Raw genomic sequence first — 72,089 nt, forward strand, 5'->3', positions numbered from 1 at the left:
ATTGTGGTTACATGAATATGCATAGGTTCATTAACATATGACATCTTACATAGCTATACATGTGAACAAAGAATACCTTGTGTGTGGTCTATGTGTGTATATGTGTGGGGTCAAGATGTGACCCCTTGAAGACTCCCCAAAGCTGGTGCCAGGAGTCTAGCGGTCCATCTAAACAAAAGGGTCTTATGCTTAACCAGATACAGAGAAGGTGTCCTCCTATACCATAAAACAACAAGACAAGGCACGGCCTCTCCCATGCTCCCAGAGTGCTCTTGAATGCACACAACGTGTCTCTGCAGACTACTAAGGATCAAACCTCCTATCACTGCACAATCGATTATATACTTCTAAGCATATGGCATAAATATTCCCAAGCATAAATGACAATCAACATTACAAAAACCTAACATTCCCCCCTTTTTGGCAGTTATGCTAGAAAAGTCCCCAGTTATGATCACCTCATGTCTGACAGTGTCAATGCAAACATTTTTATACTCAGCATCTGTAAACGTACACAGTCTGACAAATATATTAGCAGTTATCCAAGTTCTCATTGATCTCATTCAATGGTAAACTGCATCCTACAAGTGAACAAATGAATTGTTAATGGTCAAAAGAGAAATTAACATTTTCAAAAACACTCCAGCTTGGTGGTGCTCCTCTGCAAGACATGTAAATCACATGTCCCTCTGCAGAGTGGTTTAAGTTCTGCAGGGCGTCATAAATGTGTCTTCCAGTTGTTTCCATCACTGTCCGTAGGACCAGAGTCCAAATGTATGTAGAATAGACATTCAAACATACCAGCTGAGTTTATTGTTTGTCAACATGGGTCTCAGCTATCATGAAAGCTGCAGACCTCTTCAGCACTCTAGTTTTATGGCCTCTGTCCTGTGGGGGATATTTATGACTCCTCCATTGTCCATCCTCTGCAGGAAAACCCTCTGTGAAAAGGATGCTGCATTCAGTTATCTTACTGCTGTTATGGTCCCAGCAGTCTTGAGAGTGTCATCGTATGCACAGTACAGTGACACAGCATTAGGTGATGTTCATAGGAAACTGCTGTCATCACCACCATAGCTTCTGGTTCCTGTGCTTTTCACAGAATCATGATGCCATCCTTGGACTCCCCCTGCGCTGTCACTTTTGGAGCTTGGCACGCTCCCCTCATCCTTCAGGTGCCCGTCTGTTGTCCACAATCTCCTCTGTTGGCCTCTGGAAAGCCCCCTTGGCACAGCTCTCATTCCAACGCAGCTTTGTGGTCCTTGCTGTGGCTGTGGAATCTGATCTCATGATGGGCCCCAACCAGCTTGACCTTTGACCTCAACCACTCCCTGGACTGTCAGCTATGCCTGGAATGGTTTTCGCTTCTCACTGGGCCTCAGAAGATTTCTCAGGAGATTCCTTTCAGCAATACTCTGACTGCTGCACCTGTATTTCCTTGCTAGGAGGAAAAACTTCTATCTGGAAAGCATGTCAATCATCATCAAACCACATTCTTTAGTTCAGTGAGCTTCACTTATAGGCCATCAAAGCCTCATCTGAACATGGATGCACCACTTTGCATAGGTTTAATACCCGTAAATGAACTGTTAATCACACAAATCACCGCAACAAACATAAAAACATAGTTTAGAGAACATAGAAAACATAATTTCATGAATTCTGGACCCCTCCTCTTGACGCATGGACACTCCCATGAGTCAACTCATCAAACCTAGATTCCTGTCTGAAAGAAAAAGGTTAGCTAGATCATGTCCCAGGCACCCTCAGGGCTTCACCTCCTCTGGAGTAGCTCTGTAACCCTGCAATAAAAGATGTTAGTGTGTTTTGCACAGTAAATGTGCTCAACACCTGGCTCCACCTGGAGCCATCATACACACCATCATGGCCTGGAAAACAAGATCTGGAAGTGAAATCAAACTCCACACTTATAAACAATTGTATCATAAGAGTAATAAAGCACTCAGCATCAGCAGGACAAGTATCATGTGCAGGTTTTCTCAAATCAGTAAACTACAATTATTGCCATAATTTGCCTCAGACATGGATAATCCCATGTACTCAGTTAACATTAATGTAATCGGTGACTTCTCTTAAGCAAAGTCACTCCATGTATTTAACACTAGGAGTTCAGTAGTGGCCAGCTAATGAGCCCCATATTAAACTATTCCACAAACACTGCATCTCTTAGTTGCTTTCTCATGTTACTTGTCTGTCTCTGCTGAATCCTCTACATGCACTCTTAGACAAACAAACATTAGCAACACACATGGACAATCCTGGAGGTCAGGCACAAGTTGACAGGGTCCAGAGGTGCTATAAAAAGACCATAAAGTTAGCCATCCATAGCTGCGGAAAGGAGTGACACTAGTTTCAACACAGGAAATGTCTCACATGTTATTCACATCGTCAAAGTAACCTTTAACATTTCCCCCAACAACACAGTGTAACAGCATCACCAACTCATAACCTGTAAACACAGTTTTCTTCACTCATAAACCCAGAAATCCTGTAGTAGAAAACATCAACCAGCTGTCCTGGTATAAATCACATGATCAAATCACATGAAGAACTGTAATGCTGTAGAAATGTTAGCGCTGCGCAGGTGCATACACACTTTGTCACAGTTACCTCTGTGAGCAACACAATAACACCCCTGGTAGATGCACAGACACAGAAAGTGGCATTTAAAAGGTTAAATCATCACACAACCTCAAATGTTGCTGTCATCTTCCTGCTCCTGTAAAAAGAAACACACATAGATTCATCTCCACCTTTGTCAGGTGGGGGTTAAATTCGCACAGTGATGTCAGTCAGTCTGTCAGCTTCTGTCCGCTTTTACCAGTCAGTCAGTTTTATTTTCTCTCACTCATTCATTCATGCATTCATTCATTCTTTCTTTGCTGATAGTGGAAATTATCGTCGCATTTTCATTTCCACTCTCAGCAAAATGACGTCATTTCAAAAAGAAAAAGAAGAATTTTTGATCGGATTACCTCGCTTAATCCTTTTTGGGCAGGGACCTATTTTCTAATTGTCCCAAATAAGTGACTTTCTCCTGAGCCCATTTTAATGGAGAAACTCACTTGCAACAATTTTCTCGACAACGTGTCATATAGCGCTTCAGTTCTAATCATGCAGATCTGCTTCAAACGAGATCATCAAACAAAACTTTCAGTGCACTGTGAAAGTACCAAAATAAAAAGGCCTCGTTAAGTCATGACACACGCTCCTCATCTCAGGAGGGTAAATCATACCATTCGCATGATTTATCAAACCATCATACTAATTGGCAGGCTCAACTTCACAACAAAAGAAAAATCATCAGCTAGCTAAACTCCAACCCAACCATCAGCCGCACAACACACAACATAAGCCTCATGTCTTATTAGCTATGAATTTAATCCCTATGTCTGTGCTTTTCACTCATTTAGGCCACAGACCCATCTTATTCATCTTTTCTCTTTCCCTGTCATCATAAAACATGTGACATGTTGTCATGCATTTCACAAAAGAAGTTTGTTCTCATGTATTCAGAGTTGTGTATCTGGGTGCAGGATTCACTCGCACATCACAAAACTCAGTGTTTTAGAGTCTCCACTCTAACAAACTCCAACACATCCCACTCATTTGTGCTAGCATTCACTCACCTGTCATTAATCTAAGAACGATCCACTAACTTGGATAACAACTCATAACCCACTAAGATGACAGGACAACAGAAATGCATGTTCAAAATATTATCACAAAAATAGAATTTCCCCCATACAGTAAATTACTTGTGCTGCATCAGTCAGGCAGAAAGCATCTCCCAATTTACTATATTAACAACTAAATTTATTGTCTGATCACTGGTTGGTCAAACCAGAATCTTTTTTCCCACAAAAATTAAACTGTTGTCCTGTAACCTAGAGAGTCAATTGTCAGCATTGGATAAATTCAACATTTGATAACAAGCGTCTGTTAAATTGACACTATTTTAACACTGATGACAGATGACAAGCTGATTTTCATTGCATGTGTGTTTGTGTTATTAGGCAGGTTTAATCGATGTCTGTGGAGCTGCATCTCCAGCAGGGCATGTTCTTAAAGCTGCCTTTCCTACACACTTCTCTGCTATTAATTGATCATTTTGTAACCAATGTGCTATGAGTCCACTGGTCTTTGCATCACACCAGGTGATAAACAGACTCACATGCTCAAGATGGTGTCTAATCTTCATGGGCTCTCTTGTGTTTGTGTTAGTAGGGTTAATGCATGTTCTGCTTGTGTGTGTGATTTTGTATATGTTTCTTTTTTTAGTGTTTCAGACTCTTTCACAATTTTCCAACTTAAGCAGTCAGTTTTCTTTTCCCCAGGTTTGCTAACCCAAATTTTGATTTCCCACATTAAACAACAGCACTCTGTGTTCTTACCTCCTCTCACTCTGTTGTCCTCTCCCACTTCAACAGTCCAACAGCCGGCAGTTCTTCTTCAGCTTTGTCCTGTGTTCCACTGTCTCTTCTTGCCAATTTACTCAGAGAGTGGCAAATGTCAAACTCCAACAGTCTCCTCAGTTCTCCTCAAACGTTCTTTTCACAAGCACAGTGAAGTTGCAGCTTGTTGGAAACACAGTGTCATTCATCCAGTCAGGATGATGGTTTGCTCTTCTTCTCCGATGCTGTTTGTCCACACTGCTGCTGCTTGTTGGGTCTCTTTGCTCAGGACTTTGCTGCTGTCTCCATGTTATTGCTCTTTGGAACTGCATTCCTTGTCTTCAGGGAGGAGTGAGAGCTCGCTTGTGAGGATGAGGAACACATGGTGCTGTACATAAGTTAGCCAAAAATTGGCCTGAACATTTCCAATGGTGTTAAACTACAACTTTCTTCCAACTGTTGCATGTGGAAAATTGATTCAGGTCTGCTTTTCACATGAAAGTGACAAAACTAAGATATTTTCATTATTATTATCACTGCTTAACCAACACACAGAACTCTCTGTTGTTTGTGAACTCTCCTTTCTTAAAAGCAGAAAATGAGATTGTAGTTGTTCTTGGCTAATAAACACAAACCTTTTTCCTATTATTTTCCATCTACAATGTAAATTCTGTCTCTTTTTTACTCTCTTTTTCTCTTTACACTAGCTGGTGACCTGCAGAATCACCGCTCTCATAATTGGAGACAATTACGTTCACACAGTGCGCACACACACACAGCGACGTCAGGCACATTCACACTCACTTTTTTCATCTGCGTAAATAAATCATATGGCTGATGATATGTGCCATGGTGATCCATAAGTATGATCACAAGTTTATTTAGTTAGTTTTCAACCCAACAAAACAAATAAACACAAACATGATGCTGATGCTATGAACACTCTACACACATGAGTCAAGATACAGGAAAACTGCTGCGCATCTGAAAGACGAAGCTGAACTCACGGATACGCTACATACTCGAGTTATCATAGTTCTGTTTCCCTCTCTTTGATGAGTTCTCAGCCAGCTCCTGATCTGATAATGTGTAGCTTGCTCATCAGCTCAGAAGAGACAGCAACGCAACCTCACACAGTGGTTGCGTGCTTTGCCCACAGTGGCAAAGACTTACACTTTCATATTCAACTCAGCTTCTCCATCATGCACTTTTCAGCTGTTTCACACAGGGTTCAGCATAATAGTTGTTTTCATAGGTGTGCTCTATATCTCAACAATGGCTCATATTAGGATGACAGTTTTCAAACAGGTCAAGTGCCTCTATGCACGTCATTAGTTTAAATATTTGCCTATTTTACTTCATCTCATGTGTCATGGTACTGAATTTGAGCAACCCTAAGCTTAATGCAGATTACTTTTAACAACTAGTTAAATTAATGGTCTGGAGCACAGGCTGTTGTTGATCAGGGCAATCATCTAAACATTGGGTGGGGGAAAGCCATTCACCAGAGCATATCTTAACTGCTGCTGATGTGAGCTGGCCTTCTCCACACGCTTTTCAAGGCTGCTGTGTTTTCTGACAACTTCTAACATTTGAATCTCTTCCATGTATAAGCCTGCGATTAACCGCACGGCTCAGGTCCGCATGAAACCCGCGCGACCGTGCTCGCGTGAACCCGCGCAGCTAAGGAGCCGTCACTCTTTTTTTTAAATACTTTGCGCTCCCAGGAGCGAAGTCCAGCATAAACGTCTGTCACGCTCGGACGCACTGTTGGTTCCTTAGGAACCCATGATAACAACAACAACCGTGTCCCAGACCACGCCTGCTCCGCAGTCAATAACACAAACACAACAACACAAAATAGGCCTACTGTCCACCACAAATGGACTCCGCGGAACTCGCCCCACTAAGACGGCGAACCAAAAAAGTTCGAACTGCGCAACTCTGCGACTTAATGCTTCTGTACAACAACTTCACTGAGCGGTTTTGTACATCGCCCCACACAGCCAGCGAAGACGTACAGTTATAGAGATGTACTCCAAACTTACTCGGTGTTGCTTAGCGTGTAATATCACCCTCGGATCCCGCCAATCGTCATTCATCGAGGAGAGAAAACGGACAGCTCATCCACCAGCCCGATGACAAATTCTCACGTCTCGCTGACGTCAGGGTTCTCTCCTCGGTGAATGCCGACTCCAGGGATCCGACGTCGAAGGACCAATTAATGATAGGTTTGTAGCTTATCCCGATTCGCTGGAACGTTGAAGACAATGTAATTACACAGCAAAGCAAGACACGAGTAGGCAACGTCCTTTAGGTTTTACGTGCACGGGAGAGAACTGGACAGGCGCCGTTCCTTCGCTTGACCCCAGTTGCTCTCATCCGCTCCCCCGTAACACTGCTCTTTTATTGTGGTTATATGAATATGCATAGGTTCATTAACATATGACATCTTACATAGGTATACATGTGAACAAAGAATACCTTGTGTGTGTGTCTATGTGTGTATATGTGTGGGGTCAAGATGTGACCCCTTGAAGACTCCCCAAAGCTGGTGCCAGGAGTGTAGCGGTCCATCTAAACAAAAGGGTCTTATGCTTAACCAGATACAGAGTAGGTGTCCTCCTATACCATAAAACAACAAGACAAGGCACGGCCTCTCCCATGCTCCCAGAGTGCTCTGGAATGCACACAACGTGTCTCTGCAGACTACTAAGGATCAAACCTCCTATCACTACACAATCGATTATATACTTCTAAGCATATGGCATAAATATTTCTAAGCATAAATGACAATCAACAATACAAAACCCTAACAGTGCCTCTTTGCTGACTTTATAAACGCCCAGTTAGGATAACCGCATGTTTTGAGTGCTTCCTTTACATGTGTGTGTTCCTTCTTTTTCCCTTCAGGCTTAGAGGGAACATGTTCTGCCCGGTGGTGTAGGGTCCTGATTACCCCAAGTTTGTGTTCCAGAGGGTGATGGGAGTCAAAGAGGAGGTACTGGTCCGTGTGTGTGGGCTTCCGGTAAACTTCAATGTTGAGGTTGCCATTCTCTTCAATGTGCACAGCGCAGTCCAGGAAAGGCAAAAAGTTATCCTTTGTGTCTTCCCTGGTGAACTTGATGTTTTTATTCACAGTGTTAATGTGCGCAGTGAAGGATTCCACTTCTTGTGTCTTGATTTTGACCCAGGTGTCATCAACATATCTGTACCAGTGGCTGGGTACTCTTCCTTTGAAAGAGCCAAGAGCCTTCCTTTCCACTTCCTCCATGTAAAGGTTGGCTACAATAGGTGACACGGGGGAGCCCATGGCACAGCCATGTTTTCGTCTGTAGAAGCCTTCGTTGTATTTGAAGTATGTAGTGGTAAGGCAGAGGTCTAACAGTGTGCAGATCTGATCGGGTGTGAAGTTGGTCCTGTCTTCCAAGGAGCTGTCTTCTTGTAGTCGTTTTCTGACAGTCTCCACTGCTGTCTCCACCGTGGTGGGTATGCAAGTGAAGAGAGAGACTACATCAAAGGACACCATGGTTTCATCTGGATCCAGGGTAAGTTTCTGGACCTTGTCGGTGAAGTCGGTGGAGTTCTCGATGTGGTGTGGGGCGTTCCCCACAAGAGGTGCTAAGATGGTAGCAAGGTGTTTCAAGATGTTGTAAGTGGCTGAGTTTATGCTACTGACTATGGGTCTGAGTGGGACCCCTTCATTGTGGATTTTAGGAAGTCCATAAATGATATGTAAGATGGTCAGTGATTTTGTCCTTTTCAAGGTCTTGAAGGCAAGCTATAACTTTCTTTTTGTAGCTGCTTGTGGGGTCTCACTTTAAAGCTTCGTAGGTGTTGTTGTCACTGAGGAGAGTAGTGATCTTTGTGTGGTAATCAGTTGTGTTTAAGACCACGGTGCACCTTCCCTTATCAGCTGGTAATATAGTGATGTTGTGGTCTTTGCTCAGAGAAGCAAGTTATTAGTTATTTAAGTTATTAGGCTTAGCAACACACCTATTAACGTTCGTTTGAAACGGTTATCAACATTAACAGACTGAACTGGACTTAATAACAGGAGTGCATATAATTTTAGTCAATTATTCTGGTGAGTATCAGCTGCGCTGGGTATGTAAATCAGGCCATCCAGCTGCGGTGCTGATCGTACGCCACTCGTGCCAAAAATCCAGACAAATGTCAGTTGATCAAAGAGCAGATCTGCATCGGATGAGATCAGCTGACTTTGCGTGTGCGTGCACTGTGCACAGCGGTGTCTGTGAAGGTTCTCAGTCATCCAGGTCATCGTAGTCAAAGAAAAGCATCTGGACTTCTTTATCTTGCTTGAAGACGTTTCACCTCTCATCCGAGAAGCTTCTTCAGTTCTAAGGTCAAATGGCCGAGAGTCCCAGATTTAAACCCAGTGGGAGTATCCCCCCAAAGAGGGACAAAAGGACCCCCTGATGATCCTCTAATCACCTGAGCCACAGTGGTGTGTACTCTGTGTGTTAACAAGAAAAATGCATATAAGAAAGCAGTGCGCAAAAGCAGGGTAGTGACAGAATTGATGCGCATTATTGATATTTGAAGCATGTGTACCTGCACATGCATGCTTATTAACACACGGGTACTGTGGAATATATTTTTTTACTCACCTAAAGTGCTCGTGCTCTCGTCCACTCCCCGCAAAACAATTAGCAGCTGTTCGGCGTCTGTGGCATCGGTGCTCTCATCTCATGCGATGGAGTAAAAGCTTTATCAGACAGGTGCAGTTTAATGTTGGCTGACAAGTCTTCAATGCGTCGCACAACTGTATTTCTGGACATGCTGACATTGTTGAAGTCCTGCAGTTTTTCCGGGCACATTATGTCGGTGACTTTAACGAGGTCGTGTTTTATGAGGTCTCCATCTGAAAAAGGCTTGCAATGTCTTGCGATGAGTTGGGCGACCTCATAGCTGCTATTGTAGCCTTTTCTTGGACCTTTCGAGCACGAAAACAATACTGTTGCTGACCCTGCAGGAGAGCTACCCTTTGCTTTAATTTCTGCTCTGGCTCAGCACCAGTGTAGGATGCATAGGCCTGATGTTTGGTTTCATAATGACGTCGTACATTATACTCTTTCATAACTGCCACAGTTTCAGTGCAGATCAAACAGACACACTTCCCCTTGAATTCTTTGAAGAAATATTCACTCTACCACCGTGTCTGAAATTTTCTGCACTCACTTTCTACCTTTCGCTTCTTTGGTTCTGCCATGTTTAGTAACTTGGGGTAAATTTCTTCTGTAATTCTCCTTTTTGGTGGAGCAACTGCCTTGATCAACAGTAGCTCCCCCTGGTGTTAAAACTAAGAAGTGCAATACACTCAAGCAAAAGTTGAAGTGAGGGCCATTTTCTATTCTATTTATAAAATTACTTGCGGGCCAATTAAAAATGGACCGCGGACCAACAGTTTGGACACCCCTGCAATATAGGAATTATATAGGGTGTGGGGGAGATTACCCTCTTCATGACCAAGGATGTTGTTAAAAAACAGTTGTGATCAGGAAGTCACGCACACACAGACACACAGACACACACACACACACACACACTCTCTCACACACACTCACTCACCTGCACATGCACACACATACACACACTGTGCCTTATCTTTTGTAACCATGGGGGTTTTTTACGAGGGGAGGTGCTTGTGTAAACTATTGTGTGTATTGTAACTGTTTTTTCAATAAAAGGCAGTGAACGGAGGCCTGAGTCGGGGTCATTTTGTGGTAGGATTTGAAGTGCGTTCCTGAGATACCGACGGGCCTCCCTTGCGCAAGTGAAATCGATTGATCGCTGTTGTCTTGCTTTCTTTCCTTCACGGGAATAAGTCTCTGAGTCAGCGGGGTCTGAGTTTAGACCCGACATTTATGGGTCTGAGTTTAGACCCGACGCCAATTTTGGTATGTTATGTCATTTTTTAAATAAATCTACTGGGCACTGTAATGATATTAACAACATATAATTAGTGCATAAACATACATACCTAAAGGGTTTGACTTTGGCATCCTAAGCTCCAATAGTGACTATAATAAAATGTGATGTATTGCTGCTCTATGATATACTTTTTAAATTATTTGTTTGTTTGTCAAAGCTGTTGGAAGGATATATTAAGTCTTTGAATTTACATTTACATTTCATTATATGTGAAAATGTACTTTTCTTTGTTTCCGTTCTAAGGATGATCTTACTAACTGTAGTAGTGAAGACAGCTGTAAAGAAAACCCTATTTCAGTAAGGCAGCTGCACTCATCTGCTTCACTGAGTTTCACCATTTCAACAGCTTCCTCCCCCCAAAAAATGTGCTCCCAAATTTCCCCCCTCTTGCCTCATACAGTAAAAGGTCTTGAATTTTGAGGCCCAATCATATCCCTCCAGTATAGAACTTTGCTGCTGTCTGAACCTGAGGTTTCATCATGTGCTCAGTCTGTAGGTACACCTTCAAAAACAGTTATTCTGAATATTCTCAGTCAGTGTTTTTCTCTGTGCTATCAGCAAACATCTTGCAAAATTCACAACATGAAATAATGAGACATAATTTAAATTTATTTTCTTTTGTCAAGAAACTTGGCGAAAGAAACTTGTGAATAAAAAGGATGAATCATTCAGTCAGCCTACCTCCAGTGTTTGCATATTACATATTCCAGCTGTGACCACGCCTCTTTTATGAACGATCCTCCTGTGCATAGCTCCACATGCAGCCTTCTCAGTTCTCTAGATGTATTTTTGGGAACTGAGACACACCTTAGTGGACCACAGAGACAGAGTTTTGAGTCACAGGCAGGAGAATAGAGGAGGAGTTATAGTCTAAACATGTTTGCGCGTGGCTCTTGTGGTCCTCCATACCAACCTAGTATCACGGCAAAAAGTATAATAGACACACTGGTCCACTGCGACCATTTAACGGTTTGCCTCTCCATAAAGTGAAATGGACACATATGCAGAAGTTGCAGTGCTAGCAGGGGTAGAATATATTTAAAGCAAAGAACTCAGTAGTGAGCAAAAAATGTATGCATTACATTCCAGTGTCCTAAATTGGCTGTAATGATTAAGCTAGGTTGGTTATATGTATTTATATGTAAATGTGTTAATAATGTCTGTTTAAAGGCTTTCATGGAATTTCTTTCCATGTTGGCTTGAAATAAAATATCAAATATCTCCCTCTGCTGGTACAGCAGCTTACTGCAACTTTTGCATGCACACTCAGTCACAGCTCCAATACTCAAGTCCAATCATGTTCTTGTCGGCCTTCTTTGAGCCAATCAGCTGCCACTCTGTGTGGTTTAAATATCAGTGCTCTTCTGTCATTTTCCATTTTAGACTCTCATTTGAGTAGCCCATCTCCTCCACATCTCTACCTCGTAGATACATCAGTCAGAGCTTCATGTAAACCACAGTCTTCAACAACCCTGTATCATGTAAACAATTTTAACATGAAGAATTCAGGTCTGACATGGATAATGACTTTATTGATCTTACTCAAAATAAGAGTGAGTAAACATCAGTCATGTGTGGTTGGTACACCAAAAACGTCAGAAAGAGCACGTCCTCCTTCACTTTATTTACTTCAGAAAAACAGAGATATGGAGTCTGTGCAGGCAGATGTTCCCAAACACTTTTAAAAACTTGATCATTATAAAACATGCAGGAAAAGCAACCAATTAATTAACAGGGTGAAACATCGGTAGACATTTAATTTTAAGTTTAGGTAGAGAGGTTCAGATGTGGTGCTCTGTGGTGATGTAATTATCATCAGCCAGTCTCTGCTCAGCCTGGTGGGGTGGACTCTATACCAAGAGAACGCAGAGTTTATGAGTTTAGACAGAGACAGGAATTAATCATCAGTGTATTTATTGATCAGTGAATGATTCAGAGAGTTACCTTTGGCTCTGTGTTGATATAAAGACACCAAGAGGAGAGTGGAGATCAAATATGGACAGAAAACCACCAGGTGGAGGACCAGTCTGAAGTTAAGATGGCAGGGGGGGCAGCCAGGGGTTGGAGCTGTCGTGGTGGATAGCGACGTGAAAGTGAACAAAGCTGTTGTGGTGGGTGAAGCTGTTGTTGTAGGTTTTTCTGCAGAGAAAATCCCAGCTGTTTGGGTGAATATGTCCATGAAATTAGAGGTTTAATCAGAGTAGGACTGGGCGATATATCGAGTTTATATATATATTTTTATACGAGATATAAGATGTGACAATATCGTTTATATTGATATAGTCTTTGTTACGTTATAATTATACTTGTGGAGCCACAGGTTTGCCTCTCTTTCATCCACTTTTGTCTCTACGCAACGTTACTCTGCCTCGCCTCTCTCCTTCACTGAACACAACTCCCCCTTCCCCATCGCTTCACCTGCAGGCAACGACACGATGGACACGGCAAATCTCCCTTAACGAGTTAACGCACATCGCCCCGTGCATGGGACTGGACGGTGTAAACGTGTTAGCAAGCTAACCGCGCTAACGAGCTAACCACACTAACGCCATGCAGCCCAGTGGGGCTGCACATCCTAAAATCCTTTCATTTTCTCAAAAGTTGAGAGTGCGCCTTATGTATGAATTCTGGTAGTGCTTGATGACCGCAAACCGATTTTATGTGGTACACGGCGCTCAGCAATCTGTCAAAGAAATGTTTTAGTACAACTTTGGTAAGCTACGGAGCTGCACTGCTATGGCGTTATTTTTGTGCCACTATTCTGAGCGCACGTAAAAAAAATTTGAGCACACGTAAAAAAAAGTTTGCAGGTGCAAGTGTTGTATTTTGAGGAGAAATTTATTTTGAGCGAAGAAAAGCTGAATTTGAGTGAACAAAATTCATTGTTGCATGCAAAAAATGTATTTCCGTGTTTGCTATTATCCATACACACACACAATAGCAGCCCCTCTCACTCAGTTTTTGCATTTGCGCTCGCTTGCAGTGTGTTGCTCGCGCTCTCAACATTTCTGCCCGTGCGCACTCAACTCTTTCTGTACACCATTATATTTGTGCCACAAAACCAGCCAATCACAGACTTGGATGCAAAAAAAATCTGATTGGCTCTTCTGGTCTCCAATCAGCTCGAAATGACGAAATGCAATATCCCAGAATCCATTTCGTCCAAAACTCAAACGAGGCAGTGGCGGAGGAACACAGAGTGGCGGAGTTTGAAATATTACTCTTTCTGGGTCACAAAATAAACTTTTAAGATATTTTCATGTGAGAATGGTGCTGTGTAAACTTCAAATACCTGCTCGATTTATCAAGACATCACATATTTGCATAACTGCTCTAACGTTTTCAGAGATGCCTGTTACCCACCAGCTGACCGCATAGCTGGACTGGCCATTGGGCATACCGGGCATTTGCCTGGTGGGCCGATGGTGATTTTTCATGTTTATGTTTGTTTGTTTTTGTAACGGTATAAACAATGAAAGGTGGTGGATTAGCCAATTGGTCATGATCAACTCTGGGCTGGGACAATTACAATACATCTGTATTGAGGGGAAAAGGAACGCGATTAGTCCCGTACTTGAGCTAGAATGAAAAAAAGACACAAAGCTGGAGTTATTCTGTTTTTACGTTGCAAAGCTCCATCTTCTTCTCTCATTCTCTCTCCCTCCCTCCCCTGTTGCTACTTCAATCATGAAACTAAACAACAGCACGTTTAAGCTTGATAAGCTGTTAGAATTTATTTAAAATTAATTTCTAGTATCAGCTGATGTTTGCTGGAGCCACAGCTGTAAAAGCTGCTGCTCATGGTATCGGTTTGGAAACATGAAGGTCATACAAATCATGCATATATACCAACAAGACAGTGTACATCACTGTCACAACAGCGTTTGTTTTAGTTCAAAGGCTTTATGGTTTTTCCTATAATACCTGGTGGTGTAGTCGGTGATTTTTTTTGTCAGTTCAGCCTTATATATTATGTTTAACCCAAGTTCCCACCTGGTCGTTAGAGCACTTTTGCAAATATGTGATGTCTTCATGAATCGAGCAGATATTTGAAGTTTACACAGCACCATTCTCGCATGAAAATGTCTTAAAAGTTTATTTTGTGACCCAGAAAGAGTAATATTTCACACTCCGCCACTGCCTCATTTGAGTTTTGGACGAAATGGATTCTGGGATATTGCATTTCGTCATTTCGAGCTGATTGGAGACCAGAAAAGCCAATCAGGTTTTTTTTGCATCCAAGTCTGTGATTGGCTGGTTTTGTGGCACAAATATAACGGTGTACAGAAAGAGTTGAGCGCGCACGGGCAGAAATGTTGAGAGCGCGAGCAACACATTACGAGCGAGCGCAAATGCAAAAACTGAGCGAGAGGGGCTGCTATTGTGTGTGTGTGTGTATAATAGCAAGCACGGAAATACATTTTTTTGCACGCAGCAATGAATTTTGTTCACTCAAATTCAGCTTTTCTTTGCTCAAAATACAACACTTGCACCTTCAAACTTTTTTTTACGTGCACTCAGAATAGTGGCACAAAAATAACGCCATACACCGCTTGATGGATTGTCGGAGCATTACGGCTACCGAGGAGCCTCGCGGAGTGATACGTACTGTGCTTCAACGTAATATTACCGTACTGTGTGTGTATAAGGACCACAAATGGCACCTGTTAAGAGACACGGTTATTAAGCGGATTTCAAACTCAAGGCTGTCAGTCACGCAGTAGAACCTGGGAACAGAGCAGCTGTGAAATCTGTCTCTTTGTTATTATGCTCAGCGTCTTTTAGTTTACATTTTGACTGCACAATTGTGAGCTTTTTGTTATGCACAAAAACAACATTGTTTTCTTTTACTTATGGAGCATTATTATTTAATAAATGCTCATAATTTATTTTTGAGTAATTTTTTCATATACATCTGCGCTGTATGTTAATAAAAGTGCCTGTGTGACATCTGGGACACAGCTTTGACTAAGAACTCTCTTTTTGTTCTTACTTTATGGCTTTAAAAAAAGTATCGAGATATATATCGTATATCGCCATCCAGCTAAAAAATATTGAGATATGAATTTTGGGTCATATCGCCCAGCTCTAAATCAGAGTGAAGCTCCTCACCTGTGACAGTGATCCAGCTGGATGGAGACTCTCCATGACCGCTGATGTCACACTTGTAGAGGCCTTCATCAGACCTGGAAACATGCTGGATGGTCATGTGACCTGTAGGCTGCTTCCTGATGAGGGAGCCATCTTTATAGAAAGCAGCTGGGAGGTTGGAGGGAGTGGTCTTTGTTTTACAGAGCAGAGTGACGTCATCTCCCTCCATCACAGGGAGGACAGGACTCTGCAGGATCACTGATCCACCTCAACACAGAGACAAACTACAGCATTTCATCCATTTACACACAGCTTCATCAACACTAACTCCACACACTCAGCTTACCAGTGACTGTCAGGTTAACCATGTTACTGATGGGACCCTCTCTGGACTCACACCAGTAAACTCCACTCTCCAGTGGGTCGATGTAGCTGATGTTACAGAAAGAACCAGCTGGTATTCCCCACCCAGCTCCACACTGAGTCCTCTGTTGTTTGCTTGTGTTTCTCCTCAGAGTCCATCCAGCAGAGCTGTCGTCCTCCTCACAGCTCAGAGACACAAAGTCTTCTTTAAAGAACTGAGAGCTGCTGGGACTCACAGTCAGACGAGCTGTGAGGCAAAGGGGAGGACATATATTATTTTGGGTGTGATTTGCTTGATTGAATCAATACCGGAGTACCTGAACCTGTGGCCCATGATGGTGAAGCTAAAACACATCACCGAGCAAAGCCAAGTTCACAAATGTATTGACTCTGAAATTCTAAATATCTCCTGTTCATCTCAATAAACAAATGAGCGTCTAAACTTTCCTTTTTTGGGGAGATTTGAAATTTGGGCAAAAGAAAGCAATGTGGTGCAGACAAAGCGGGAAAAGTCATGTTTCTCAGGAAAACTGAATACTGTAACAAACTGAATAACTGGAATATTTAACCATTGATTTTTTCTGTTTCTTTTTTTTTTTAACAGATAGCATTTAAGCTGTTACATTTTCATATATTTTCATATTAAATACAAGTCCATCTGTACATCCAATGTCTGCTGCTTATCTTGGCTTGGGTCACTAAGGAATCAGTCTGAGCCAAAAAACCCAGATATACCTCTTCCCAGCCACCTCTTCCAGCTCATGCTGGGGGACACAAACATGCTCCAAGCCAGGCAAGAGATGTAATCTTAAGCTGTGGGCCCCTGGTAGGACATCCCTTCAATACCTCACCTATGAGACAACCTCATACCTCATGGTATGAACCTATATTGATGGGTAAATCGTCACCTTCGCTTTTATTCTTAGCTCTCTCATCACCGCAGCAGATCGCTACAGCATCCTCATCACTGTGGACGCTGCCCCAACAGCAACCAACCATCCTGAGTCTGCCAAACCAGAGGCACTACTCGGGCATCAATTCAATGTTGCTAAAACATGTCAGACAGGACAGCTGTACAACATCCAGAGCCTTTGGGAGCTCAGGGCAAATCTCATCCACCCCAGTCGAGGTCAGCACCTTCCCACCAACACTCTATAACTGAGTTATCTGACAGTTTGCCAGAATCGCTTTGATGCTGACTGAAAGTCACGTTTCATTGTCTCACCGAACTCCTATACTCCTTTTACATCAGCCACTGACAAAGCCGCACTCCGCTTGTCCTGCCACTACCTTTCATCTCTTCTGGAGTCCCACAGGCTAACCAAGCCTGGTAAGATTCCTTCTTCTGCATGACAGCTCCCTTGACCTCCAGTGTCCATCATCTGGTTCTGGAATTACTGCCGAGACAGATGTCAACAACCTTAACCATCCTCAGCAATAGAGTTGCAAGTCTCCCTTGTAATGCAACCAAAGCACTGCTGCACGTGGGAGATGTTCCCAATGCACCCTCAGAACAATAGCGTCTCTGGATGGAAAATTCTCCAGTACCCCACCAAGGATATACAACTTAACTGGCTTATTTAAATAAAACATAAATCACGTAGACAGTCAGCAGGAGTGAGATAACACTGATCTGATTTTATACATTTTCTTTTGCCATGTTCTTAATAAACATGTCCCACAGTGTCCTGGAAGAGTGAGTCAGGTTTACAGTGTGACAGAAGAAGGTTACTGACCTTGGTTTGTGGTGCAGCTCAGCAGTGAGATCAGAACTAAAGAGAAATTAAACTCAGGTTAGTTCAGAGTTTCACATTCAACAAGACAGCAGAGGCATGAAAAACACAGAGTGAACTTACAGAGCAGACACAGCAGAGACGTTTCCTCCATCCTGCTGCTCAATGATATCAGACCAACACTGAGATCAGCTCACTGTCACATCAAGTAAAACCCTCGTCTTCCTCCTTCTCCTTCACGTCTTCCTTTTTCTGTTTGACTGTGTCTCAGATTCGTGGTTTGTTCTCCACTGAACTGCATGAGAAAGTTTCAGTTTTTGGTTGAAACAAACCAGAAAGAAAGTTTAAATGCTAAAACTGAAAGGCAACATGAAGTAAAGATGGGCTGCAGCAAAATCTACAACTGACAGCAGTTTTATTGACACTGTCTTGTCAACCACCCCTTTTTCCAAATTCAAATAAAAAATGTTTTTTACATTGATAGAAACAAGTATATATTTTTTTCTGTATCTGATAACTGACCTGCTCTCAGTACCAAGAGGTTCCAGCTTCTCTGTGTTTTAACCATTGACATGCGGTCAGAAACTGTGTGAATACACGAGATCAGACCACATGTCATACTCTGGCTGAGGTGCTGCTATGAGATCTCTTCTTTCTGCTCTCACACTACCAGATTTTTTGCAAATCCTCAAAATATTAACTCTGCATGCTGTTACAGTTTTAATATGACTGAAATCCAGCTGAATGTGTCTGAGAGAAACTACATCACACACACCGAACACCTGTATTTGCAGAGAAAACCAAGAATCAGTCAGTATCTCCCCATAATGTTCAGATGCAACAGTGTGACATGCGGCTCTTTATATCAGAAATACAAAATGGTTATAAATCAGTTATATAATGACTTTTAAAGGAGGTCCTGCTTAAATATCACATAGAGCCAGCAGAAAACATGTATTACTGAATATCAGTAATGACTTGCAGTCCTTTTGTCTTATTTTGATTGTGTTGATTTCATTTCATTTTATTATCTGATGAAACATTTAGGGTCTTCACTTCTGAGGATGTGAAATAAAAATAAAAAATAAAAATGAAAACCTAATTATGTCAGTTATGCGTCATTGCTTAGCTCCATCAAAGATATGATGACATCTTATCCTCTCAAATGCATTCTGGACAAACCTGTTTGTCAGTTGTGTCTCAGGTGACATATCAAAAACGGTTAATGGTGGAGAAGAGTCGAAGCGATCTGTTGCATTGATAGTGGCCTGCTTGTTGTTCGTGAAACAAAAAAACAAAACAAATCAAAACAAAACAAAACAAAAAACATTGTTTGAAATGTCTCAGCCTCCTGCTGCTGTTCCAGTTCTTTAGGTTTTTATTCCCAGATTTGAAACATTCCTAGAACAGGGAATAATATAAATAATGTCCAATCCACCAATCCTTACCCAATCCTTAGCAGGCAGTAGGGTGTCATCCAGAAACTTATCTTATAGCTAAACGCGGAACAACATTTGATAACAGTTGATTTCCTTTTGTTCAGGAATTGAGGTTTTAATATTTTCTGAACTTTATATCAACGTTACACAAAAAAAAAAAGTCAAAAACATCCAATAAAAATTGTCACATTTAAACAAAGATAACAATGTTCATATTCACCCAGTAACTGACATTCATCACATGTGGGAGAGATACAGAAAAATGTACACGAGTTTGTATGTTTCATCTTCACTCAGGTAATCCTTCATGAACAATAAAAACAATTTAACGCTCAGTGAAATGTCATTAATGGTGAAAAAAAGTTTGAATAACTAATTATAATCTGATCTTAACATTTCAGACATTAAATAGTTTACAGGTTTTTTCTTGTTGTCATTTACTAATACCCAGTATTACCAGTAGATAGCAGCAGACTCTGAAGGCCTTCATAAAGCAGAACACTTCATCACTATGATTTTTTCTATGTTCTCTATCACCATGTCTCACATTTAAAATACATGTCATTCCATGGAAGCATGCTTAAGTGTGGTTTTATGATTGCTTTATGATTTCCATGCTCTTATTATGAAAGTTACTGACACTTCCCACGATCAACTGGATCAGGGAAGGTGTTCTTGGGTGGCTGTTGCTGTGATTTTTTTTTTTTTTTTTTGGTATACAAATAAAACTGAATTAACTGAGCTGAATTTTAATATTTTGGGCTGGGATTTGTTGGTTCGATCAAACATGAAGAAATGTTTTCTTTTTTTCACAGTTTGCGATTTGTAACCACAGAATGCTTTTCAATGGTTGAAATAAAAATAATAATAATACAGTTTGTTAAGTTTCTGAAAAAGCTGATGTGTAAATTGCTGCTTGGTTTTGGAGTAACCCACACAATGTAGCGATGCTCATGCTGTTTATAGTCTGTGGTTTCAGTTCATTTGTTTGTTTCCTGTCTGAACTGAAGACAGATGTTTTTCAGTTAGCCACGGCAATTCAAATTTTCCATCAGACATCTTCATGAAACCCAGAGAACGACACGAGAAGAGCAGCTGGGCTCCACTGGTTGGACTGGTTGATTACTTCAGGTTGGAGTAAATGACCTCTGGCTCCAGAAAATCTGAGCACACAAACATGCACAGTTCAACCCACAGCTCTGCACAAAACTAAACCAATATACAATTAAATTACAACAAAACAGCAAAAAACTGTTGAGTATCATCAAAATGAAACATTAGTTATCAGAGCACACACAGTTTAAATAATATAATTGTTATTTTGGGGGACAGGGTGTTCATATTTTTAAAACTCATTGTCCTTATTGACACGGTGAATGAAGCTCAGTACTTCCTCCAGGATGTTCACATTAAAGTTTCTGTCATAAATTTACTTTTAATTTCAAAGAAATCCAGCAGGAAGTGTTTAGTTTGATAGTTTATGGAAAAGAAGCATAGAGCCTTAGCAGAGTGGTGATTGTATTTCTGTCATGCAGACTTTAATTTTTAACTACCCACCCAGACACAGCAGGCTAGATCAGGACCTGCTCTCTGCTCTTGCTACGGATACACTTCCTGGTCAATTTAAAGGAACACTTCAAACTTCTAGAAAGCAAACTAATGGTAAATGGTCTGTATTTGTATAGCGCTTTACTTAGTCCCTAAGGACCCCAAAGCGCTTTACACTACATTCAGTCATCCACACATTCACACACTGGTGATGGCAAGCTACATTGTAGCCACAGCTGCCCTGGGGCGCACTGACAGAGGCAAGGCTGCCAGACACTGGTGCCACTGGGCCCTCTGACCACCACCAGCAGGCAACGGGTGAAGTGTCTTGCCCAAGGACACAACGACCGAGACTGTCGGAGCCGGGGCTCAAACCGGCAACCTTCCGATTAAAAGACCAACTGCCAACTCTTGAACCACGATCGCCGCGTCAACCATGTGTTAATGAATGAAGAACTGTACCTGTGGGTCTGTTTGCTCTGAAGCCCATCTGTTGATAAGTGGTTCTCACTTCTGAGTAGATTGCAGCTGGATCACTCTCTGCACAATGAAGCACATTTTTAAAAAATGGCTGCAGGTTTTTATAAGTCATACTGGCAGCCTTGTTGTTTGACTGTTACAATGAAAATTGACATAACAGAAAACAAAACAGATAACAGTTTGGAGATGGAAAAGAAATGGAAACTAAAGCTTTTCCTAATTTGACTGACCCTGACGTTTGACCTATGACCTGTGACCTTGAAGAATTATATATGAATGGTGTATTTTATTATCTTTAATAATAATAATAATAATAATAATAATAATAACTTTATTTATAAAGCGCTTTCAAACAAAGTGCTGTACAACTATTTAAAACTAAAAGATAAGTAAAATAAAAGCGATACATAGCAATACAGGTAAAAGACACAATACAAGTTAAAAACAGTAAAAATTTAAAAACTAAAAGCAATAGAATTAAGACATGTAAGATAGGGTGAACAAATGTGTCTTCAGCTTAGTTTTAAAAACCTCCACAGAGCATGCCTGCCGAATATCTTGAGGAGGTTGTTCCACAGAAACGGGCACGAAAAGAAAAAGCACGCTCCAATTGTCTTTTTTCTGGCTCTAGGAACTTTTAGAAGGCCAGAGTCCTGAGATCGGAGAGCACGGGATGGAACATAAAGATGTAAAAGGTCGGAGAGGTATGTAGGTGCCAATCCATTTAAAGCCTTGTAGGTGAGCAGCAGGACCTTAAAATCTGCTCAAGCCTGACAAGGTAGCCAATGCACAGAGTTCAGTACAGGGCTAATGTGCTCAAATTTCCCAGTCCTTGTTAAAATGCGAGCAGCTGCATTTTGCACCATCTGTAGACCTTTAAAACTTTTCTTTGGTAGCCCAGAAAGAAGAGCGTTACAATAATCAATACGTGAAGACACAAATGCATGGATAAGAACCTCTGCAGTGTCGCTTGACAAAACTTGTCTGATTCTGGCTATGTTCCTCAAATGATAAAAGGCGGTCTTTGTTATCTCTTTTACATGAGACTCGAAAGAGAGCACCATGTCGAATCACACGCCCTAGTTTTTTACCTTGTCCCTGCAATTTATGACACTGTCTTCAATTCTCAAGATGAAATTTTGGGACAAGTGCTGAAATTCGTGTGGCCCAATGACCATCAACTCTGTTTTATCAGTATTTAGGAGCAAGAAATTATCCGATAACCAGCCCTTAATTGCAGATAGACAAGATTCTAGTTTAGAAACTTCAGCACAATTTCCAATGGTTAAAGGAACATAAAGCTGCAGGTCGTCAGCGTAACAATGAAAGGTTACATTAAAAGAACGTAAAAGAGCACCAAGAGGCAGCTGGTACATAGAAAACAGCAACAGTCCAAGTACAGAGCCTTGAGGGACCCTGTGCCTCACTGCACAGGTCTCGGAGAGATCGTTTTTAAAACTAACTGTCTGAGACCTCCCAGACAGGTAAGATCTCAGCCATGATAAAACATTTCCTGTAATTCCAATAAAGTGTTCAAGCCTATCCAATAAAGTGCAGTGATCCACAGTGTCAAACGCAGCACTTAGATCCAGCAGTAATAAAACTGAAGTGCGATCGTTGTCTGCATTTACCAGCAGATCATTTACCACTTTTACTAAAGCTGTTTCTGTGGAGTGATTTGGTCTAAAAGCAGACTGAAATGGTTCAAACAGATTGCTTGTTGACAAATGCTCAGTGAGCTGCTTAAAAACCACTTTTTCAAAGACTTTAGATAAAAAAGACAGATGTGAGATGGGTCTATAGTTTGCAACCATGTCAACATCCAGTCCAGGCTTTTTCAAGATCGGCACTACCACAGCTGATTTAAAACATTCAGGGAAGACTCCAGTCATCAATGAAGTATTTAAAAGAAACAGAATGTAGGGTCCTAATGCTGACCACAGTTCCTTTATAGCCCAGGCTGGTAGAGGATCCAAAGAACAGGTTGTACATCGAGCTGCTTTTACAACCTTAGTTAGTCCAGACAGAGAAATAACCTTGAAGTCAGAGAACAGTTTATCAGCACCAGCAGGCAAAGCAGCCGAGTAGTCTAATGAACAGCTTGAGGAGGGAGTAATCTGATTCCTAAGTGTTTCAGCCCTGTCTCTGAAAAACGTAAGAAAGTCATGGGCTATCAGATTAGAACAGCAGAGAGTTGACTTACTCTCTGTAAGTTGCGACACTGTGTTGAATAAGAGTTTTGAGTTATGTTTATGACTCATGATGAGATTTGAGAAATAATTTGCCTTCGCTGTCGACATCGCTGATTGAAGAGAAGATAATGAGTCCTTCCAAGCCTGGAGAAATACTTCTAGTCTGGAAGATCTCCAGTGACGCTCTGCTTTCCTACAAAATCTTCTCAAGTTCAAGAGCTCCTCATTTAACCAAGGCATAGGGTTCCTTTTTTGACATTTTAACTTCTTTACAGGAGCAACAGAGTCCAGTAATTCAAGAAGTGTATTATTAAAGTTCGCAGTCAAGGTGTCCACACATAACTCCTTGGTAAAAATAGGGTCCAACACATCAGGTAGATGTAATTTAACTCCAAGCAATGCTTCGGGGCTAATATAACGAGATGATCTGAGGGGCAATTTTCCCCTCTCATAAGCTGTAGATTTAGGGATTAAAATATCAAATAAAATTGCTGAGTGGTCTAAGATAGGTAAAACACAATTTTCAGTCATTGATACATTCAGTCCGTAACCCAAGACAAGGTCTAGGGTGTGGCCCTTACGTGTTGGGCCAGACACAAATTGTGTGAAGTTTAAGGAATCAATTACATTTAAGAAATCTTTGACCAGGGGTTTATCCTCACAACACAGATGAATATTAATTTACCCATATGAGAGCAGAATTGGCTGAAATCTGTAAGCTGTATAAATTAAAGATTTTAACATTTATTGGCTAAACTTTATGGCGTCATTGTGACGTCGTAGGGCATGGCATTGAAGTCATGACTCATGTCAACCAGGCCCCAGTATAATGTTGTGAAGTTTGAAGAAGATCCATAAAAAATTGTGGGTAATATACCGTTTTTACTGATTTAGATATTTTGTGTGGCCTTGAGCCGATAATAATTGGTCTAATTACATCCAAAAACAAAGACTTGTCAAAGAAGAGAAGAGTCTCAGCAGTGTGGTGATTCTGTATTGGCCTCTGTGTGTAGCTTTGCTGCTGTTAGAGAAGAAATGTGCAGATCAGGTCATTTTGGTCATGTGGTGGAAATGACTCTAGCTGCGCTGATACCATTTAAAATATAGCAGCAGCACTTCTACGTGAGACAGCAAGAGTTAGAAACTTAGTTTCACCTTAAAATATAAAGTCTTTAGCTTGAGACCAAGAGCCTGTAAGGCTGGATTCAGGGTAAGAATTCACCTGAAGATGTCACAGATTCCACCTGCATCTCATTTATTCCAACAAATATAACTGGTTGTTTCTGGAGGTGAGAGATCTGACCTATTGTCCTGTTAAACATGATTTCTATTGTGTATATATTTCCTATTCTCTTGCTTGAAGCCTAACGTACAAACTGCCGACTAGAAGAACCACAAATAAAATTAAAAACCTTCACTGGGTCTTTATATTTCAGTCATCTGCAAATTAGCCAACAGCTAACACTGTCACTCTGTAGAGGTTAACAACACATGCCCCCACAGGGCTGACAGCACTTTTACCTTTGGGAGCCCCTATATCGGCTTGCCATCAGAAAAACCAAGTGGGCTCCACGAAGGCTTGAGCAGTTTTGCCCTTTTGGGCTTCCATAACAATTTATGGACAATGTATAGATGTCCAAGATACAGCCCCACTGTGAGCTGTGGGGGTCTGCAGTGACCCCACACAGGTCCCACGGGTGCTTTTTTAGGGGGACAGAGACAAAGCAGAGTAGTTGTACTTCACCTCTTATCTTGGATTTTGTTTTCTTGTCTTTGATGATGATTTGTCCATATGTGATGTTGTCCCTCCTCACTGTAGAGTAGACTGCAGCTGGGTCGCTCTCTGCACAATATGGATATATAAATGCATTAACAAGTCAGTGATGCAAACTACAAAACTGTTTAACTTTGTAAGAGGAAAACGTGCCGAACAAAAACCTGATTTAATTGTTGGTAGAACAGCAGAGGAACGAGTTAAAGGGAAAAACACAGTACTGATGTAAGTTTATTCAATTAATCACATAAAATAAAACAATACCATTCAATGAAACTTGGTTTTCCATTCATTGTGAGTGCAACAGTGTTCCCAAGGCTTTAACAAACAAGAATGTAGAAAATACAGGCTCTGAAATATTGAAGGAATTGGCTGTTTGATTGGATTTGTTTCCCATGTTCAGTGAGTTTTGGCGAGAAACTGAGTTTCTGTAGAGTTCTGAGGAAAACTCGTTTAATGTTTAAATCAAGTTCTCTCTTTCCTTTTTGTCACTTTTTTAAAGTAACACTTGATTTTTTAAAGATATCAGCATTGATTGATTGATTATACTTTATTGATCCTGAAGGAAATTGGGTACGTTTAGGTTGCTAGCTTCAGCCAGCGCCAACATGAGCACCCCTTCTGACCATACATAGATTACACAAACCTCACATTTGGAAGACAGGTCAGAGAGGTACAAGAAACAGTGAAATACACAATACATGAGGAAAGAGGAGGAGAAAAAAAGAGTTGCTCCCAGACTGACCTCCTAAGGGAGAGCAGTTTGAAAACAGAAAAAAAACCACCTCAGCACAAAAAAGCACATAAATCTTCACATCTTACAATGTAAAATGTCCTACCCTGGATAGGTCAGCCTGCCCAGGGTAGGAGTAAGCATTTGGAGGCGTTGGGAGGAGCAAAAGTCAAGAGTCTTCCAGCCTATGCAGGTGGCCTTGGAGGATAAGGACAAAGAGTCTAAACACAGTTTTGTTATCAAGGAGAGAATTTGTTTGTTTGTTTGTTCCTGTCAGCTTCAGCCTTGGGCCCCAGCAGGCACCAATATGGTAGCCGCATGAAATGAAGATGCTGGTTGTTTTGAATTGGACTGCATCCAATTTTTACAGCCGGTCTAATGTTCATCACTGGTCACCAGGTCTCTCAATCTCCCGTTGGGGAGTCGTGAGCTTCTCCAAGATCGTATCCGTGTTGCATTTAATGAGCACAGTCTGAGTACTGAGTACTTCACCCATCCATCGTGTATCCGGCAGGGAACGTCCCACCAGGACAGTTGGGCTCTCCCGAACCCAGGCTTCTCGTCGAGAAGATGGTGTCAATTGGATTAAAGGAGCAGTTGATCAAATCCATAATTCCTCTTTTTAGTTTTGGAGAACAAGACTCAGAGACTCTTCCAGGGTTAGAAATAGACGAGACTAGACAAGGACATGAGAAGCCAAGCAGGAAAGGTAAGGGAGGGAGAGGGAAAAAGATGCAACCACGTTACTTATGTGCAGCATGACCCTCAGCATATAAAATACTACCTGGGCTCTGTCTGACTGGCTGCTGTTGACAATTTGAGATTGTGATTTCGCTGTATGTCACATCATCTGTGATGTCATCTTCTCTAACTTCTGCCCGGTCAGCTGAAATTAAGAAAATGAACAACGTCTTTTACTGTTTAAAATCTTAATGCAAACTTAGTGTTGTACATGTTTGTTATTACAAGTTTAAAAAAATAATGTTTGAAAATAATTATTTAAAAAATGTAATATTCTCACCTTTGGGTTTTCCACATACCCATTGTTTCACCACCAGAACCACTAATACCAGCAGAACCACAGCACACACCGATCCAATAGATGACAAGACAGGAATGAGTGATGGAGAAGGAGTGACAGAGGTCGATGTAGGTGGATGTGTGGATGTAAGTGGAGGTGTGGTGGCGTGTTTCTCTGAAATAAAGCAAAAACAGTCGTTAAGTTGTCGTCACATTGTGAATGTTGAAACCTACAGAAACACAGACAGGTGAGTGTGTCACCTGTGACAGTGATCCAGCTGGAATTAGACTCTCCATGACCGCTGATGTCACACTTGTAGAGGCCTTCATCAGACCTGGAAACATGCTGGATGGTCATGTGACCTGTAGGCTGCTTCCCAATGAAGATGCCATCTTTATAGAAAGCAGCTGTGAGGTTGGAGGGAGTGGTCTTTGTTTTACAGAGCAGAGTGACGTCATCTCCCTCCATCACAGGGAGGACAGGACTCTGCAGGATCACTGATCCACCTCAACACAGAGACAAACTACAGCATTTCATCCATTTACACACAGCTTCATCAACACTAACTCCACACACTCAGCTTACCAGTGACTGTCAGGTTAACCATGTTACTGATGGGACCCTCTCTGGACTCACACCAGTAAACTCCACTGTCAGCTCTGTAAGTGTGGTTGATGTTACAGAAAGCCAATCTTCCTTGAACATCTCCACACTGAGTCCTCTGTTGTTTGCTTGTGTTTCTCATCAGAGTCCATCCAGCAGAGCTGTCGTCCTCCTCACAGCTCAGAGACACAAAGTCTCCTTCAAAGAACTGAGAGCTGCTGGGACTCACAGTCAGACGAGCTATGAGGGTTAAAATGAAAAACTTTAAAATGAGTGAAAAAATCTTCTTTGCTTAATCGTTTATTTCAGTCATTTTATTTTTGTCACGGACAAAAATAAGGCAGGCAGGAATTGGACCCAAAATACAGGACTGTCAGGCAGAACGTGAACTTGAACACAGTTTAATTCCAGGCTACGGAGTGATACAAAAAAGAACTAAACTAAACTGGGCGTTTGAAACCTAGAAGAACATAGGGAGATGCACACAGCACGTGGGGAAGAGACATTGATGACATGACAAGTACTGACTGACAGGGACTAAAATGCACTGGCAGGAACATGAGGAACTGAGGAGCAGGTGAACACACAGCTGGGACATATTAGGCAAGACAAGGAAGTAAAACAAAATACACTAACATGAGACATGACCTTCAAAGTAAAACAGGTAACATACACTAAAAAACTCAGAGATACAACACCGACAGAGAACGGAAGGAACACAGAGTACAGGGACCAGAGTGACATGAGACACGACTGACTGGGGAACAAGAGAATAAAGACAAGGGCAGAACTAAACCTAAAAGCTAGAAATCAAAATAATCAAAAGAGCACATCCAAGGACTCAGAACCAAAACCATAATATAAAATAACAACAAAACACAAGAACTGAAAATGCTGGGTCACAAAGACCCAGAACTGTGACAATTTTTGACATACTGTAAAAAATTAACCTAAACATTTATCTGATTTAATCTGTGACAACAGAAGGTTACTGACCTTGTCATGTTGTGCAGCTCAGTGACACTCAGGTCTGATTTGAGGTGAACATAAAGAATAACACCACACAAACAGCTGATAACCCCAGAAACTCGTCTCTCATATATCGGTTCAAAATAATCTTGAGTATAAAATGTTCTAGGAACATGTTTCAGTAAAGATGGGTAAAGGGGAACCAAAGGTAAAGTTTGTGTGGTTCAAAAACATCTGCCAGCTAACAAGTTTAAGTAGAAACATGATCAGCTATAAAAAGCGGATCCCAGGATGGCTGACTCATTCAGAGATAAAGAGGGGGAAGAGTTCACCACACTGTGAAAGACTGTGTGGGCAAGTACTAAAGCAATTTAATAACAATTTTTCTCCAACTAAAAACCTCCAAAAACTCAAAGTGGATTTGATCGTTTTCATAACCACATTCAAAGATTCAAATAATGAAGAGAACTTGGTGCAAACAGACTGTTAAGCAGTGGAAATCTCATATCAAGCAAATATTGGCAACATTTGGCCTTAAAACTAAACAACTCAGAAACTCTTCTCAGACATTTACAGACATCACCTTCAAAACCAGGGCTCATGTCTCCCAAGGCCACAGGTCGGTCAAAGATTTGGGTTTACACTCCGTTACAGTGCTATGAATAAGTATTTGCCCCTTTCTTGATTTCTTATGTTTTCCAAATTTGTCACACTTTTAAGTGAAGTGAAGTGAAGTAGGCTAAAAGACCTTAAAGAGCTACACATCATGCCATGATCTAAGGAAACTTAAGAACAGCTGAAAAACAAAGTCGTTGATATCTGTCAGTCTGCAGGTAGCAATGTCATTTCTAAGCCTTTGGGACTCCAGTGAACCTTAACCTTTCACGAAGTGGCCAGCCTACCAAAGTCTTTCCAAAAGTGCATCGACAACTAATCCAAGAGGTCACCAAAAAAATCATTAACAGAATGTGCAGGCCTCATTTGCCTAAGTTAACACTAAGAAAGAGACCAGGAAAAAATGGCATCCATGGGAGAGTTTCGAGGTAAAAACAGCTCCTGACCAAAAAGAACACAAAGGCTCATCTCATATTTACTAAAAAATCACAAAAAAACATCTTAACCACCGAAGACCTGAACTCTTTCATGGCATGCATTTTTAATTTTTCTTTTCTATTTGGGTTGATTGGGACCTAAAGAATCTAAAAACAACGAATTACCTTTTTTTTTTTTTTTACTTAATTTTTGTTTTTGAGAAAATGAGATCCACATACGAGGACATTTGTTTCACATTTTGATAGAACAGTGGCAGTATAATGTCCTCGTAAGTGGATATCAGGCCCTTGTAGAGAAAAATTAAGTATTTTGGTCTAGACGTCCCAAAATGTGATGTCCACATATGTGGACGCCAGGTCCTAGGAGGTTAATGATGTCCAAGACCTTTGAGAAAATATTCTTTTGACTGCCAGTCTTGGTAGTGACCGAAAGAACGAGATATCCCTTAGAGATAGGGTGAGAAGTTTGGCCATTCGGGAGGGGTTCAGAGTAGAGCCGCTACTGCTCCACATCGAAAGGAGCCAGTTGAGGTGGTTCGGGCATCTGACAAGGATGCCTCCTGGGCGCCTCCTGGGTGAGGAGTTCCGGGCATGTCCCACCGAGAGGAGGCCCCGGGGCAGACCCAGGACAAGCTGGAGAGATTATATCTCTCGGTTGCCCTGGGAACGCCTGGGTGGACGGGGTGGCTGGGGAGAGGGAGGTCTGGGCTTCTCTGCTTGGGCTGCTGCCCCTGCGACCCCGCCTCAGATAAGCGGAAGAAAATGGATGGATGGATTCTTTTGACTGCTGAAACAAAAGCTGAACTTTTAGGACAGTTTTGGTCTCATTACATCTGTCATAAAACTAACACAGCATTTCATAAAAAGACAACTTTAAACGTCATGACCTGGGGCTGCTTTGCTGCTTTAGGACCTGGACAACTTGGTGTAACTGATGGAATAGAAAATTCCAAAGGAGAATGTCCATCCATCAGTTTGTTTCCTTAAGCTCATGGAGCCTGGTTCTGCCGTAGGTTTCTGTTAAATGGGAGTTTTTCCTTTCCATTGTCACCAAAGTGCTGATTGCTGGGGTTTTCTCTGTATCATTGTAAGGTCTTTATCTTACAATATTAAGTGCCTTGAGGTGACTGTTAGGAGATTTAGCGAACTGAATTGAATTGAAAGGCTTTGGCGTAGCCTATTCAAAGTTGTGACTTAAATCCGATTGAGATGCTGTGGCAAGACCTTAAACAGGCCGTTCATGCTCAAAAGCCCTCCAATGTGTCTCATTTCAAACAAATCTGTAAACATGAGAGGGGCAAAATTCCTCTACAAGCATTTTGTATTTACCCAGGTTATCTTTGAATAATATTAAAATTTGTTTGATGATCTGAAACACTCATGTGTGACAAATATTCAATTCAATTCAATTCAATTTTATTTATATAGCACCAAATCACAACAAAAGTCGCCTCAAGGCGCTTCATAGGTACAGAGAAAAACCCAACAATCATATCTGCATATCAACAATATACAAATAACTAAACTGAGGAAAGTGTAAAACACTATTTCGCACCACTGCACATGTAAGAAATGAGGTGACAGGGAGTATATCTACTTGAAAAGTAGACTAGATATGCTAAATATGACACTGCAAATCATCAGTCAATTCTATCAAAGTCATGTAACTTTCACAAAATGCTGCAACATCTCATGTTCCTGGAGAAATGACAGTGTCTGCGAAAATCGCTCAAGTGCATCCATCCACCAAACCAGAAACAGATATCCGGTGAGATAAACCTGACCCAGTTTCCTCCTCATGTTTGCTGGCGAGTTCAAACAGAACATTGGCAGAAGGTTCTTTCTGAATGAGCAACACTTACAAACAATGAAGAAATAGAATTTTAAATAAAGGCATAGATAACAAAGTAGCTGTTACCCAAAACAGCTGTGGCTTTATGGAGGCTAGAGAAAGCATTGGATATAAGTCACATCCACAGAGCAGTTGACATGTTGATGTAGTGAAAACGTGAAGCCAGGGTTCTTTGTTTTCATTGTTATAGACCTTTACAGAGTTATATGTGGTTTTTCACTGGTTTCAGTCTTTGATTGTTACTTTTTTCTGTTTGAATCAGAAAATCTTCTTTTCTGGAGTGTTTTCAGTATTTTAAATTACTTTTCAACTGAATCTCACCATGACACCAAATGCTGCAGACCTAATCTGCTCTGAACTAAGTTATGCCTGGGGTGAGCTATCAACACGTCCAAAACCACCCCTCACCGGCCAATCAGCTCTCCAGAAACAACAACTTTATTCCAGCATTTCTTAAAATCTTATAGGGCTTAAATCATAAACCTTAATCAGACTATACACATACATACACACATATCTATATATATCTATATAGATATATCTATATCTATATATATATGTGGAAAAATAAGTAGCTCCTAGCTTCCTAAATTGTTTTTATTAGAGTATCTGTCTCCTTCCTGCCCTCAAATCCTGTTAACACAAGTGGAGGACTTGTGTTAACAGGATTAATTAGTGTGCTCTTTACTTAATATTATTAAAAATAGTGATAGCGATGAAAATAACTGCCAAGTGCCCTGAAGAATGACCCGACCGATACGAGTATCAGTAAAATAACTCCTTAACTCTTAATGTATCATATCTGATGCAGACCGTTTTTGTGAGTTTTTCAGACTTCTACACCATACGTGTTTTTTTTTTTTATTTTCCTCAAAAAAAATAATTCTAAATGCATTTTTTAGCAATAGATTGCAAAAAAATATGCCAGATGTAGCAAATATGATAAAAATTAAAAATTACAAATTAATATTGATTTTTTGTTTTAAATTCTATCAGAAGGTTAAAAAACACTGTGTTTTAAAGAAAATTTATCATAATTCAATCTTTAAAATGATGAAGTGGGCAGCACACACACACAGAGCTCACCTGGCAAAGAAAAGGCCAGAGAGCCAATGAGGATGCAGGAGACGATCCACATGTCACTGCTGAGCTGCTGCTGAGGTTGTGATCTGTGTCTGCACAATAGAGGAGGACTGAGAAAGACAGGCTTAGGCTCTGCCTTTACAAAACTCCCAGTGCTTACTTTCAGTCTGCAAACAGCTGTGAGGGAGGAGCCAGTTTTTTAGAAACACCTCTTTAACTCATTGCACTCAGACATAGTTTTCAGTTTTCAGTTTTATTTGTCATATGCGAGTTAGCACAGGGTCAACATTGCAATGAAATGTGTTTGACGAGCAGCAGTCACTCAGCAGCATGGTACAGTAGAAGAAAATAAAATAAAATAAAATAAAATAAAATAAAATAAAATAAAAAATAGAAAAATAGTAAAGAGCAAAATATTAGAGAGACATGGTAAAAGAGAAAAAATGACTAAATATATATGTATCTATAAATATAAATATATGTACACTAGTGATTAAATAAGAAAATCTTGAAAAGAAATACGACGGGAGAGCAGATGGGATATTGCACAGGAATGAGCAGCAGAAAATTACAATATTGCACTTTTTAAATATAAATACAGGGAGTGCAGAATTATTAGGCAAATGAGTATTTTGTCCACATCATCCTCTTCATGCATGTTGTCTTACTCCAAGCTGTATAGGCTCGAAAGCCTACTACTACCAATTAAGCATATTAGGTGATGTGCATCTCTGTAATGAGAAGGGGTGTGGTCTAATGACATCAACACCCTATATCAGGTGTGCATAATTATTAGGCAACTTCCTTTCCTTTGGCAAAATGGGTCAAAAGGACTTGACAGGCTCAGAAAAGTCAAAAATAGTGAGATATCTTGCAGAGGGATGCAGCAGTCTTAAAATTGCAAAGCCTCTGAAGCGTGATCATCGAACAATCAAGCGTTTCATTCAAAATAGTCAACAGGGTCGCAAGAAGCGTGTGGAAAACCAAGGCGCAAAATAACTGCCCATGAACTGAGAAAAGTCAAGCGTGCAGCTGCCAAGATGCCACTTGCCACCAGTTTGGCCATATTTCAGAGCTGCAACATCACTGGAGTGCCCAAAAGCACAAGGTGTGCAATACTCAGAGACATGGCCAAGGTAAGAAAGGCTGAAAGACGACCACCACTGAACAAGACACACAAGCTGAAACGTCAAGACTGGGCCAAGAAATATCTCAAGACTGATTTTTCTAAGGTTTTATGGACTGATGAAATGAGAGTGAGTCTTGATGGGCCAGATGGATGGGCCCGTGGCTGGATTGGTAAAGGGCAGAGAGCTCCAGTCCGACTCAGACACCAGCAAGGTGGAGGTGGAGTACTGGTTTGGGCTGGTATCATCAAAGATGAGCTTGTGGGGCCTTTTCGGGTTGAGGATGGAGTCAAGCTCAACTCCCAGTCCTACTGCCAGTTTCTGGAACACACCTTCTTCAAGCAGTGGTACAGGAAGAAGTCTGCATCCTTCAAGAAAAACATGATTTTCATGCAGGACAATGCTCCATCACACGCGTCCAAGTACTCCACAGCGTGGCTGGCAAGAAAGGGTATAAAAGAAGAAAAAAAACTAATGACATGGCCTCCTTGTTCACCTGATCTGAACCCCATTGAGAACCTGTGGTCCATCATCAAATGTGAGATTTACAAGGAGGGAAAACAGTACACCTCTCTGAACAGTGTCTGGGAGGCTGTGGTTGCTGCTGCACGCAATGTTGATGGTGAACAGATCAAAACACTGACAGAATCCATGGATGGCAGGCTTTTGAGTGTCCTTGCAAAGAAAGGTGGCTATATTGGTCACTGATTTGTTTTTGTTTTGTTTTTGAATGTCAGAAATGTATATTTGTGAATGTGGAGATGTTATATTGGTTTCACTGGTAAAAATAAATAATTGAAATGGGTATATATTTGTTTTTTGTTAAGTTGCCTAATAATTATGCACAGTAATAGTCACCTGCACACACAGATATCCCCCTAAAATAGCTAAAACTAAAAACAAACTAAAAACTACTTCCAAAAACATTCAGCTTTGATATTAATGAGTTTTTTGGGTTCATTGAGAACATGTATTTTTGAGGAATAATTTTATTATTGAACAACAACCAACTTGCCTAATAATTCTGCACTCCCTGTATCAATAAGAATAAAGTGAAGTGACCAGTGCAGATTAAACAGAGTACTTGTGAAGCTGCAGGGTAGCTTCTGAGTGCTGTGTTGTGTGTGTTTAAGTGTTGTGGTTGAGGTGTCGTATGGCTTGGTGGTAAAGACTGTTTTTAAGTCTTGTAGTCCGAGCAGACAGACTCCTGTAACGTCTGCCAGATGGTAACAAGGAGAACAGCTGATGTGCTGGGTGGCTGTGGTCCTTGATGATGCTGTGTGCTTTACGGAGGCATCGCAGGAGATAAATGTCCTGAATGGCAGGAAGCCTCGTGCCAGTGATGTGCTCTGCTGCCTTCACCACCCTCTGTAGTGATTTACGGCTGCTGGCAGAGCAGCTTCCGTACCAAACTGTAATGCAGCTCGTCAGCAAGCTCTCAATTGCACACCTGTAAAAATTTGAGGTGATGTTGGCGTTCATGCTAAACGTCCTCAGCCTCCTCAGGAAATAAAGCCGCTGGCGAGCTTTCCTGATAGCAGTGTCTGTGTGAAGGGTCCAGGAGAAGTCATCAGTGATGTTGACTCCAAGGAACTTGAAGCTGCTGACCCTTTCGACCTTGACACCATTAATGTGGATGGGCTGGTGTTCTCTGACTGGTCGTTTCCGGTAGTCCACTATCATTTCTCTAGTTTTGCTGATGTTGAGAGTCAGGTTATTTTCCAGACACCACTCGTACAGTGCCATCACCTCCTCTCTATAGGCTGTCTCATCATTGTCTGTGATGAGGCCTATGATGGTTGTGTCATCCGCAAACTTGATGATGATGTTGGACTCATGTTTAGCAACACAGTCGTGTGTGAACAGGGAATATAGGAGGGGGCTAAGCACACAACCCTGTGGCGTACCTGTGTTTAGGATGAGTGATGAGGAGGTGTGCTTACCAACTCTCACCACCTGGGGCCTGTTTGTGAGGAAGTTTAGAATCCATCTGCAGATCGGTGTTCCCAGCCCAAGGTCGACGAGCTTCGTGGCAAGTTTTGAGGGGATGATGGTGTTAAATGCCGAGCTGTAGTCGATGAAGAGCATCCTTGCATATGTATTCCCTTTCTCCAGGTGAGTGAGGGTGCTGTGCGTTGCCAGGGCGATGGCATCCTCTGTGGCTCTGTTTGTCCGATAGGCAAACTGAAGAGGGTCCAGTGTGTCAGGGAGGGAGGAGCAGATGTGACCTTTGACCAGCCGCTCCAGGCACTTCATGATGACGGATGTCAGTGCAACAGGACGGTAGTCATTCAGACAGGAGACCACTGATTTTTTGGGAACGGGAATGATGGTGGATGCTTTGAGGGACGTGGGGACCACTGACTGCCTCAGGGAGAGGTTGAAGGGAGAGGTTGAAGATGTTGGTGAACACCTCTGCCAGCTCGTCTGCACACACTCTGAGTAGCCGGCCTGGGATGCCGTCCGGTCCTGGAGCTTTGTGAGGATTGACCTTTTTAAAGGTCCACACAGGCCTGAGGCCAGCTGCTGTCTCCTTTGAGTGAAGAAATTATACTTTACTTTTTGACCGTTTTGTTTTTGACACCTTCAATGAGTCTGCAGGGCTGTGAAAGAACACTTAGATCAAGGAACTAATAATATTTGCGTATATAAATGTGCATATAATATTCTGTGCTTCAGAAAATCACTTAAACAAATATTAAAGAAAAGTGATATTTCCTGATTACATTTCAAGCCCATCAAGAACAAAAAAAATGTCAATAAATGGTGAAACTGGATGGTTTTCTGGGAATGATCCATCCTGCATGGCTACTAATGTGGTGCAAGGAGGGCCAACACAAACGATGGTTACTCATGTGCAGAACATCAAACTGTTCAACCCAGATGCCACCTAAAAATTCATCCTGATCAGCAGATGGTCAAAAATCTGTTCTAGATCCAACAGCAACAAAAAGATAAGATAAACATGTGTTGCCACCTGCTGGCTGTATTTATACAACCCTTTGGTCCAAAGTCGGTTCAGTCAGTCTCTGATTCGCACTTGCACAGCAGCAACTGTTTAAACAAACATTATAGCTGCAGGCAGGATTCACTGAAGCGGTTCAGATGCTGCAGGTGGTTTGCTGCAAGTTTAAAAAGAGATTCTGTTTCACACTTTAGAACCTCCATATAAAGTTGCTGTGATACTATTTGGGAGAATAGAAAAAGGTCATATTTTGGTGTTGTGAACAAACAGTTTCAGGCTTTTCTGAAGTTGACATCTTTAAAAATCAAACCTAAACATCAAAATCAAAACAAGTGATAAAACTGATGCTTATAGTTTTTAACCCTAGAACACTATCGCCGGGTGATTTTCACCCGAGCAAATGTATTTACATAATTTTCAATATGTTGCGTTTGTCTGAGTGTGGTGGGTCTCTGGGTAGCTTCAGCATTGTCTTTGACATCTTTGAAGGCGTGGGTGTTTCCCTACCCCAAATCCCGCTTTTTCCTACAGGCATGTGTTCGGGTGAATTTCACCCGGCAATAGTGATAGAGGGTAAAGTAGGTTTTGGGTGGATTTCACCCGGTGATAGTGTTAGTGTATAAAATCAGGCAATCTTGCCGCATTTCAAGGGTGACAACATTCAGGCTCACCATATTTACTGTCCCTCTTCAACTACAGCTGTCACCCTGTTGCAGGTTCAGTGTCTTTGGCATCCCAGCTAGTGAGTAACACATAGGTAAGGTTTGTTTAACTTGGCAATTGTTAGCTGATTAGATTTCTTTTTCTTTTTTCTTTTTATCTAAAAGCTATGCTATGTAGCTAGCTAGATAACTGTGCACATTATTTCTTTCAGCAAATAGCTAGCAAGATAGCTAGCTGGTGAAGTTCTAGCACTCCTCTAGGGAAAAAAAATGCCAAAAAGGAAACCACTGAAGTACTTGACCCAAAAGGAAATAGAAGAGATTCTATTCAGGGAAAGCAGTGATGAAGATGTTGATCATGTGGAAGCAGAAGAGATGTATGACAGCGACAGTGACGTGGACTACATTCCAAAACCGGGTGATGATGACAGTGATAGTGATGGCTTTGAGCCTAGAACTTCAAGTCATCAAAGAAAAAAAATGCGACATCATGATTCAAGTAGACTGACCACCAGACAAATTCCCACCTCAGGACCTGTTGCCTCTAGGTTTAGTGCCCATCTTACTTCCCCTGCCACGCCTGATACGGTCCTTGCCACGCCTGATGCGGTCCTTGCCACGCCCGATGCGGTCCTTGCCACGCCCGATGCGGTCCTTGCCACGCCCGATGCGGTCCTTGCCACGCCTGATGCGGTCCTTGCCACGCCTGATGCGGTCCCTGCCACGCCTGATGCGCTCCCTGCCACGCCTGATGCGCTCTCTGCCACGCCCGATGCGATCCCTGCCACGCCTGATGTGGCCCCTACCACGCCTGATGTGGGTCACAGGGGGAGAGGACACCGCCATGTGAATGATGACATGGCCTATATTGTGAGACTCCAAAACAAGTCTTACAGGAGTACTTCTGGTTTCCAGTGGAGTTCTCGGCCTCAGACATTGGCAGCTACCAGGACAGCTGCACGAAATATCATGCCTGCTTTTACACCAGGACCAACACCAGAAGCATCAAATGCTGACACCCCTGAGAAGTGTTTCACATTATTTTTTGAGGACCAAATCATTGACGAAATTGTGACATGGACGAACATCCGTATTGATGCTGAAGCTGCGAAGTATCGGAAGATAACAGGTACTTTCCAGAGAACAACCCCAGCAGAGGTGCGTGCAATGCTAGGGATTTTTATCTTTAGTGGTTGCCAGATGGACAACCCTTTGTCTACTAAAGAAATGTGGAACCCTGCTACTGGTGCACCTGTGTACCGTGCTGCTATGTCTGAGGGTCGCTTTTCATTCCTCCTTAGTTGTCTCCGATTTGATGACCCTGACACACGGCAAGAAAGACAGGCCATGGACAAATTTGCTCCCATTAGAAATATATGGCAAATATTCATTGACAACTGTAAAAAGTTATATGTGCCCAGTCAAAACATAACTGTAGATGAACAGTTGCTTGGATTTAGAGGGAGGTGTCCATTTAGAATGTACATCCCCAACAAACCTGCCAAATATGGTATCAAGCTTGTCCTTGCCAATGATGCCCAAAGCAAGTACCTGCTGACAGGAATACCATACCTGGGGAAACTTGTAACACAACGACAGGATGGACAAAGTCTTGGCCAGCATTTCACCAAGGAGCTGACCAAACAATATCACCATACAAACAGGAATGTGACCACTGATAATTGGTTCACTTCTGTGCCACTGGCGATTGATCTGCTGCAGAACTGTGGCATGACCTTAGTGGGAACAATAAAAGCAAACAAAAGGGAGAAAATCACACGCCAGGCTCCAGTGCATTTCTCTTTACCAAAGAACTAACCTTGGTGTCCTTCCTCCCTGACAAAGCTTCAAAAAAGAAGGTTGTACTGCTCCTGTCATCCATGCATACACAACCAAGCATAGGACCCACTCGTAAGCCCGAAGTGATTGAATTTTACAACAAAACAAAGGGAGGTGTCGATACTTTTGACCAGATGTGCGCTCACTATGGTTGTGGAAGAAAAACCAAGAGATGGCCCCTTTGCGTGTTCTATGGCATGATCAATGCTGGTGTGATAAACTCATGGATCATTCACAATGAGAATGCAATGAAGAGAGGTGACAACCAAATGCAGAGGAGGCCTTATATGCAGGCTTTGGCATTGGCACTCATCAAACCATGGGCAGAGCAGAGGCTCCCCTCTTCAAATCTGTCACGTCAACTCAGAGTCCTGATCTGTAGCGTGCTCGACATCCCTACCCCTGGCACTCTTGAAGGTGAGGCAGGACCAGTGGCAGCAGAAAGCAGTGGTCCCTTAGTGAGGTGTGCTGACTGCCCCACAGACTTGGACAGGAAGACGCGATACAGGTGCCATGTCTGCCGTCGACCGGTGTGTCCACGCCATTACTACCCTGTGTGTACTGACTGCATGTAAGGAATAGGTAAGTAAGAGTGGTCCTGGAATTTGCATGTTATCCTTATTTAGTGCAGTGGTTATGAATAAATATCAACAAGTGGTGATTTCCAAGGGAATTCATATGTTAAAAAAAAATATTTTAGTCAACTGGTCATTTTTACCCACTCAAAAAATGTCATTTTTTGTTTCTCTCTCCTGCAGCTGTTCACGTGTCAAGGAGACTGTGCCTTCACCAGGGAAGACTCAAATGTCCCAGGAATGGGTAGACCAAAGACCAAGTTTCCAGCATCATTATATTTTTGTTTAGGATTTGTTTTGTTCTCCAACTGCTAATTTTCCAGAAATTTTGGAGCATTTTTTAGGGTCCCCCCATGAAACTTTTTTTCCATTTTGTTAGATATGGCACAGCTGAAAATAAAAGAAAACCACTCTAATTTGTCATGTGTTGTCGTATATTTTATATATTTTGATGACAAGTACTTTTTGTTGGGTATATTATATTGGGTAAAAATCACCCGGCGTTAGTGATGGTGTTACTATTTTTAGCGATAGTGTTCTAGGGATAATCATGTCATAGCTGATATTAATCACATTTGGGAGAAAAATAAAAAAAAAGCCATTATGTTCAGTACAGAAAAAAATACATGCTTTAGCTTCAATAGATTTGAAATCAGTCCATACATATTTTATATGTATTATTCACCATTATGGTTAAAAGTCTGAACTGTTTGGCAGCAAAGCATGAAAAGGATCATTAATATGATTATTATTAGTAATTAGCAAACTAGTATTAGTAATTTTTTTCACACTTGTGGTGGGAATCTGTTCGGCTGCACAACTGGTCTGGTCAAAGTTTGTAATGATGTCCCTGCACTTCTTTCTGCTCTCGCACTAACAGACTTTTTGTAAAGTGTTTACTCTGCATGCTGTTACAGCACTGAAATCCAGCTGAACCTGTCCTAAAGAAACCAAAACACACACCGCGCCATGTTAAAGTAACTGCAGATGAAAACACCGGTAGAGTCAGCCTTCAACCGCCAGTAATGTTCAGAGGAAACAGCGTGACCTTAATCTCCTTATTCTCCTTATTATCCATCCATCCATTCGCTTCCACTTATCCTTTTTCAGGGTTGCAGGTGGGCTGGAGCCTATCTCAGCTGGCGGGGTACACCCTGGACAGGCTGCCAGTTTGTCGCAGGGCTAACACATAGACAGAGACAACCAATTGCACTCACATTCACTCCCACATTCACACCTATGGGCAGTTTAGCATTTCCAATTACCTATCCCCACTAACTCCTTATATTTGAAGTACAAATGGTCATAAAACATGTGCACGGTTGGGTCTTATGTACTACCGTCTATGTACGTCAGTCATACGTCACCCACCTTCATCCCTGGGTGTCTGATGTGTATCTCACCTGAACGCGTTCCTCTCCGTGTGTCCTCATTCTCCGTGGAGCGGTTTCTGTGTGACTACAAACTTCAAACAGAAGCTAAGTGGAAGAAAAACAGATGGGCGGATGTTAAATGTGGGAATGCGCAAACCGTAGAAACGCGTTTGTGTGATTTATTTAAATCACTCTTAAAGGGAACACCCACCCACGCATATTTAATAAGGACTGCTGCAACACACCCCTGTTCACTCCTTTAGTGCATTCAGACAGCAGCTTTTAACACCCAATAAGTTTTTTGTTTCTTTGTTAATATGGCCCTAAATATCAGTTAGAGCTTTTGATTGATACATAATTTAATGAAATTATAAAATTGTCCTTCAATGACATCTTTTATTCAAGATTTCCATATTTCAGCAACATCTTGAATGCAGGGGTATTTTTACGCGGTAATTTTGTTAGCAGAGGTAAAATATAAATATATCTACACTCGCTCCTGAGAGTGAAACTTTATTGACAGCCACAATACAGACATGTACATGGCTTTAGTTTTCTCAATTGTTAGTGTTTGTGTTACACATTTAAAAACCTGTTTGTTTGGGTTGGGGGGTTCATAAAGGCATCACTGCAATGACTGAAATATATATATATATATATATTTAAATAGTGACAGGTTGTAATCTATTGCAGACACTCTCTCCGTGTGCTCGTCTCTTTTTCGTCAAATGAAAATTTGACGAAAAAGAGACAAAACACACATTAAAAGGGGTTAAAAGTGAATTTGACACTAATGTTCTTTAAAAAAAATTATATTAATAATTCATTTACATTATTAAGTTTTATATTCACGGCCATCTTGTGGTGATAATCTGATAACAAAAGGATAAAAGGAAAACCTTTTTCTCTTAGATTCTTCCTCTGATTGGCTGCTGGAGAGGTGAACAGTTGTACTTTGATCCCTTTAACCTCTCTGCTCTGTGTTGTTTCCTCTTTCAGTCCAGAGAAACATCACAGTTGAGCCCGGACAGAACGTCACTCTGCCATGTCGAGCTCCAAACAACACCACGTCCATCTGCGTAGCAGAGTGGAGCAGGGCTGACCTCGGGACAGATTATGTCCTTTTCTACAGAGAGAAGCGAATTGATCCAGACAACCAGCATCCATCCTTTGTGAACCGGGTAGATCTGCAGGATGGAGAGATCACAGATGGAGACGTGTCTTTGATTCTGAAGCATGTGACGGCTAACGACACTGGAACGTACCATTGTCGTGTCGTTAAATGCTGTTCACGGCAGAGTCCTAATATTCACAGTCCCCCCATCAGCACCATCTACCTGAGCGTTGTTGCTCCAGCTGAGTGAGTAGAGTTGAGTGTGTGTGTGATCAGAGGTGAAGCTGCTTCCTGGTTGATGGTGCGACTTTGTAGAAAGCAGCTGGGCCTACTGTACTATGAAGAAAGTCGAACTTACCCAGTATACTGTCTGTTATCTGACTAATCCTAAGCTTCTCACATGAACCTGTTAATGACCTTGAAACATCAACTTAAGTTTTATTTTCAATTCAATTCAATTTTATTTATATAGCGCCAAATCACAACAACAGTCGCCTCAAGGTGCTTTATATTGTACAGTAGATCGTACAATAATAGATACAGAGAAAAACACAACAATCATATGACCCCCTATGAGCAATCCGATGCATCCATCGGAGTGTGAATGTGTATGAATGTTAGATACTCAGCAATTCAGAGCTTAGGAAAAAGTGCTTGTGTGAATGGGTGTGATTGGGTGAATGAATTAGTTGTATAAAACGCTTTAAGTGCTCAGACAGAGTAGAAAAGCGCTATATAAGAACCAGTGCATTTACCAAATACTCTAGGAACAACAAGTAGGCCTGCAGTGCGAGAGCGAAGTGCTCTAATAGGGTGATATGGTACTACAAGGTCATTAAGATAAGATGGGGCCTGATTATTTAAGACCTTGTATGTGAGGAGCAGGATTTTGAATTCAATTCTGGATTTAACAGGAAGCCAATGAAGGGAAGCCAAAACAGGAGAAATATGCTCTCTCTTTCTAGTCCCTGTCAGTACCCTTGCTGCAGCATTTTGGATTAGCTGAAGGCTTTTCAGGGAGTTTTTAGGACATCCTGATAATAAAGAATTACAGTAGTCCAGCCTGGAAGTAATGAAGGCATGAACTAGTTTTTCAGCATCACTCTGAGACAGGATATTTCTAACTTTAGAGATGTTGCGCAAATGGAAGAAAGCAGTCTTACATATTTGTTTAATATGTGCATTGATGGACATGTCCTGGTCAAAAATGACTCCAAGGTTCCTCACAGCATTACTGGAGGCCAAGGTAATGCCATCCAGAGTAAGAATCTGGTTAGATACCATATTTCTAAGATTTTCAGGGCCGAATACAATAACCTCAGTTTTATCTGAATTAAGAAGCAGAAAGTTAGCGGCCATCCAGGTCTTTATGTCTTTAAGACATTCCTGCAGTTTAACTAATTGGTGTGTGTTACCTGGCTTCATGGATAGATAGAGCTGCGTGTCATCTGCATAGCAGTGAAAATGTATGCTATGTCTTCTAATGAAAACTTAATTAACTTTAGTGTATGAAGAGGACTCTGCATTTAGAGTATTAAACTCTGTTAGATATGATACAAACCACTGCAGCGCAGTATCTGTAATATACAGATTCTGTAATATACTGTGAAGCTAGCTAGCTTCCTGTCATGTTTGGGTCAAATCTGACCGATTTACAAATTTAAAAACTCATAAATATTGTGTTTTACATCTGATTGCCTCGAGACCTTATGACATCCTCCACACTATGCACTTGAACATATTAAAGCGATGAGCACCTCTTTCATTGAATTTTGAGTGTTTTAATCAACGTTGTTGCATCTGTGGTGTTCCCGGTCAAAAGTCACCACCATAGCAAATGAATGGGAATCCACCCCACACCCCCCTTTGGCCTCTGACCCACTCAATGACAAACTGAATTACCCATTGAACAACTCACTGAACTGTATTTGGTGGTGAAGAATGTTTCTTATGTTAATCTTAGAGCTGTTAAAACGAACTGGTCAATTGTGACCGCAACACTAAAGTAAGGGGGGTGGGGTGCAATCAGTCAGCAAAGCAGATGTCCACAAAATGTGATCAGTGCTTTTATGCAATAAAATATTCTCTGCTATTTTGTGCAGTAAAGTATTCTCTCTTTTCCTAAGCTCAACCAAACAGTTTACCACATAACAGGTTGCATGCATATCACACCACAAACATAACTATGATTCTTACCGAAGCACTATTGAAAATCTCCATGGCACACATTGACTTGTTTTTCTTACAGATGTGCTGATGGGGTGATGTGTGTGTAGTGATTAGTGGGCTTAGTGAACCACCTGTCACCTGACTCAAAAAGACTATCCTCCACACAATCCACATTCATAAAGTGCTCTACAAACCCAACATTACAACTAACAGCTGGATTTTCTTGTGTCAGTGCAGCTTGTCAAACAAGAAAGCACCACTTACTGTTAAGAGAGAGAGAGAGCATGAAAGTATATCCTCGGTTTCTTAACTTAACTTAGACTTAATGTTACAGCCAGGAGCAGCACAAAAGTGACCCCCTGTTGACTGATTTTTTGTTTTAGTGTCCTTATTTTCCTCTGAGTTATTGGTTCTGTTACTAGTTAGCTAACATAAACTAATGTAAGTCTATTGAACACAACCAATCAACCAACTCAGTGATGTAACTTTCTGTACTGACACAAGATGGCGCTCAACATTTTTAAAAACCTAAACCTTAAATTCTTATTTCTTAAATCCAGCTTCACAGACAGGATTACATCCATGTCAGTTTATGAGTGCAGGGCCCCATGATGTAAAGTAGCCTTTATAAATGTAGGGTTGTGGACATGATACCCTCTTAAATCTTTACTGGCTGTTTTAAAATGTTATTGTAAAAAAAAAAACATGATTTCCTGCCACAAAATCCTTGTCTACCTAAAATATCTACCATCCTCCTGCAGAGTATTTCACACTAATATTTCATTCACATAGTTCAGTTAGCCTGACTTAGCTGCCTCATGTCCTTTACTCTATGTATTTAAGACACAAACTTTAATTTGGATAACCGGGTTTGAATAACCCTAGACTACATGTGTTCACATTTGTGCATACACTACATGTGTTCACATTTGTGCATACACTACATGTGTTCACTTTTGTGCATACCCAACATGTGTTCACATTTGTGCATACACTACATGTGTTCACATTTGTGCATACACTACATGTGTTCACTTTTGTGCATACCCTACATGTGTTCACATTTGTGCATACACTACATGTGTTCATTTTTTTGCATACCCTACATGTGTTCACATTTGTGCATACACTACATGTGTTCACTTTTGTGCATACACTACATGTGTTCACTTTTGTGCATACCCTACATGTGTTCACTTTTGTGCATACCCTACATGTGTTCACATTTGTGCATACCCTACATATGTTCACTTTTTTGCATACACTATATGTGTTCACATGTGTTCATACACTACATGTTCTCCCAGGTGTACTTACACTACATGTAATCACATGTATATCTATAAACACTAGTGTGTCTACAGCACACTATACTTTAAACCTGCAGTAAACTACACTGTTCACACAGGTGTACCTGCACTAAACTGTAAGTATCTACAGTACAATATACTGTATGCCTAGACTACATTATAAGACTACACTACATTATACGAATAGGTGTATGCACTACACTCTAAGCACAAGTGTATGTACACTACACTGTATTTAGAGTACACTACATTATAAGCCTGCATTTGTCTGTCTACAGTGCACTACCCCATAACCACACGTGTACAGTCTGTTTTTATAGACTGATTAAAATACAGTTGTTCTAAGAGCTGTTTTTCTCTGTCTGTTATGTTTAATTTGTTAATTCTACTATTAATTTTATAGTCTGTGTTAGGAGCTTCTCTTCATTTTAATCGCTCTTGTCAAACACTTATTGTTGCTAAAAAATGAGGACTTTTGTGCCTGTGAAGATTGATTTTCACCGAGTTTGTAAAAAAAAAGAAAGAAAGATTCAAGATTACACTGAGATCAACAGACTTATATTCGGTCTTTCCACATACAGTTTGGTCCACTGAGATTTTAGTCAGCCTTTAAAGGCAATCATGTCTTCTTATCAGATCTCTTCTCTCTCTGTGGTTTTATTTTCTGCTGTGTTTTCAGGGCTCTGAATGTGTGCAGAGATAAACTCAGCATAAACAAATCAGACAGGTTCACTTGTTGTTAGTGACACAGAATTTTAAAGGCTGGTACTCTGAGGTCTGAAGTAAATCTTACAAACTGTCATGCCTGTATAAACGAATCCAATCTCATTCTGCAGTCAGATGAGTGTCTGTAGCTCAGGTTGACTTTTGAGAGAGGAAACATTCACATGTGTTTCTAACATGTATTCAGGGCTGTGTTAGTGTTTTTTAGAGCAGCAGTTCGAGCCCCGGCTTGGACAGTCTCGGTCGTTGTGTCCTTGGGCAAGACACTTCACCCGTTGCCTACTGGTGGTGGTCAGAGGGCCCGGTGGCGCCAGTGTCCGGCAGCCTCGCCTCTGTCAGTGCGCCCCAGGGTGGCTGTGGCTACAATGTAGCTTGCCATCACCAGTGTGTGAATGGGTGGATGACTGGATATGTAAAGCGCTTTGGGGTCCTTAGGGACTATTAAAGCGCTATATAAATACAGGCCATTTACCATTTACCATCTATATCTCGTCTCCGTGCATAATGGTGACACTGCCGGAGTAGCATCCCAGTTCCATATCCGACTTGCAGCTTCACACTAATACTCTTCCAGTCTACTGTATGATACCTTACCATTTTCCCCCTCGACATTTGGAAATGGTGTCTTTCATTGAATAAGTTTGGCTAGTTGTTAGCAAACACATCATAACAGACCTTCATCCCCGGTAATTGTCCAAATCATGAAGATGCCTGATCATTACGACCTTGGCTTCTTCTGGTGTTCCGTTGAGCTTTATCATCACTTTGCAATTTCTCGTCCATGTTGCTTGGATTTTATTTTCTTTTTTGTGAGATGTTCATTCACATATGCTCCACTTCCTTTCAGTTGTCTGGACTGCCTCAGTAGCTCAATTTTGTGTTTTCGATTCACAAATTTTACTACTATTGCTGGAGGTGCCCTGGCATTCTTTATGGGAAGGGTATAACACGCTGCGACGTTGTTGCTATGCAGGGGAAGTTTTTTGCTCGCAAAAAACTCCACTACCTGACGCTCTAGTGTTTGTTGCTCCTCCACCGGGGGCTCATTTCCGCCAGACTTCACACCATTCTCAGTCTCAGTGACCCTCGCGTAGCTCCGGTGTTTGGTTTCCAAACCGGTAATAATCATGTCCTCCAGTCGTGCCTGCTGTTCTAAATCGTCCACTCTCCTTTCTAAGAGCTGGATTGTTTTATCTTTTTCCTTAATCAAGCTTTTTAATTCGTTGATTTAGTCCATTAAAGTCATTAACATTGCTTGTTGCTTAACTACCCTCTCGACGTCTGTTAACGAGTTGAGCGACAGCTTAATCTCCTCCAAATCTTCTTCAATTTTCCTCATCTTTGCCATTTTCTCCTCTTTGTTTGTTTGTCTTTTGTTTCAAGCAAAATCTATTTGACTTAGAATTAATCACAAAACCTTTTCTGAGATGCCAATCTGGCTGTAACTGCGCTCGCCATATTTGGCAGCATTCAGCATTCTATTTGTATACACTTCTAAGACTATTATAACTGAGTTATTACCACTTTGCTCATAATATCTTTGTGGGAAAGAAAAATAGTTAAACGGTTAAATCAACCTCTTTTTTATTTATTTTTAGATACATGACAACGACTGTGATACCTACATGTTTGGCTGACGAGTTATTTACAATAAAGCAGTTGAAATCACAAAATTTAATTTGACATAAAACAACATGGTTGACCTGAAGCACTTTTAGTTAAGGCATAGAGATTAAAAATAAAAGTACATGAATCCTCTGAAGAGGGAGTAAAACCTGTGAACAGAACTAAGATTTAAATGCAACACACGATAACAAATTAATGAATAAAAGATGCATACAGCTCAGTGGTCTCTGTTTGGACCCAACTCTGACGTAAAGAGTTGCACTTTGACCTTTAACCTCTCGGCTCTGTGTTGTTTCCTCCTTCAAACAAGAAAAAAAAAATCACAATGTCATGAAGAATAAGGACCCAAATGCAGATGACGAGAGGCAAAACTAGATTCACTTGAAAAAGTAATCAGAAATCAACCAATGGTTAAATGACAATTTTCTCCAATTAAACTCTGATAAAACGGAAACTCTAATTATTGCTCCAGACCACATGGTCCCAGAAATCAGTCAGCATATCAGCTTCTTAGACCCTTATGTAAAATCAAGCCTTAGAAACCTCGGTGTCATATTTGACAGCTCGATGTCACTCGAGCAGCATTCTAAGCAGCTGGTCCGAAACTCAGACTAATGGTATCAAAGCTTGAACTTGAGATGATTATTCATGCTTTTATTTCCTCTCGTTTAGACTACTGTAATGGCCTTTTTACTTGTTTTAACAAATCAGCCTTAAATCGTCTTCAGACTGTGCAGAATGCTGCAGCACGTCTCTTGACAGGCACCAAGAGAAGATAGCATATCACTCCAGTCTTGGTCTCCCTTCACTGGTCGCCTGTAAGTTTTAGGTTTCATTTTAAAATTTTAGTTCTAACCTTTAGGCCCCTACATGGTCAGGCTCCTCAATATTTATCTGACCTGTTGAAACCACATTCATCTTCTCGGGCTTTAAGGTCATTAGATCAGAGACTGCTGGTGGTACCGCGCACTCGTTTTAAAACTCGTGGTGATCGGGCCTTTCAGACTGTGGCACCAAGGTTGTGGAATTCTCTTCCACTGTCTCTTCGCTGCACGGACTCCATTGATTCTTTTAAAAAACAGCTGAAGACATTTTTATTTAGAAAAGCATTTGATTAATTTCCTCTTTGCTGTTTTTATAGTTTTATTGTTTTACACTGTTTTTATTGCTGTTTTATTTACTGTTACATTGTTTTATATCTCCATTTCCTGTGTTGTAAAGCACTTTGTGATTTTTATCTGTGAAAAGCGCTATATAAATAAATTTTACTTACTTTTACTTACTTAATTCAGAGGCTTAGTAAATATCACTATAAATATAAGTTAGATGAGCCTGATAAAATCTATGAATATCCTTTTAGTAATTATTTGAGTTTGATAAGTTGATGTCTAAATGTCTAAAATGTTAACTTATGCGTTTGTGTTAAATTAAGGTATTTACCACCTACTGGTGATGGTCAGAGGGCCCGGTGGCGCCAGTGTCCGGCAGCCTCGCCTCTGTCAGTGCGCCCCAGGGCAGCTGTGGCTGCAATGTAGCTTGCCATCACCAATGTGTGTGTGAATGACTGAATGATTCACACACACATTCAGGATGACTGAATGTAGTGTAAAGCGCTTTGGGGTCCATAGGGACTAAGCAAAACGCTATACAAATACAGGCCATTTACCATAATTAATATAATAATTAATTTAGTACAATTTTGATTACATTCAGTTTACAATATTAAGTAAATGGAACAAAAATAGAACGAAATTTTGGATTAACTGACCATATGTATTATATTTCAGTTACACTGACCAAGCATGTCAGTGTTATTTACTCAATTTTTTCATGTTTGTGTAACAACTACAATTATTCATTTCAACTTAATATGTTTAAGCTTTAGTTATTTAATTGATCAAGTATATTGAACAGATTTGACTGGTTTCCAATCTACTCAATATTTTTAAGTGTAAAAGTGCTGCCTCAAAAATTTTAAGTAAATGTCAGTTTTAGTTTTTAGAGTGTTGGAACAAAAAGCGTGTCATTTATTGTGACCAGTTTAAAAGTTTAAAACTCAAATTTGAACAGACAATACAGATGGCACCTAACACTGCTACAGAGAAATTAGTGATGTGGGAGTGTGCATGAGAGGAAAAACACTGCACTGGTAGTTTGATATTAAACGTGCTGTGTGAATTTGTGTGTGTGGCTTTAAGCAGCTTAGTCAGAATGACCGAAAAAGAGGAAATATTTTAGTGGGGTTTAAGCTCACTTAAAGCTCATTTATAGCCTGGGAAGAAATCCGGCACAAATGTTGGTTTTGTAAATTAACTATCTGGCGTTAGCTCTGTCATTAAGGCACAGGAGAATTTAACGGATTCTAAATGTTAATCCCTTAAATTGATGTTTAGATCTGCATGAGGCTATACCAGCCTCCAGCATGTTTGAAATGCCTCATAACTTTTCCAGCTGTTGTTTACAAGCTCTCATTGTGGTCTTTAAGCACAGGAACAGAAAGAAAACAAAACGGCAGAAAAAAAAACATATCCTGAATCTACCGTTTCACTCTTTTTTGGGGGTGGAGGGGACAGGAAAAAAAACTAGCAGGGATTGTTTAATCCAATGTAGCACCTGAAGTACTTTTGAAACTTCAGTTAAATAAAGTTTGTACATTAGTCTGTCAATGGACTTGACTATAAAACCATTCTTACTTGATAGGATTTAATATGATGTCAGTTGTGCAGTAATAACAGCTTCAACTCTTCTGGGAAGGCTTTCCACAAGGTTTAGGAGAACGTTTATGGGAATTTTTGATCATTTGTAAGGTCAGACACCGATGTTGGAGGAGAAGGTACGTGTACTTGATATTACACTACTGACCAACCAAACGATGGCAAAGGTGTAAGTGTGCCGTATTAGACCTGACCAACTCTCAGAGAATCACTGACGTATGTGTCAGTTATCACATATTAATTAAGCAAAGAGGAAGCAAGCAGTTCAACAGGCCACTGTTGCTTTGGCATATTTTTTTTTTTTTTTACATTTTTTTGTTGTTGTTGGCAGTGTTAACTGGCTTTAAAGTAAAACTTAAAATCCATGTTACCTTTATGAGCTTTATCTGTGGTAACATTAGTAATACACTGTAATCATCATGGACAATCCTTATTCAGAGCTACATTATATAAATCTGCATTATCAGTCACTCAAGACTGCTTATTTCAGCTTTTTCTTACTACATGGAACATTATATAACATTTTTAATGTAAATAACAAGTGATTTTAGAGCCTGAAATTTTTATTTCTTGTTTTATTTGTGCTGAAAGAGACTATGAAGTCGGCATTTTGTTGTATTATCTTCAAACAAACTAACTGTGGAAGATACGAAGCATGTAGAGGAGCAACAGTGGGTTCACAAAATGCTTCTTTTTTGCTTTGTTGCGTCAGCTCTCCTCACTGACCTGTAAAACATCCACATAAAGACAAAGAGATTAAGGATGTCATGATGAACCAAATCCTCCAAAACCTGAAATCCTTTAGTCAAAAAACCTTCACATCTCGAATTGCTCTTTGATATTCAAAATATATACAGTACCTTCTCCAGTGTCTTCCATTTGTGTTACTGATTCATAGACAGCAGCATTACCTAAATAAAAAAAATCTAGCAACAATTATTTTAAAGATATTAGTTTTAATAAATGTCACATTTTCAAATATAAGTGCATGGACCGGGTAACTATTGTATGAATAAATCCAGAACTATGCAATATTTTCATACTGTGAGTCTATCTGTTAGTCTGTTCTTTTTCACCTCTCCAGGCTCTCTCCCCCCTGCTCCCAACTCTCACTACAGATCACAGTGTCTCCTGCAAACATCATAGTCTACAGAGAGTCCTGCCTGACTTCATCAGTCAGCCTGTCCATCACCACTGCAAACAACAAACGGCTCAGATCCAATCCCCGATGTAGTTCCACCCCCACCTTGAACCTATTTGTTACTACTCCTCACCTCGCTCATTGTCTTCATACATGTCCTCCACCACTCTCACATACTTCTCTGTCAGTCTTGACCTCCTCATGCAAAACTAATGCAGTTCCTCTCTTGGCACCATTAAATATGCTTTATTTAGATCCACAATGACATTCTCCGAGCTTTTAATTTTGACTTCTAACTCAGCCTCAGTTCAGATTAAAATGGTAATAATAACTGGTTTCAGTACTGACCAGGATGAAGGCGACTGCAATCATGACTTTCATTCTGGCTGTGACAGGAAATGAAGAGCTTTCAGGTCCGACAGCAGCTAGTGTGATAATAAACAACCAAACAGAATCGACAGATTTTATATGAGACATTTTTACAAAATATAATTTAATAAACGATAAAACAGTAAGATTACTTCAGTGCTTAAAACAGGCACACATTTCTATCTGCTATACATATTTGCTTATACAATACATGAGGACTGAGTTCCTTCTCAAACATTAAAATGTTTTTAAAAAAGTCATGTTTAAATAATGTTTCAATGCTACTCACACTTAACAGACATCCAACGCGATGGTGACTCTTTTCCTGAGTACTGACACTTGTAGGAACCTTCATCAGACTTTGACACTGCCAAGAAGTTCAGCTCCTCTCGGGAGTCATTTTGGATAAGTTTGTTATTGTGGTAAAAAGCCACACTGGGAAAGATATTTTTTCTTCTCAAGTTGCAGCTAAGACTAACGAAGGTTCCCTTTTTCACAGGATCATCAGGGATCACCATGAGAGGACCAGAATAAAAATCTGAAAAACAGTCAGATGATATTGTTTCAACTGGATCAGCTGGTGCCGGCTTTAAGAAAAAAACAAACAAACCTTAAAATGCTTATGTACAATAATAATAGATTTCACAAATGTCTTGTAGCATGAAGATGTGACATTTTTACTTGTTTTTCCACAAAAGAATTGCTTAACATACAGAGTATTGGGAGAAATATTCATGAAATGTTGTAACGATTGACATACACGGAAGAAAATTCTACATACCCTGTAAAGTGATGTTGACTGCATTGCTGAACTCTTTTGAAAATCAAACTCATAGTCAACAATCTCTCTCATTCACTCACACACACACACACACACACACACACACACACACACACACACACACACACACCACTTAAACAGCGCTTCTGCACTTCATGTCTTTTAACTATTGCCATTCACAGAAAATACTTACAGAATAACCCCAACAAAGTGTCTCATGCTCATGTCCATCTCTGCTGCTCCCTGCTATGACTCAAAGCAGGTGTTCTGCTTTGTATAATTAATGCAGAAGAAAGAGAAGTTGCATTAAATATAGACAGTAGAAGAATTTGTCTCCAATTTTTTTTTTCTTTGCACGTAGCCTCCCTGTACATCCAAGTCTTTTGTATAGATAGTCCCTATAGCTTTGACTGTGTCATGGTCCTGGGTCAGTGACCCAGCGCTTTAAGTTTATTATTATCATTTCTCTAGTTTATTCTGATTTTGTATTTGTTCTTAGGGTTTGAGTTGTGTGTTTCTATCATCCCTACCTGTGTCTCTCCTCTGTGTTCTGTTCGTGTCCCCAGTTGGTTGTGTAAAACAGTCTGTGAGTTTCCTGTTTCACTTTGTAGGTTTGTGTCTCGTTATGTCCATTAGTTCCAGCTGTGTCCCCGCCTGTCTGCCATTTCCTAATTACCTGGTGTGTGTATTTATACTGCGTGTCTGCCTGTGCTCCTCGTCGCGTTGTCTGTGTTTCCCAGTGAATTCTCTGTGTTAATTCTGTGTTTCTCTGCCCAGCTTTCTTCATCTGCTATCTCTGTATATCTCTCGGTGTCATTACGTTATCTGGTTTGTTTGTTAGTTTTACCCAGTTTAGGTTTATGTTTAGTTCTGCCCTCACCTTTGTTGTTTTTCGCTGTAAATAAAGCTCCACTCGCATCTCCACTGCCATCTGCATCTTGGATCCTCATTCATTCAACCACACGACTGCCGCCCCAGTCGTGACAGACTGCATCAAGTCATAGACTGATTACCACATGAAAAAAATTGGGTCTGGGCCACGATTGTGCTGGTCCCTGTCTCAAAGGTCACAGACTGAGAGGGGTACAACGCAGACAGGTCGCCAATCGGTTGCATGGCTAAAACAGCAAGACAACCATCAAAATGTCGTTAACAAAAAATTCCAGCACAGCCCTCACACAGGAGCTGAGAGATGCGCCTTATCCTTCAGCTTGGCGATTTGTTATTCATTAATATACTTTTTTAGAAATTATTTTTTTCCTCAATTTGAATGGTTGTTCAGTGCATGCCAAAGTCATTCTTTAATTTCATCCAGTGAGAATCCAAGTCTTGCTTCAAATCACGCGACAAACAGGCGAGATTGGTAGCTTGCTGTGTAGGCATGGCAGAGTTTGTCTCTCAGTGTATATACAGAAACACCTCTTTTAGCTGCACGTGCATCGCACTACCTGTGGGATGGGAGGGTTGTGTCTGGAAGGGCATCCAGCAGAAAATTTTTGCCAAATCAAACGTGTATTAATACTTTGGCTGAAAGCTACATTCACTTTTTAAAACCATGTGGAGCATCTGTTAAGAAATTTAAACATGGAGATTTTATTTTTGCATAGACACAAATGTAGATGTAAGATCATTGTGCAATCTTCAGTTTTGCCTGCGCTGGACTATGATATTGGTTATATGCATGCTACATTCGCCTTAAAGCTTCTTGATTCTGTTTGTCACCATGCATTGCCATTCATCACAGGCATATCTTTCATTTGCATCTTATATAAAAAATTGAGACTGTGCTCTCTAGTAAATCAGAGAGAGGAGCATTGTATGATGTTTATTTACAAGGCTCTACTCCTAAGATTGCCACCTCACCTCTGATCCTTGATTGAATTTAACCATAGTATTTACAATGTCACATCACAGGCAGGGCTGGACTTTGTGCCCCCCTTTCCCTGTTAATGCCCTACCTGGCCCCCTGGCAAAACTTTGCTAGACCCGCCCCTGCACAGTTACCAGCTGTCAGCTACTCAGAAAAGGATCCTGGTGTTATTTGTCTCTCAGAAACAGTTCATAACTTCCCTTCAACTCATTCATGTCACCTAAAAGGTAAACCTGTTTCTCCATCACCTGTTCAGCTCTGATCTGACCCACGTTAAACTCATGGACTGAAAACACACACACACACACACACACACACACACACACACACACACACACACACACACACACACACACCACTCACAACCACTAGCACTTTATATAGCCTCTGTAGAAATTATCCACATATCTCACTTATCTTAACTGCACTACTGTATAGTTCTGTGTAAATAATCATTCTGTACATACAATAATTTTTAATCCTACAACTGTTTATAACTTGCATAGTTCACATTTCTGTATAACTGTATATCTCATATTTCTGTATAGTTTTTATTTCATATTCTGTATAGTTTTTCATATTTATAGCCTGTACATAGCTTGTACTCACTACAGCCTGTACATACTTATGTTATGAATATTCTATAACTATACTTCATACCGTGTACATTATAACATACCATAATAGACCCATTTCTGTAATATACTTACACATCTATATTATTGCTAATATATATTGTAATATATCTATATTATGGCTAAAGCACTTCTGGATGGATGCAAACTGCATTTCGTTGCCCTGTACCTGTGACATGTGCAATGACAATAAAGTTGAATTCTACTCTATTCTATGATTCAGTAAGGACATTTCCTGGTTTCACGTTCATGTTTCCAAACCGATATCATGACCAGCAGCTTTTACAGCTGTGGCTCCAGCAAACATCAGCTGATACTAGAAATTAATATTAAATAAATTCAACAGCTGATCAAGCTTAAACGTGCTGCTGTTGTTTAGCGCGACATCCGGCGGTTTCCTCTTTCTGGCGCAAAGTGGGCGATAAACAAACAAGAGAGAAAAGCCGATCAGCTGATCATTGATCAGTTTCATTATTGAATGAGAGAAGAAGAGGCAGCTGACAGCGTAAAGACACAGAATAACTTCAGCTTTGTGTCTTTTTTCATTCTACTTGAAGTATGAGACAAATAGCGTTCCTTTTCACCTCAGTACCATTTTCTTCTCTTTGTCTGTGATAAGCTTGCTTTCAGAGCCGTTGCCCAAGCAAGGGGGAGGGTGCATCTGACCTCCTCAGCTGTAAATGGTCCAGCCCAGAGTCCATCATGAGACACTGGCCAATCCACCCACCTTTAATTGTTTATACCGTTACAAAAACAAAAAACACATCGGCCCACCGGGCAAATGCGCGGTATGCCCGATGGACAGTCCAGCTGTGATCACAGGACACTTACAGTATTTGCGCTTCTTATTTGTACTCGACTTTTTAAATAGCTCATTCTATTTATATGTAGTGAAATACTCAAAAGCTTTTCAAAGTCTGAAGTTACATTCTCTGATTTCACTGTAACATTTTAAGAGGTTATATTTTTCTGTAACTACTCTTCATGATTTTCTTAAATTGCCTAATGTGTAATTTTATTATGGCTCTGCCTATCTAAACTGTTTTTTTTGAACACGTTGGATTTACCAACATTTGGGACATGAATGTGCAGTTGAAGGAGCAAGCTTTCACTGTTGTGATGTCACCCTTGTTACATCCTATCCAGCTGTTATTTGTATTTATTTTAGTGCTGACAGCGTTAATCTCGTTAAAATGACGCGGATCGACGTCGTCCAGCCCCACGCATGGCCGATCCGCGTTAACTTGCTAACAGATTTGTCGCGTTAACACGGTTATGACGTTAAAGTCATTTTAACGAGATTAATGCTGACCGCACTAATTTATTCATTTATTTTTTTTCCACAATTAAAATGGAAGAATTTGGACAAGTTGTTATAGCATAATATCCTGATGTGGCAGCACTGAGTTGTGTATTTTTCCTAATGCTTTAATATGCCCTCTTTTATGTGAAATAAAAAATAATCATAGAAAATTTAAAAAAAATTAATACAGCATTTGTACACTGAAATGAATAATAGGAATAACTGTCATACTCTGGGATTGGATGTCAGCTGGTGGTGTTAAGGATCTTGTTAAAATTGTTAGAACTGTGTATGCTGCACTACTGTCAGATTTTGGTTGATTTGCAAACTTATTAGAAACACATACATACTACAGACCTATTGCTTACCTAAGAGGCAAGGCAGAGTAACAAACAAGAACGGAACGATAAGTGTCATAGTGTGACATGTTGCAGACTTATGTGCTCTATAGAGCACATCATCACAGTTTAAACCTGTGACTGTAAGTGTTTCTGCCTATGCATTTCAGGCTTTGTCTTTTATTGTCAGTTTTTGAATTAACTTTAAGGGAATTCTTAAAGGTTTCTCAGCCCACACTTTAAACGTGCCCCTGCTTGAATGGGTGCAGCAAAAAGTCAGAGGAAGGTACAGACCTGGAATTTTGTTTTAACCAAATTTAACAAACTCAGGCTGCTTCTGACTGTGCTTCACTATCTAAAAAATAAAGAGATGCTTTATCACAACTGCAGCTTGAAGCAGGGCACATGTGCTGTCTGATATGAGCTGAAAACAAATGTAATAAAGTCATCACTGTGTATGAGCGGGATGTGAGGAGAACAAGATATGCAGCTTACCTTTTAGTTTCTTTGAAATCTCGACTGAAAACCAGCTTAAAATGCACTGAAAGCTTGTCACTAACAAGGACACCAGATCCCAGACAGACAAAGGAGTGAATGGAAAAAAAGAGAAACCACCTGATTATATAGCAGAGAAGCACCGCCCAGATGTTAACACAGAGGTGAGCTACCTGCCAACAGCGCTACTTCTTTATTGTTATCTCTTTGTATTTATAAAAGTGTTGTATTCAACTCCCACACATTCACATTTTAGTTCTGTTTCCTTTTTTTATTTTTTTTTTCAGGAACTTTTGTGATTTATCACGGTGTCCTGTTGATTGATACCATACTAGAATTTCCCTTTTTTCCCTGCCTTCTCAAAACTGGAAGTTATTGGCAGTCGTCAGTATTTATTCTGGTATACTTGTAATTACAGTGCACTTGTTGTATTCAGGCAACTAGTTATAAACTCGATCCCACCTCCTTGATTCCATATCAGGAATTAATACTAACTACGCTGGGACACCTCAAAGCAAAACAAATCTCTCTTAGTCCCAGTATTCATATGGCTTCTTTCCAAGTTCTTTATTAAAGTTTAGTCTTGCTGTTTCGTGACAAAGAACAAGAACAGTCCATGCGGGTTTCATATTTTCTTTTTGTTGTAGCTGTCTGATTATTGCATGATCCTTGGTATTGTTTTAAGACAAAGGCTCCAATTAGTAGATCTATGACAAATTGGATAGTATACCTTGTGTTTTTATGAGAGAGTGTTAAATAAAAAACAACTGCAAATATATAATTTGAAAACAATAATACAGACATGCATGAAAATCTAATTTACAGCCCTCTGGCAAAGTGTTACGGAAGTGCTTTATGTCCGTAGTGTTTTGGTTGCTTCTACTGAAACTAACTTTTTAATATTCAAATTGATTAAAAATAAATCGTTTTTTTTATAGACTTGCTTTACAAATATGTTACGTCCCGGCTCAAAAGCCGCAACATAAAAAAGGAGATGAATACGAGAATGTTAGTGAGAAGAGGTTTTATCTTAAAATGACATAGCAGGTTGGCTAAAATGGCTGATACCTCCAAGGCAAAGACTAGCGAGCTTCCCTAAAAGCCTGCCTCAGGTATCCTTTTATCCACACCTGATTGGGTGTGGTCAATTAGCAACAGCTGAACCCACTGAAGAGATTAGAGGCTGCAGAGGGACGTAACAAAATAACAAAATATCCCCATTGAATCCAGTTGTTAAACATTACAGGAAAAGATTTTCAGCTGGATCACCTTCCACACATTCAGTCTCATATTTTAATCAGAATATTTTTAGAACAACAGGACTTTTGACTAATTAGGTGATTGAGGGCAATGTGTTGCACTGGGTGAGCTGAAAACATTTTTTTAATATAAATAACAATTATATTATTTCCATCAGCCCCAAAGGCAGAACTAGATGCTTTCTATTCATCAGCTGTAACATGTGTCATAGCAAGGCTGCTTCCTAAGACAGAGACACAAAACATGTGTTTTATATTTTCATCTTGTATCACTCCACCTATCTCATACAAGTAAAGACGGTAATTAATAATTGAATGATCAAATGCATAAATAGCCTATTTAGAGTGAAAATGTGTTTGGGGGGATTAATATGCTTTCTTTGTACCTGTAGGTGTACAGACAGAAAACAGCAAATGAGGATAACCAAACTTAACAAAGAGATGAATAGTTATAGACATTTCACACAGTGTCACAAAAAAACCCCAAAATTTTCAGAAAACATGACTTCTGACCTCGAGGTCACTGTCATTCAAACTTATCTGACATTTTTAGGAGACTTTCAGGTGATGCACCTATGCTATCAGTTTGAAAATCCTACATCACCACATTCTCAAGTTATCATGTTCACAATGTTGGGTGTCCACACCGCCCGCCCGCATGGCTAAGTGTTAATGGCGACTTTTCTTATACACACAAATTTAGTGTAAGGTAGTGTAATGTGTAAGGTTTATGTCACAGATGCCCTAAAATTATTTTATTTTTACAACAAAGCAAACTAATCCTTGATGCCAAATTACAGTTGTTAACTTGCATTCATGAACAGAAAAAGTAATTTTAGTGGCTGGATGTCCAAATTTGGGAACAAAAATATCATTAACTGGGCTCCTGTTCCGGCTGGACAATAATAACGGTGAGACCTCGAAGTCAAGCGCGGGAATCAGAACAAAGGAAGAGGAAGCAGAAGAGAAATGACAATGACCAATAAGAGAAGGAAATATGCGTGCAAGTTCTGAAATGATTGGGAAAAACAATTTGATATCGTCCAGGACATCTCGAAGGGAAAGGGGTATGCTGCCTGCAAATATTGAACCATGACTACCATCTATTCCACAGGTACTGGACAGCTATATAATTTAAATTATTTTGTCTGATAAATAAACACTGTCAAGATTTTTGTGTGTATATGTATTTAACGACCCATATAACGAACAGCCCTTTTGAATGTCTCCCTAATTCTGAGGTCTCAAGGTTGGCAAGTATGGTTTACAGCTCCATTACAAATGAAAATGTAACCAGTTTGAGTCTATATGTAAACACAGAGGGATGCTGTGATGTGTTAAAACATGTTATACATTTGGGCTCGTTCCAGCAATGGCAATTCAGCTTTTGTCATGACCCGGGTAAGTGTCTGGTGTTTTTCCGCCTAGCTCCTGCGTTTTTCCTGTGCCCGCCCCTCCTGGGCCCTCGTTTGTTTTTTCCAGCTGCAACCCATCAGAGGCAATCACGGAGGTGATACTTACGCCAGCTCAGTCCTTTGCTTACTGCCAATTCCTCCGCTATATCATGGTGGTAACCTGCCCTCCTTGTCTCTTGTTGGGCATGTTTTTGCCAAAATGAAACAATATGCTAAGCAGTTTCAGGTTTGAGACAGTAGTTCCAGAATTACACTGTGGTAAGAGAAAGATACCACATAAGTGTGTGTGACCTCCACTACATTATTTAATTGTTTTTAAATTTTCAGATATTCAGTTTAATTATAAAAGTAATGTTATAACATAGCTTAACAAATAACTCAAATAAATAAACACATCTGTACTGACTGACTGTTTGTGGATCAGACTGAAAGGATATGGACACATCTGTAAATCAAGTAGCTCAAAGCATTTTCTCAGCAGTTTGTAATACAGTCAAGACCAATAATCCAGGCATTAGAGATCCTTATTCTTTCACTGTGTTACAAAAATCCATCCATCCATCCTCTTCCGCTTATCCTTTTCAGGGTCGTGGGGGGCACTGGAACCTATCCCAGCTGTCTTAGGGCGAGAGGCGGGGTACACCCTGGACAGATCACCAGTCTGTCGCAGGGCTAACACATAGACAGGAGACAACCAATCACACTCACATTCACTCTCGCATTCACACCTATGGGCAATTTAGCGTTTCCAATTAACCTATCCCCACTAACTGCATGTCTTTGGACTGTGGGAGGAAGCCAGAGTACCCGGGGAGACCATGCAAACTCCTCATAGAAACACCCGGGCCTGATGGTGGAATTGAACTCAAGACCTTCTTGCTGTGAGGCAACAGTGCTACAATAAATGTAAATGTGAATCTAAAAAAACAGAGCTATAGACATGTTTCCTTTGAATTAGATTCTTGCCATGTAGAATTTTGTCCACACAGCAGGTTTTAATCAGCCCACAAAAAAGTTTATCACTTTTATTCAAAACACCAAACATATTGTGTGTCTATACCATTGTGGAAAAATTCAGCTCAAGTTCAAACATGACTGTGTCTAAAGGAGACGTTAGAAAGCCGAGTTCATAGATAACATGTATACATTCCACCTTTTGTTTGAACAGAAGTCATGTGACACAGCAGCTTTTCATTCTACTTGAAATATTTGTTTAGGTGTTAGCTGCGAGCCTGTCTGCTTTACTGTGCAGCTGCTCCCAGACAAGTGGAACAATAGTTTTAATCACAAGGTAACATGTAAAGAGAAGGATTTGCACGAAGTCTCTCTCAGCACACCTTTGTTTTACATGAAACCATCAAAACCAATTTTTGGTACGTTATTTCAATTAATGCATAAACATACATACCTAAACTTTGACTTCGTAAGCTCCAATAGTGATTACAATAGAATGTGATAGTGCTGCTCTATGATAGATTTTTAAACTATTTGTTTGTTTGTCAAAGTTGCTGAAAGGATATATTAAGTCTTTGTATTTACATTTAAAATTTATTATATGTGAAACTGTACTTTTCTTTATTTCCGTTCAAAGAATGATGTCACTAACTGTAGTAGTGAAGACAGCTGTAAAGAAAACCCTATTCCAGTGAGGCAGTTGAGCTGATCTGCTTTACAGAGTTTCACCATTACAACAGCTGCCTTCCCTAAAAAATTGTGCTCCCACATTTCCCCCCTCTTGCCTCATACAGTAAAAGGTCTTGAATTATGAGGCCCCATCATATCCCTCCAGTATAGCACTTTGCTGCTGTCTGAATCTGAGGTTTCATCATGTGCTCAGACTGTAGGTGCACCATCAAAAACTCAAAAACTTTATTGAACAATAAGAAAATGCAGTGAAGTAAATTACAATACCCTCAAACTGTGCATAAGCTACATCCACACTCAGTGTGTTTAAGTCACCCAGTCTGTAGATGGCAGCATTAGTTCTATCTTCTCCACCTTTCCTTATAACCACTCTTTTAGGTGACTTACATAACAGCAGCAGCCACACCCTAACACACACATTAACCCTGGAGTATGCATTAACAGATGCTCATACAACAAGCAGTGTTGGGAAGGTTACTTTTAAAATGCATTCCACTACAGAATACCGAATACATGCCCTAAAATGTATTCTGTAACGTATTCCGTTACGTTACTCAATGAGAGTAACGTATTCTGAATACTTTGGAATACTTAATATATTATCATGCTGTTTACAACTACATGAATGTCCTATTGCTGTGATTTATTACTGTTACTGAAGGTACGTAGTACGAAACGTAGTAAAGGGACCTCTGGCTAATACGTCCGGTTCCCTGTCGGGCTGGTAGCCGAAAACTAGCTTTACTTTGTTGTCTGGGTCAACTTTGCTTGCGGGAGACAGAGAGAGGCGTTGAAAGGCTTCTCCAACGGAACTTATTTTTTCCGGAGGAAAACACGAACACAGTGTACAGTCGAGTCTTAATAGCTTACTTACAAATGGGCTCCTCAGGCACTCTTCTTGGCTGCAGGGGTTATTATTATATTTACATGCTTCCAGCTCCCGTTTTTGCTCCGTGACAGCTCGGACTTTTCCTTTCTCTCCCTCCCTCGCTCACAGACACATAACGGGTATGGCAGCCCATTCTCCCTGCAGCACGGACTACACTGCCCATCAGGCTACATGCTTTAGAGCCATGCCTGTAGCATTCTGCCTTTTAGCTTAGCACAACAACAACAACAAAAAAAGCGCTCTCACCCAGGAAACACGCAGAGAGAGAGCGCGTCACCCTGTAACCATGGCAACCGTAACGCTGCCGCCTGGAACAATAGAATGTAGCTGTCAAACAAACCCAAACAATCCTGACTCGCGACAATATGAAACAGGAAAGTACCGCCGTGTATTCCATTTATTTCAACAAAGTAACTGTATTCTGAATACCACCTTTTTAAACGGTAACTGTAACGGAATACAGTTACTCATATTTTGTATTCTGAATACGTAACGGCGGTACATGTATTCCGTTACTCCCCAACACTGACAACAAGTGGCATAAACTTATGATATAACTGTGGCTAATACTTGACCTAAATATATAGGTTAAATGCTTAACAATTTGCACTCACATTTACATCTGTGGGCAATTTAGAATCACCAGTAAACCTAACCCCACTAACTGCATCCAGGAGAAAACGTGAAATGGACACACATCCAGAACTTGCAATCCAGATAGGAGAAGAATACATTTGTAATAAAAAGTAGTCAGAAGTGAGCAAATAATGCACGATTACATTTTAGCGACCTTACTTGCCAGAAACAATTAAGCTAAGCTGCTAATATGTGTTTTTATTTAATGTTTTGATAATGTCTGGTTAAAGATTTGCCATTGACTATTTTCATGTTAGCTTGAAATAAAATTTCTCCCTCTGCTGGTACTGCAGCTTACTGCAACTTCTGCATGCACACAGTCAGTCTCAATAGTGACATCATTACTCTCCAATCATCTTCTTTTTAACCTTTTGTTGAGCCAATCAGCTGCCACTCTGCACGGTTTAAATCTCAGTGCTCTTCTGTCATTTTCCTTTTTAGACTAATTCATTTAATCCACCTCCTCCACATCTCCACTTTGAGAGATACCTCAGTCAGAGCTCCATCTAAACCACAGTCTTCATCAACCCTGTGTCATATACACAAATTTAACATGAACAATTGAGGACTAACAAAGATAATCAGTTTATTACACAAAATATGGTTACCGTGTGAGTAAACATCAGTCACATGCTGTTGGCACACCAAAAACGTCAGAAAGAGCACGTCCTCCTTCACTTTTGGTGTCTGTGCTGGCAGATGTTCTCACACACTGCAAAAAACTTAATTGTTACAAAAACACGCAGGAAAAGCAACAAATTGATTCACAGCTCGAAACATCAGTAGAAATTTAATTTTAAGTTAAGGAAGGGAGGTTCAGATGTGGTGCTCTTTGTTGATGGCAGTGATGTTGTAATTACAGTCATCATCCAGTCCCTGCTCAGCCTGGTGGGGTGGGCCAAGAGAAGACAGAGTTTAAACAAAGAGAGGAATTAATCATCAGCATATTGACTGATCAGTGTTACCTTTGGCTCTGTGTTGATATAAAGACACCAAGAGGAGAGTGGAGATCAAATATGGACAGAACACCACCAGGTGGAGGACCAGTCTGAAATTAGGATTGCAGAGGAAGCAGCCAGGGGTTGGAGCTGTCATGGTGGACAGCGATGTGGATGTAAGCAAAGCTGTTGTGGTGGGTGAAGCCGTCGGTATAGGTTTATCTGAAGAGAAAATCCTAGTTGTTAGTGTGAATGTGTGCATGAAATTAGAGGTTTAATCAGAGTGAAGCTCCTCACCTGTGACAGTGATCCAGCTGGATGGAGACTCTCCATGACCGCTGATGTTACACTTGTAGAGGCCTTCATCAGACCTGGAAACATGCTGGATGGTCATGTGACCTGTAGGCTGCTTCCTGATGAGGGAGCCATCTTTATAGAAAGCAGCTGGGAGGTTGGAGGGAGTGGTCTTTGTTTTACAGAGCAGAGTGACGTCATCTCCCTCCATCACAGGGAGGACAGGACTCTGCAGGATCACTGATCCACCTCAACACAGAGACAAACTACAGCATTTCATCCATTTACACACAGCTTCATCAACACTAACTCCACACACTCAGCTTACCAGTGACTGTCAGGTTAACCATGTTACTGATGGGACCCTCTCTGGACTCACACCAGTAAACTCCACTGTCCCATGAGTAGATGTAGCTGATGTTACAGAAAGAACCAGCACGTTCTCCCCACCCATCTCCACACTGAGTCCTCTGTTTTTTACTTGTGTTCCTCCTCAGAGTCCATCCAGCAGAGCTGTCGTCCTCCTCACAGCTCAGAGACACAAAGTCTCCATTAAAGAACTGAGAGCTGCTGGGACTCACAGTCAGACGAGCTGTGAGGAAAGGGGGAGAATATATAATATTTGCGTGTGATTTGCATGGTTGAATCAATACACGAGTACCCAAACCTGTGGCCCATGATGGTGAAGCTGAAACACATTACAGAACAGAGCCAAGTTCACAAATGTATTGACTCTGAAATTTTAAATATCTCTTGTTCATCTCAATAAATGAATGAGCGCCTAAACTTTCCTTTTTTAGGGAGATTTGAAATTTGGGCAAAAGAAGGCAATGTGGTGCAGGCAAGGCAGGAAAAGTCATGTTTCTCAGGAAAATTGAATATTGAAACAAACTGAATAACTGGAATATTTATTCATTGTTTTGTTTTTTTCAATGTTTGTTTTTTAAGAGTTAGCATTTACTGCTGTTACATTTTCATATATTTTCATATCAAATACAACTCCATCTGTACATCCAATTCATGCTGCTTATCTGGGTTGCTGGGGAAGCACTCTTAGCTGAAATTTCCCAGGGACATCAACATGCTCCTAAGGCAGCCTAGAGGTGCCCTGCAACATCCAGAGCCTTCAGGAGCTCAGGGTGAATCTCATCAATCCCAGTCAAGGTTAGCAGCTTGCCAACAACACTATAAACAATGTTTGTAGAATACCGCTTCCCTCTCCATCATCTGATAATTGCCAGAATCGCTTTGACGCTGACCAAAAGTCACGTTTCATTGTCCCACTGAACTCTTATACCTAAGTTTTTGTCCTGCCAATACCTGTTATCTCCTTCTGGAGTCCCACAGACTAAACAAGCCCGGTAAGACTCCTTCTGCATGACAACTCCCTTCAGCTCCAGTGTCCATCATCTGGTTATGGGATTACTGCAGAGACAGGTGCCAACAACCTTGCAGGATTCTCAGCAATAGAAGTGCAGAACATTGTCCACTCTGGCTCAGTGCCCCCAGCCTCCATTATAAAGCAATCAAACCAATGCTGGAGGTGGGAGTTGAAATTTTGTGGAGTGAGGTCTCTCCCAGATGTTCCCAGTGCACCCTCAGAACAATAGAGTGCCTGGATGGAGAATTATCCAGCACCCCATCAAGGATACAAGTTAACCCTTTAAGACCTACCATAGAACCAAGTCCGCCAGAGCTTATATTATTTATTTATAAGTTGCTATACATCAATACAACCATAATAGCCCAAATTTTAATAATATGTATGCATTAAGTGCATAGTAATTACATAAATTGCAAAAAAGTGCAATAAACTACAAAAAATTGAAAATCGTTTTTGTTTTTTTAACATATATTTCTAGTTAGAGAACTTTAAGAGGCTTATCCCTCAAAACTGTAAATACAAAAAAGTTGCACAAAATAGTTTCCCACCACAGAAAATTTATTTTGAGTGTCTTCATAGTTTTATTTTTGAAATACACCAATTTTTATATACTGCAGGAAAAACGAAAATAAATATTATAATGCAAATTTGAAAAAAAACAAAACAGCATACAGGGAGTGCAGAATTATTAGGCAAATGAGTATTTTGTCCACATCATCCTCTTCATGCATGTTGTCTTACTCCAAGCTATATAGGCTCGAAAGCCTACTACCAATTAAGCATATTAGGTGATGTGCATCTCTGTAATGAGAAGGGGTGTGGTCTAATGACATCAACACCCTATATCAGGTGTGCATAATTATTAGGCAACTTCCTTTCCTTTGGCAAAATGGGTCAAAAGAAGGACTTGACAGGCTCAGAAAAGTCAAAAATAGTGAGATATCTTGCAGAGGGATGCAGCAGTCTTAAAATTGCAAAGCTTCTGAAGCGTGATCATCGAACAATCAAGCGTTTCATTCAAAATAGTCAACAGGGTCGCAAGAAGCGTGTGGAAAAACCAAGGCGCAAAATAACTGCCCATGAACTGAGAAAAGTCAAGCGTGCAGCTGCCAAGATGCCACTTGCCACCAGTTTGGCCATATTTCAGAGCTGCAACATCACTGGAGTGCCCAAAAGCACAAGGTGTGCAATACTCAGAGACATGGCCAAGGTAAGAAAGGCTGAAAGACGACCACCACTGAACAAGACACACAAGCTGAAACGTCAAGACTGGGCCAAGAAATATCTCAAGACTGATTTTTCTAAGGTTTTATGGACTGATGAAATGAGAGTGAGTCTTGATGGGCCAGATGGATGGGCCCGTGGCTGGATTGGTAAAGGGCAGAGAGCTCCAGTCCGACTCAGACGCCAGCAAGGTGGAGGTGGAGTACTGGTTTGGGCTGGTATCATCAAAGATGAGCTTGTGGGGCCTCTTCGGGTTGAGGATGGAGTCAAGCTCAACTCCCAGTCCTACTGCCAGTTTCTGGAAGACACCTTCTTCAAGCAGTGGTACAGGAAGAAGTCTGCATCCTTCAAGAAAAACATGATTTTCATGCAGGACAATGCTCCATCACACGCAGCGTCCAAGTACTCCACAGCCGCTGGCAAGAAAGGGTATAAAAGAAGAAAAACTAATGACATGGCCTCCTTGTTCACCTGATCTGAACCCCATTGAGAACCTGTGGTCCATCATCAAATGTGAGATTTACAAGGAGGGAAAACAGTACACCTCTCTGAACAGTGTCTGGGAGGCTGTGGTTGCTGCTGCACGCAATGTTGATGGTGAACAGATCAAAACACTGACAGAATCCATGGATGGCAGGCTTTTGAGTGTCCTTGCAAAGAAAGGTGGCTATATTGGTCGCTGATTTGTTTTTGTTTTGTTTTGAATGTCAGAAATGTATATTTGTGAATGTGGAGATGTTATATTGGTTTCACTGGTAAAAATAAATAATTGAAATGGGTATATATTTGTTTTTGTTAAGTTGCCTAATAATTATGCACAGTAATAGTCACCTGCACACACAGATATCCCCTAAAATAGCTAAAACTAAAAACAAACTAAAAACTACTTCCACAAACATTCAGCTTTGATATTAATGAGTTTTTTGGGTTCATTGAGAACATGGTTGTTGTTCAATAATAAAATTATTCCTCAAAAATACAACTTGCCTAATAATTCTGCACTCCCTGTATGCATCAAAATAAACTATTTCCAGCAGTGCAATTTGAGTTCTAAGCATCCCAGAAACGATACAGAAAGTCATAAAGTAAAACATAACTTTTAAAAACACCAGTATAGGCTTATAGGGCTCTGAAGGTAAAAAAAAAAACAAAAACAAGTACATTTCCGCGAAAATGACGTCACTTCCGGTTTCAGGCAGGTAATGGAGGACATGCGATAGTTCGCGCTGACATCTATTCCAACGTAGGAAGTGTTACGAACAGCTGATTAGATCGGCAAAGCGTGTTTCTGGAATATTATGTTTTTGTTGCTGCAAGTGCTTTTCATGCAATTTTTGTAAAACTTTATGTGGAAGGAAACCGTGACCTAGGACAAGCTGATGGCATAAGATGTAAGTACAACTCCTCCGGTTTCATATGCAAAAAAAATTATTGCGCTAGCTTACGTGGTTGCAGAGCTACCGGGATTTAAAAATAGTTAAGCAAAACGGAGCGTGCCCGCTCCGACCGGCCTTAAAGGGTTAAGTCACTTATTTAAATAAAACATAAATCATGTAGACAGTCAGTGAGTGTGATAAGAGTGAGATAACACTGATCTGATTTTATACATTTTCTTTCACCATGTTCTTAATAGCCTCTTGCAGGCTCTTGAGAGTGAGTCGGGTTCACAGTGTGACAGAAGAAGGTTACTGACCTTGGTTTGTGGTGCAGCTCAGCAGTGAGATCAGAACTAAAGAGAAATTAATCTCAGGTTAGTTCAGAGTTTCACATTCAACAAGACAGCAGAGGCATGAAAAACACAGAGTGAACTTACAGAGCAGACACAGCAGAGATGTTTCCTCCATCCTGCTGCTCAATGATATCAGACCAACACTGAGATCAGTTCACAGTAAAACCCTCGTCTTCGTCCTTCTCCTTTTCATCTTCCTCTTTCTCTTTGACTGTGTCTCAAGAGTCGTGGCTTCTTCTCCACCGAACACCATGAGAAAGTTTCAGTTTTTGGTTGAAACAAACCAGAAAGAAAATTTAAATGCTGAAACTAAAAGGCTTGGATTGAAGCAAAATCTACAACTGACAGCAGTTTTGTTTACAACGTCTTATCAACCACCCCATTTTTCCAATTAAAATAAATAAATTTATGTTATTTAGGTTGATAGAGGCAAGTATTTCATTCTTTTCTGTATCTGATAACTGACCTGCTCTCAGTACCAAGAGGTTCCAGCTTCTCTGTGTTTTAATCTCTGACACGTGGACAGAAACCGTGTGAATGCACGAGATCAGACCACATGTCTTACTCTGGCTGAGGTGCTGCCATGAGATCTCTTCTTTCTGCTCTCATACTACCAGATATTTTTTTGCAAATCCTCAAAACATTAACTCTGCATGCTATTACAAGGTTAATATGACAGAAATCCAGCTGAAAGTGTCTGAGTGAAACTACATCACACACACAGAGCATGTGCAACTGTACACCAGAGTCAGTGAGTATCTCCCAATAATGTTCAGATAAGACGGTGTGACATGGGTCTCTTTATAGCTGAAACAAAAATGGTTATAAATCAGTTTTTTGATGACTTTTAAAGGACGTTTCCTGCTTAAAGGTCACACAGAGCTGATAGAAAACATGAACTGTATTACTCAATCTCAGCAATAACTTAAAGTTCTTTGTGTTGTCTTATTTTGATTGTGTTGATGTCATTTCATTTGAAACATTTAAGGTCTTCACTTCCAAAGCTGTGAAATAAAAAAATAAAAACAGCTGTGATGTCAGTAAGTACACTCCCGTTCCAATTGTAGAACAGTTGTGCTGCGTTTTTAGGAAGTCGGGACTCCCGTGTGAACTTACGAAGTCTGGACTAGTGAAAAGGTGAGTACGGACTCATGTACATGAGTATTGAGATACAGCCTAACAGTCTGCAGTCTAACCTCGGTGACGAGCATTCATCATTAATAGTAATAAAAATCAAACAGCAATAGTACATCGAAGATACTGAAGTTTCGCCCATCCCATTCTACTTATGAAGTGGTGTCGGAAATGGATTCCTGCCCGTGCACTGCTGGCTCTGGGTCCATTGTGTAACTGATGCCACCAACATTAACAGGACACTTACATTAGAGCCTTTATTGCTTGTTTTGTTTGGATTTCCAGTAATCAGAATCAGAGAAACTGTATTAATCCCAGATGAAAATTTAGTTTAAAAAGAATTTAAAAAAAAAAAAAAAAAGAAAGAGCCCTGGGTTGTACTTGAACATGGGATGGCCGCTCTCAGCCATGTGATATATGACTAAATACATGCTCAGCCAACTGAGCTAAACCTGCGCCTGCATTAAACTGCATTTAATCGCCAAAATTGGAGAAGGGAGAACTGCCTCCCTCTTCCCGCTCCACCACACCCACCCACACATGCAGGGCCTTGGGGTGCAGATGTGTCACCAGGGTGCAGGGGGGGCATTCTCCCTCTGTCCCCCTTCTGGCCACCTGTGCCTCAATTTAATTCCACAACTTAGACATCCATGTTACCCACACTCTCATAACACTTACATATAGGGCCTTTTGGGTGGGCACGTTACACGGCGTCCAGAGGAAGGTCTGTGTATTGAAACTCACCTCTGGCGCCGGTGCCCACCTCTCAATTTTAAATCCATGTAGACATTGAGGTTTTCCGGGAGGGGCTGTGCTGACACCTGCTGCTCTCTCATGTTTTAAATTTAGAACTACATATGAGCAGGCGGAGGGAGGTTTGGGGTCTTCACACACGCCCGTTCTCTGTTAGCCATCGGGGCTGGGCGGAGGTGTTGGCCGTCCGGTTGGGGTCTGAGATGCGGGGCCTCCCTGCTACTACTGAGCCGGGGGCAATCTGCTTGTCTCCACCCCAGGGGAAAGGGTAACGTCTCCTGGGTCTAGGTAAAGTAAATCCATTGGGCATCTTTCTTCGCCTTCAGACAATAATTCTGATGGCTAAAGAACCAAACGGGACAGGCAAAAAAAACCAAACCCCATCAAAAAAAAAAAAAAAAAAAAAATTGGAGAAGGCATAGAGAGGGGATAGCCTAACATATGGAACAGGAAGTGACCGCCGTGTATTCTATTTAGTTCAACAAAGTAACTGTATTCTGAATATCACCTATTTAAATGGTAATGGAATGCAATACAGTTACTCATATTTTGTATTGTAAATACGTAACACTGGTACATGTATTCCGTTGCTCCCCAACACTGCCTATTAAAAGCGGTTAATATTGGAGGGAAGTTAAAGGGATCTGCTGGATTGATAGTGGCCTGCTTGTTGTTCGGCAAACAAAAACAAATAAAAACAAAACATAAAAAACAACAGATTTAGGATTCACAGCAGCCTTCAGCTGAATAGCAGCTCAGTCTCCTGCTGCTGTCCAGTTATTTTAGTTTTCATTCCCATATTTCAAACATTCCTAGAACTGGGAATAAAAGAAAGAATGTCCAACCCACCCATCCTTACCCTCAGCAGGCAGTAGGATGTGATCCAGAAACTTATCTTAAAGCAAAATGTGGAACAACATTCGATAACAATTGAGTTCCTTTTGTTTATTTTGCCCCAACAAAGAGTCACATTTAAACAAAGAATGTTCATATTCATCCAGTAACAGGCATTCATCACATGTGGGAGAGATACAGAAAAATGTGTAAGAGTTTATATGATGTATTTTCAGTCTGGTAATCCTTCATGAACAATAAAAACATTTTAACTCTGAATAACTAACTATAAACTTATCACAACATATAGACATTAAGTAGTTTACAGGTTTTTTCTTGTTGTCATTTGCTAATACCCAGTAATAGCAGTAGATGGCAGCAGACTCTGAAGGCCTGAAACCACAAAACTAACGTCATGTCTATGTTCTTCTTTATGTTCGCTGTCTCTATGTTTCACATTTAAAATACATGTTATCTGATGGAAGCATGATTATCTGTGGTTCTAGAATTTTTTCATAATTTCC

General features: G+C 40.7%; 3 protein-coding genes and 1 long non-coding RNA gene across 8 annotated transcripts; all 4 read right to left on the reverse strand.

Moving 5' to 3' along the window:
• Positions 1 to 11,952: 11,952 nt before the first annotated feature.
• On the reverse strand, positions 11,953 to 16,021 carry LOC120434354 (low affinity immunoglobulin gamma Fc region receptor II-a-like; the record flags this gene model as incomplete). Its single annotated transcript, XM_039602279.1, has 4 exons — positions 11,953 to 12,220; positions 12,315 to 12,509; positions 15,483 to 15,728; positions 15,808 to 16,021. Coding segments are annotated over 4 exons (675 nt in total), but the record flags the coding sequence as incomplete, so codon positions are not given.
• A 3,093-nt stretch (positions 16,022 to 19,114) lies between these two features.
• On the reverse strand, positions 19,115 to 37,903 carry LOC120434002. The gene is made up of 6 exons (XM_039601354.1): positions 37,624 to 37,903; positions 26,745 to 26,918; positions 26,508 to 26,609; positions 24,961 to 25,059; positions 21,007 to 21,084; positions 19,115 to 20,159 (listed from the first exon to the last, which is right to left on the reverse strand). Exons 1-6 carry the CDS (start codon positions 37,901 to 37,903, stop codon positions 20,119 to 20,121), a joined length of 774 nt encoding a protein of 257 aa, XP_039457288.1. The 3' UTR covers positions 19,115 to 20,118.
• Positions 37,904 to 51,066: 13,163 nt separating this feature from the next.
• Positions 51,067 to 53,386, reverse strand: LOC120439126. 5 transcript variants are annotated; one of them, XR_005612394.1, is made up of 7 exons: positions 53,322 to 53,386; positions 52,985 to 53,058; positions 52,792 to 52,866; positions 52,300 to 52,548; positions 51,990 to 52,066; positions 51,361 to 51,411; positions 51,067 to 51,226 (listed from the first exon to the last, which is right to left on the reverse strand). It is a non-coding gene; the product is annotated as an uncharacterized LOC120439126 (long non-coding RNA). The 5 variants fall into 5 exon arrangements; XR_005612396.1 differs by lacking the exon at positions 52,792 to 52,866; XR_005612392.1 differs by having other exon boundaries at positions 52,792 to 53,058.
• A 10,705-nt stretch (positions 53,387 to 64,091) lies between these two features.
• LOC120434008 lies at positions 64,092 to 71,041 on the reverse strand. The gene is made up of 4 exons (XM_039601364.1): positions 70,871 to 71,041; positions 64,836 to 65,031; positions 64,530 to 64,756; positions 64,092 to 64,160 (listed from the first exon to the last, which is right to left on the reverse strand). Exons 1-4 carry the CDS (start codon positions 71,039 to 71,041, stop codon positions 64,092 to 64,094), a joined length of 663 nt encoding a protein of 220 aa, XP_039457298.1.
• Between the last annotated feature and the right edge of the window lie 1,048 nt (positions 71,042 to 72,089).

The sequence above is a fragment of the Oreochromis aureus genome, linkage group 3 (genome assembly GCF_013358895.1).
Source record: "Oreochromis aureus strain Israel breed Guangdong linkage group 3, ZZ_aureus, whole genome shotgun sequence".
Lineage (NCBI taxonomy): Eukaryota > Metazoa > Chordata > Actinopteri > Cichliformes > Cichlidae > Oreochromis > Oreochromis aureus.

What these genes read in the sequence shown, in the direction of transcription:
- LOC120434002 (XM_039601354.1), bottom strand. Translation starts at nt 37,903, where the DNA reads ATGGCGGTGTCCTCTCCCCCTGTGACCCACATCAGGCGTGGTAGGGGC. An exon ending in GGTATGTGGAAAACCCAAAG is followed by an intron (nt 26,610 to 26,744) that starts GTGAGAATATTA and finishes TCTTAATTTCAG; the next exon opens with CTGACCGGGCAGAAGTTAGA. An exon ending in GCCAGTCAGACAGAGCCCAG is followed by an intron (nt 25,060 to 26,507) that starts GTAGTATTTTAT and finishes CATATTGTGCAG; the next exon opens with AGAGCGACCCAGCTGCAGTC.
- LOC120434008 (XM_039601364.1), bottom strand. Translation starts at nt 71,041, where the DNA reads ATGCCCAATGGATTTACTTTACCTAGACCCAGGAGACGTTACCCTTTC. An exon ending in GGCTAACAGAGAACGGGCGT is followed by an intron (nt 65,032 to 70,870) that starts GTGTGAAGACCC and finishes CTGAGCTGTGAG; the next exon opens with GAGGACGACAGCTCTGCTGG. An exon ending in GTCATGGAGAGTCTCCATCC is followed by an intron (nt 64,161 to 64,529) that starts AGCTGGATCACT and finishes CCACCCCACCAG; the next exon opens with GCTGAGCAGGGACTGGATGA.